The sequence below is a fragment of the Sardina pilchardus genome, chromosome 1 (genome assembly GCF_963854185.1).
Source record: "Sardina pilchardus chromosome 1, fSarPil1.1, whole genome shotgun sequence".
Lineage (NCBI taxonomy): Eukaryota > Metazoa > Chordata > Actinopteri > Clupeiformes > Clupeidae > Sardina > Sardina pilchardus.
The window spans coordinates 51,675,307-51,747,395 of NC_084994.1; positions in this window are offsets into that span (position 1 = coordinate 51,675,307).

Genomic DNA, 72,089 nt, shown 5'->3' on the forward strand with positions numbered 1-72,089 from the left:
ATCATCCATCATCATCCTCATAATCATCATCATCCTCATCATCATCAATCATCAATCATCATCATCATCATCAATCATTATCATCATCATTCATCATCATCATCATCATCAATCATCAATGATATCAATAGACTCATGGCCAACTCGGGCCTTCGACTCATGGCCAACTCGGGCCCCCCACTCTATCTATTTACACTCTAGCCTCACTCTATCTACACTGTCTATTGGCACATGGTTATAGTTCTGTAAATACAAACACTTCCTCAGCAACAATGAGCATTTCATAATCCTCATACCTTTACTTGCAAATACTGGTGGTGGTTACTTAACTCAATTCTACTTTACTCAGTTTCTTGCTTTATACTGGACCCCAAGAATTACCTCAACTCGCACAGCCGGCACCTTAAATAATGGGTCCAAGCAGTGGTAAATTATCCCATGTCCTCACTGCCCTTTCTTCAGTCTCATACGATCACGAAATCACTCAACTGTTATTAATCACTTATCACTTCTCAATCATTATCAATAGTCATCATCAATCCTCATCAATCGTACCAATCGACTCATGGCCAACTCGGGCCTTCGACTCATGGCCAACTCGGGCCTTCCACTCGTACAACAACTTGACCTGACTCGACTTCAGTCGTACAAAACAATTAAAGGGTGCTAGGCCTTCTTGATGCCCCTTTCCAGGTTAGTCGTTTTCATTTACTTATAGTATCACATGTCTTCTAATCATTCATTATATTCATTGAGATCACTTGGCCTGTAGCTAAGGACTGCCCTGTAGATCTTCAGATCTAAAGACGGTCATGTGATGCCATTCGGCTAAGGCTTCTATGCCAATTTATGACTTTCTTCATATACCTACATTCTCTCGCTCTTTCAGTTTAACAGGATAATAAAACATAAGTTGTTTAATATTGTTCTTTATTTCAGTGAAGATGATCCAGCTAAGCTTCCAGTAACCTTCTTATTTTTGGGGGTAGGCTTCGCCCTCATTCAGTGAAGACGATCCAGCTAAGCTTCCAATGGGTAACTTATTTTTGGGGGTAGGCTTCGCCCCTGCTTCTCGTTCCGGCAGGATTGCCAGGGTCCGCACACTCAGTGACCTGGACCTAGGACGGGGCCTACGCCAAAGACTCTCATTGTTGCTAATTTCTATTCTGATTAAAATCTTTTAACTTCAGTTATGTCTCTGAGTATTCCTGGCTGAAATGTAGCGCTTGCGTAGCTGCAGCGTAGTTCTGCCGGGTATACTTAATACGTCATTCATTCATTACCTTCGACCAATCACCAGGCTACATTGGCTTTATTAATGACTCTGCCCAGGCACCTGCCTTGTTGCTTTCAGGTGCCGATTTTCGATGTTCCCACCCTCCCTCCCTAATCACCACCAGGTTGGTCCTCGTCCAGTTGTCCAGGGGGTAGGCTTCGCCCCTGCTTCTCGTTCCGGCAGGATTGCCAGGGTCCGCACACTCAGTGACCTGGACCTAGGACGGGGCCTACACCAAAGACTCTCATTGTTGCTAATTTCTATTCTGATTAAAATCTTTTAACTTCAGTTATGTCTCTGAGTATTCCTGGCTGAAATGTCTTTGTCGCGGGTCCAGTGAATGCAATGCTTAGCACATCTGGTTTAAAGGAGTCATAGAACGCATTTTTTGACCATTACAAATTGATCTTTGAGCCTAAATAATGTCATATGTAAATTTGTGGGGCTGAAAACGCCCCAGGAGCACTGCTAGATCGCCTAATACAAGGTCATAAATAAGCCTTGCAATGAAACAGTTTGTTTTTCCCGCCCACTCAGCAAGTTCATGAATATTCAAATGAGATGCGCGCTGATTGGTCTATTGGCCGATATGTCCTGAAAGTTGATTGGCTCAATCCACCGGTCTGAAGCTAGAGCAAAGTGAAACTACGTTTACTGCTGGTAAATAAAGCCAAAGTCTTTGATAAAGCTATCAACAATGGATTTAAATAAGGAATACAGCCGTACATGTATAAACCGAGTCAGAAGAAGGTTCTGACGAAGATGAAGTGCAGCAGATTCCCCAACAGAATGAATGTGTTAGATTGGTAAGTTTTATCAGTACATTTCTTAGTATAGTAACTCTCCAAAGTTAGCTGTAATAACGCTAGCATTACAACGTCTCTGCCATAGACCACATATCTAGATACTAGCATCGTAAGAGCAGTTTAACAAGAATTATTAATCGAAGGTATGCAAATGAGAGGGGCCGAGGGGTGTATCTAAAGGGGGATGGGCGCCTATTACGTGTTATCTGAGCGCTGTTCAGATTGGAGCATTTCAACACGGCTGTTTCTATTTCCCAATTTGCATACGAAAGCAGGCGGGGGACGCGGTAAAAGTCTTTGGTGTTGTCCTTTGGACACTGCTCGCAGCCTAAATTCAACAGTAACAAGGTGAATGTGGTTTTGAATTCTAGGACTCCTTTAATATCCAATGGTGCCTTCATGTGCTATGGTAATTATGGTAAATACCAAAAGCCGAGGTAAAAAATGCACATGAACACCATCTCGTGGGATTTTCCACTGGGCAACTCGTAGAACATTTTGATGGACGAGTTGCCGAGATGAGATAACCTTTGACATTTTCAACATGGCGGAGAGCAACGGAAGAGTTGTGAATGATAGAATTGTGCCAAAGAGAATGGGAATGTGACGTTGCGGACATTTACGCGGTTGCGCCGCGGTGGCGTCTGGGATACATACTGAGGCCACTTGTACGCTGCTGCCAATGCTGTATCATTGTAAACATTGTAAAACATTGCTAACTCGCTGTTTCTAACACTGTTTTTCACACATCATGGGATGAACCCATGTTGGATGGATGGATGTAACGTCCGTGCCTACGATCGTCAGGTAAAAAAAATCAACAACAGAGTGTCTTTGTATTACTTTCAGGGTCTCTCCAGACGGTCTGTCATAGGGATCCATGTTACCGATCAAAGACATCTTTTCTATATAACGTTTCCTCGCGTCCGGCAGGAGCTTGTCTCTGTACGGTCCATTACTACTTCTACTACTAGTTTTTAGCATAGTAACCTAAATGTTTACATCTATTGTCACCGTTTTGGCTAGCCGATCTTGTTCGAAATACCATAGGTTTCTTGTTTATAATTCGCGCCGCGGCCTCACCTAATGGAGGAAAACGCCCCTTTTGTCCCAGAATGCATTGCGCCGCTGACTTCCGTTCCCATTCTCTATAGTTAGGAAGATGAATCATAAAGGGGGTTTTCAATGGAATGAAATGGTGCCCACTTCCGCCTCCTATCTGGGCGTGATCAGTGACGAGTAATCGGTTTAGACCAGTGTAGAAGCAGCAGAAGCAGTGTGCCGTTGATAACAGGTGGCCTGCGCAATTAGCGGAGACAGGTCAGGTCAGGAGAGACAGGTCGTGAACAAAGTTATTTTTCTATGTATTTATCACGCTGGAAAATACGATTTCAATGTGGGAATGTTAGAAAGACGTGTGCCTTGTAGAATATGGGTTTGTTACTTGCATTGCTGAATGTAGGGCTAAGGGAATGGTCATAATCCGAGATAAGGTTTATTTCTCCTGTTTGCCTCCCGTTTGCCTCCTAAATGGGAGTGGCACTACGTCACAGGGTAACCGGAATTGACCCTCATATGACTTGTCTCGTTTTATAAACCGTCTCTGATTGTGCACTACTAATCATGTTTTGCTACTGTCAGCAGATGGTTTTTGTAGCCTATACAATGTTGTGTCATTGACCATTGTAATATAATGTTTTAACACCCAGTGTCAATTTTGAAAGGCAGTAATGTAATGTCAATATAAAAGTGAAATATAATGTAAATGCCAACTTTATTGCAGCTGCAAGGCTTTTTGTTTGTAATTCAATATTCACAGAATGGACAGAAACAGGATAGCTCACCTGCCGGGGGAGGCTATGAGCATTCTGTCCCCCCCCAGCAACCCCCAGTGGCAGTGTGGCAGAGCCTGCACCAGGACCCTCTCGGCCCAGAACTGGTAATCTAAAGATAATTTCTAAACGGCTGATGCATCAGGCTAGAATTTATATACTTGTAGAGAAATATATGGCTGCCCAGATTGTAGATAAATCCTATGCAAAACAACTGCACCGTGGCTAAGGGCTGCATGGTAAGGTTACAGTTTTTAGGTCTATCTCATTGCTCCTATTACTGGTGTTTAAGGTTTGGCCGTATCCAGCGTACCACCAGATCCTACACTGGGACCTTCTCAGGCCAGAACTGGTCATTTATTTATGGTAATTTTTGAAGGTGTATGAGGTCTTGCATGTTTTTTGTTTTTTTTTCCGTGATTTAATTTCTGTGTCAAATCGTTGGCATCTCCCCTTGATCAGCTTTATACCTGCCCCCTGAATACATTGTGGAAAAGTCTGGTCTTGGGAGACAATACAGGGGCTATAAACGTCAAACAAACACCAGGGACACAGGCTGTGCACCAAAACATAAAGAACCAATAAGATGATTAGGGGAGGCGGTAGGGGTTAGTGAGCATGCATATGAGTTGGGGGCAGTGAGTAAACTTGATTTAGTGGCTTGAATTTGAAAGTAGCTTTTTGTTTGGTATTTTGGTGTGTACGTGGAATGTCATCAGAAGTGACATCATGGAGGATCTCATATTACACCTTTAAATGAAGTGGATTTCATGTACTGTATATCTATTCATATATATAAGTTGTGTTGGCCTATTGCATTGCTCCTGTCACTAGTGTCTTTAAGGTTTTATGGTTGAATCAGTGTTTTTCAATTTTGGTGTCACAAATCTGGGGCTCAGTGAAGTATCCAGTCTAAAAAAAATCTTATTTGCAGCTACCAGTCTAGAATTGAGTAGATTATTCCAGCCATATCCCTCCAATCGAAGACCACCAAGGGGTGCACCAGGTAGATGCCACCGCAGCAATTCATGGTCACACCACTTTGTCTGTCTTAATGAAGTGGTGTGTAATGTCGTACCCACACCAGTTGAAAAAAACAGTTTGGAAGAGGCTGGTTTAGGCCCTGCACGAATAGTATTTAGAGGTATGGCCAATTGGCACAAACCACTTAAAGGTTGGGTACGGAATTCGCAAAACGGCTGGCAGATTTTGAACATATACAACCTCAAGTCCCTCCCTCCATGGACGCACATTCATGCACGAGCGAGAATTCAGATGCGCGATAGTGAGCCAGGCTAAATGAAATGCCAGCCTGGCATCTACAGCACTATGAGCTCTAGTCTCCATACAATCGCTCACATCAACTTCCCCAATTACATTCTTTATTCACCTCCAAAGGGTTGTAGGTAATAGTTCCACAAATCAGACAAGGTAGATGATTTTATAGCGTACATTATGGTAAAAGCACCTCAGGCTACCAGCCCTTTCGTTCGGAAATTCTAAAACAACGATGCATTTTAATACACCAAAATAACATTTGATATACCTTACATTTTTCAGTAGCCATAGGTGTGTATATTTGAACAGAATCTGGTTTGGTTCTTACCAGGGCGTTTATGTCCTGAAATATCTGAGTTTAGTGCTGGCCCATTGGTTCGCCTATTCCACTGTAGCTCCAAGCGGTTAAGTTTCGGTTTCATGTTTGCAACACTCTTCGAGTCACGGCAAAATGTAATTTTTGCTACATAGCTTATTTATTGCGTGGGTGATTGAGTTTCCGTAGGTATCCGCTGCCTTAGTTTGTATAGAAATGAAGTGACACATACAACAAGAGGGGAACATATGGGACGTGCAGCAGGCATAGGCAGCAGGCCTAGTTGGTTTCATTTCAGCACTGACTCGCGGTCAACAGCTTTCGTGCTATGTGCACGAAAGGGTCGTGCGCGCAGGGGGGAGGGGGAGGAGGAAGAGGAGTAAGACCGTTAGATTGACGAACAGAGTTTTTCGAGCCCTGCCTCCTGTTCCGCAGATGATTGACGTGTTTAATTTCCATTTCAGTGCTTTCAACTCAGTGGCTGTAAGTGGGTTAGGAATTGGATTTCAAGTGATTTTGCAAAAATGGCCAAAAAAGCTAATTCCATACCCTACCTTTAAAGATCCCATGTCATACATTTCATTTTACTGTTGGTAAGTGTGATTGTCAAAAGTAAATGTAACTATTCTCTTGCAGACCGCAATGGAGACTCCAGCTCATTTGAGGAAACCATATGTATTCAATATCCGAAGCTACGGCGGGGGGGGGGGGGGGGGGGGGTGTTTGATTTGCTGCGGTCCAAACGAGGCAACAGCAAAGACCTTGAAGCCATCATCCGTTGTCCTAACGGTGGTTTCACTGTGGCACATCTCATAAACACAGTACACATTGGGAACTCAATTGTCTATATCCGCCCTCTGCAAAGGGATTTGGACCTCACTCCGGATGCCAGCCGGGTATGTTACATGTATGACGTATGACGCATGGCATTAAAGCGTCAGTCTGGAGTACTTCCAACATAGTGCAATAGTTTGTGCCCAGGAAGTGCTGTTTGTAGGAAGCAGTGGTGGACAGTAACAAAGTAGATGTAATTCCTTCCTGTTCTTAAGTAGCATATACAGTGGGGAGAACATGTATTTGATACCATGCTAAAGTTGCCTAAAAAGAGGAATATGAAATCATCATTTGACAATTGGTCTTAATGCCTTAATTTTAAAAAATGCACAATAAGTTCTCTCTCAGTCTAGTTTTCCATGTTACCTTTGAGTCAGAGTGAGCTGCCAGTTCACTATTCCTTTCTATCATTTCTTGACAGAGCTCAAACTCTGCTCAGCCTGTGCAGTGTGTGTATTGTGCGGCTTTCTTTACGAGGGATAAAATTAGGCAACATGCAAGCGATTGTCAGAAGTAAGTTGGATAGATCACATAACACTTTTTGTCTGAGATTTACACCATGATATTTTATCACAATGTGTGTGTATTCTGAGAAGTCTTTTTCTCATGTACTGTATTCTCATGTACTGTATAGAGTTGACACAGAGGTGAATGAAGTTGACACAGAAGTGAATGAAGAGGTGGACACAGACAATGGTGAGTGGTCTTGGTTGTTACAGCCTTATTTTTTCACCATTTATGTCTGTCAGTAGCACATGACCCCATCGAAGTGTCCTTGAGCAAGACACAACCCCAAAGTGCTCCCAGTGAGCAGGCTGGGGCCTTGCATGGCGTTGGAGTGTGTGTATGTGAATGTGAGGCATACATTGTAAAGCACTGTAAGTGCTTGTAGGAGTAGAACAGCGCTATATGATTGCAGTCCCTTTACCCCATCACCTAGTATTTCATGCAGTGACACTGTTTCTGTGTTTATAGATATCTGTTGTATCACTATTGAGGAGGAGGAGAATGAGAAAGTCGATTTTGAGGGAACAGGTAAGTTTTAATTCAGGGTGAGAACCATACTTGAAGCAATAGCAAAGAGCCCTTTTTTTTTAGTTTGCCTTGTGCTGTCAATAGACTGAGAATAAGTTCGCCTACAAAAAGGATCCAACGCTGCCATCTTTGCCCATTTAAGGAGATCCGGGAGTTAATTGAAGCTACTGTAACTGCCTATGGCAAGTTGCATGGTATGTTAGCTCTGGGGTAGCAAAGATCAAAGTGTGCATTCTTCACCTACCAAAGATCACAGTATCCACTAGACGGCAGTGGACAAAACTGTGCAGTGAAAAACGTCTGCATTTCTAATGTCATCATCCCCGCGAGAGTTTAACAGGTGCGATAATTGAAAATCCCCATGTTATTTTCCCATAGAAAAAACCTCAAGATACCGGATCTCCTTATTTGGGCAAAGGTGGTGGCTTTTTGTAGGCGAACTTCAGAGGTATAGAAATAAGAGGACACTTTGTTGCAACTTAAACTATTGGAAACATGGTTCTTGTGTCTTTTCTTTCCGTTTTTAGATGTGGAAATTGCACTCAGAAATTACATTGCTTCTAAAAAGATGGGTGCGGCTCACTTGCAGCCTTTGAGGCCGCGTATTAATCTTGCCCACTCGGAGGAGAGAGACCGGGCATTAATTTCATTCTATAAAAGCAAGAGAGAATGGGCTGCCCCAGTGGATGTGTTTTTGTATGGAGGTGAGCTATTTACTGAGTTCTGTGAGTGTGAAATCACATTGGCCCTCATTTATCAACCGAGCATAGAAACCAGCGTACAACTGAGCGCAGAAATCATCTTACGATGGGGCTCACGTGTGATTCATCAAACTTTCGTATCACTCCAATTCCAGCGTAAGAATAAACGTGTGTTGATAAATGTGGCGGCTGGAAACAAGCGTAATTTAAATATCACGCCCCTATATATGCTCGTTTTAATGGCCTCGCCCCTAGAATTTACGACATGAAGGTGCATTATACATCCAAAAGAGATAATTTGTGATCTTGAACCACAGTGACGTCCAGCTGAACCTTGTTAATTTTGACAGCTAGAAGCTGTAGAGCGATTTAACAGAGAATGTCTAATAAGGGGAGAAGGACCACTAGCAAAATACTTCCGCATGGTACTGCAACTAGAGGGCGATCGCGAGCAAGTGATGAATGAATGGGTGGCAATGGAGCTGAACCCCCCAGTACCACATTTGTCTTTATATAATTTTTTCTCCTGAAATTGCATTAATGCATGCGATGCAGGATAACTTGACTTGACAATTAGCTGACCAATGCAATTTTCTATATGTGTTGTTATTCCTAAAAACCCTTTCAAAGTTTTCATGTCACGTGACACAAAAGCGAACCACTTTACGGCCATAGACCTAAAAGAAGGTTCAGCTTCACGACGTCGTCGTAATCGGTCGCGATTTCTCGCTGACCAATCAGCATCCATGAGCTAAATGCTAGCATGTTACACGGAAAGCGGCCCATCCTATGAAAAGCAGAAAGGACATGAGTGACTTTTTATTTCATTTCCAGTGGAAAACCTATACTCAGGTAGCTACTACGACAATGTACATTAAGAAATGAAGTTGTCAACTGTGAAAAAAACGAGTTTTAGCCGCCTAGCTCCATAGACCACAATTCATTTATCACTTGCTCGGCAGCGCCCCTAGCGGAATTTCAACAGATAGCAGGAACAATCCGGTACAATGGAGTTAATAGGAAGTGGACCGGCTCTCCCTAAAGGGGCTCTGGATTTAACTAGAGCGATTTAAGCTCAACAGACTTTATTTTTGCAGAGAGAACGCATCATACTATAAAAACATTCATTACAAAACCATACGACACTGAAATGCCCTTTGAAAATAATTTAAAATATATAATTCATGAATGTTGCGTTGCGTTTGCCAAAGAGAAAGTAATCATCTTCTATATGGCTATTCTAAGCCATCAAATGTGGCAATATAATATGCTACATTACAGCAAATAGGCTGCACATGTACAGGAAAGGTGTTATGTCCAAGATAGTCCATGAATTCAACTCTTCCACCGGCGATGTATTGCTGCACGGTGCTATGCCGCCTGAAAAACTTGCGTACGTGGGTTCAGGTGGATTGCAATATTTTTTTTTCTTTGTTGTACTTGAAAATAAAGGGACTGGAAAGAAAACACTGCTATTTGAGGGTAAAGAAAACAACAAAGTCCCAGTGAAATTGAAGGTCTTCTGCGACTCTGGCCTCTTCCTTGTTGCTGGAAGAATTATTGGACACTCCGTTCTGAAAGGGGGGCCCCGTCTCTGTGGCCTGAGTCCAGCACTTGTCCACATTGTTGCTGGCGGCATTGAAGACACTGCACCTGTTTCTCCAGAGGACTGTCCTGATCCTGGCGTCCGTGAACTTGTATATAAGGTGTGTTGTAATGTTTTTCTTAAGCTATTGAATTATTTTTTGGGGAGATTGCAGCTGCTATTTGAAGCCTTTATACCTCTGTTATGTAGAGTTTAAATCGTAAGTTATTTATAAGATTCATTTGATTTGTTTTATTTTCTGTTATTTCATATGCATGCCAGGAAAGGTGCGACGTTGGTCTTAAATTTCATATACAGTGGTCTTGAAAAAGTACCCTGGTGTAAAAAAGCTATTTTGTTTTCATTTCACTAACACAGTTTTCAAATAGTGTGTGCTGGACTTGTTGTGCTTATATACTGTATATATAAGCATATACAAAAGTATATACTACAGTCATTCATACTACAACAATCTGACCAAATATTTACATTTTTTTTCCTTCTATTTTTGACTCCAATTTTGCTAGCTACTGGGGAACAAAGAGCTGAGCGAAGACTGCAAAGCCATGATTAATACGGAAGCAACCTCCTGTGGACTCCCAGGCCTTACATCAGAGAACCGTTCATGGCTGGCAGAAACCCAGATAGCAAAACTACACTGGGACGGAACTGGGCCACATCTACCACAACATTCGGCACGGATCTGCATAATGGACCTGATCCGGCGTCCAAGCGCACATCGGTCCAAAATTGTTTTGGATCCGTTTGACGGATCTGCGGCAGATATGAACTTGCACTTGTCCAGGTCCGTCCCAGATAGCAAAACACACCTACCACGACATCCGGCACGGATCTGAATAGTGGACCTGATCCGGCGTCCAGACGCACATCGGTCCAAAATTGTTTTGGATCCGTTTTACTGATCTGGTGCTAATAAGGGCTAAGATTGCTCCCAACAAACAAGACAACGTCCCGGCGATGATTCAGAGCATTTTAAAGAACGTATTTCTCACCGCGACGTAAAAAGAGGAATAATCTAATTACCTCGAGTTTCACCCAACGTTCTTTTGTGCCGTTTAGCTTTTCCCCCACATGTAGCTGTGTCACAGATTAGCCTACATGGCATTCGGTGATTATTCATGGAAGTGAAACACCTGTCATTATTGTTAAGCAGATATTGACCTACAGCAATGGTTAGAAATTAGGCACATTATTTGAATATCTGTTACTAACTTGTCTTACCTGTCAATGCGGCTTGTAGAATGATGATCACGTCCAGATGATTAATTAACTCTGTAGTTAGCTGGATATTTATACCCAGTTAGGTCTGATACTTTCACGACTACAGTGTATTTTCCCCCTAATAAATTACTAGTCAATGGTCATATCTAGTAATGTTATTGTTCAAAACATCAGTGGAGTAGGTTAGCCTATAAGCTAAGTCCCAACCACATTGTTTCAAAATTCAAAACTAATATTTGCAATGCATGCTGGGAAGCAAACCTCAACAAAATAGGCCTACACAAAATATAATTAAAGTTATCAGAGAATGTTTAGGTTATATTTTATATCTAAACCATGAGGTTTATAAAGACATAAAATTGTGATAAGCAGTATCCTTAATTCTTCTGCAAAGTTTTTTATAGTGATGACCAGTTGGGGAAGTTGTGAATGTCTGCCTAAAGTCATATGTAATATGGGACCTGTATTGCAGATCCGTACCACACACAAGAAGCGGACCCGTACCACACAATAACCGGACCCGTACCACACACAAGAAAAGTACCACACACAAAAAAAGTATATATTCTATTCTAAGAGGCCGTACCACACACAAAAAAAAGTATATATTCTATTCTAAGAGGCGGAACCGTATTGCAGATCCGTACCACACACAATAAGCAGACCCGTACCACACATAAGAGGCGGAGCCGTATTGCAGATCCGTACCACACACAATAAGCGAACCCCGCTTCTTGTGTGTGGTACGGATCTGCCATACGGGTCCGCTTATTGTGTGTGGTAGGCCTACGGATTTGCAATACGGGTCCGCTTATTGTGTGTGGTACGGGTCTGCTTCTTGTGTGTGGTACGGATCTGCAATAGGACTCGGGCACACGCCTTGCATTCTAGGAATATAGCCACCACATTGGTAGCGTACCAAACGTAATATCCATTCATTCAGATGCAGAAGGCAAGAAGCAGAAATATAGTATTAGCGATTCATGGGTTTCATCCGATCCCTTTCCACAGGTGTATAAAATCAAGCACCTAGATTATGAATGCAGACTGCATGGTGCTTGATTAATACATCTGTGGAAAGGGACCTGATGAAACCCATGAATTCTTTTCCTCTTGCGATCGTGGGTTGCGCTGTTACACCCCACTACACAGCACCAAGAAGGCAAAAACTAAGTAACAGGAACACACTAATAGGTGGGAGTAAATCCATAGTAATCCATAGTAAACTAAGGAGTGAGGCTGCCAATATGGCTGTGCCCGTGAAGTTTTCACGTCATGATCCCGAGCCCTATTCATGGGTTTCATCAGGTCCCTTTCCACAGGTGTATACAATCAAGCACCTTAATTATCAATGCAGACTGCATGGTGCTTGATACACCTGTGCAAAGGGACCTGATGAAACCCATGAATACGGGTCCGCTTCATGTGTGTGGTACGGATCTGCAATACGGGTCCGCTTGTGTGTGTAGTACGGATCAGCAATACGGGTCCGCTTATTCTGTGTTCTACGGATCTTCGACACGGGTCCGCTTATTGGGTGTGATAGGGGTCCGCTTATTCTGTGTTGTACGGATCTGCAACACGAGTCCGCTTATTGGGTGTGGGCTACATCTGGCCCACAGTCAGATACCGTAGGTCCGCTACATACGGATCTAAAGGCTTTCATGCGGATCCGGCCCAAAGGAAATTGCTATCTGGGAAGTCTTTTGAATCACTGGGTATGCCCAACACTTGTTCTTCATTGCTACTGACACCTTAGAAAAATTAAACTCAAACACAATCAAGGCACTGAGACAAAGACACAAAGAACAGTACACATAGGTCCAGATGTACTAACGTTTTGTGCCCATTTTAGGCGTAACGTGCACGTAAAAACATGCCGATGGTATGTACAAATAGACCGCAATGAGGGAAACACGCCTACATTTCCTCATCTGTTAGACTAGGTATTAAAGGAACACTTCACCGTTTTGTCATATTAAACTATGTTATTCCCTTAACTCATTCACTGCCTTTGACGTCTTTAAACGTCAATTTAGACACATACGTTGACTGCCATTGACGTCTTTAGACGTCAATTGCCGTTTTCAATGGGGAGGGCTCCTGGGTGGGCTTGGGAACGATCTGGCAGAGTTTCAGGCTTGTAAACAGACTGCACTAGCGATCCGAACCTCTAGATGGCAACAGTGCCATTTGGATCATTAGTATCTGCCTAGAGTGCACAAGTCATGCAGAGACAACTAGCAAAAACACTGAAGATCGACCACAGTGGATCTAGTTTGCACGTGATGCAGGGAATAAATATGCTTACTTCTTACATCAAGGATGGAAAACACGTGAACGGTATGATCCATTTACATTGGATATTGCGATATAGACTAACAACAACCTTGCTAGTGCTAGCTTGCTAAGTCTAGCATCCTGTTCAGAGTCTTTAGCGACCATCAGAGTCCCTAGCAACCTTGACGAGACTGACGAGATAACAGTGCAATCGTGGTTGACATACTACTGAAACGCTAACGTTAAAAAGTTGATTTTCACAAAAAGATCGTTTTCTCCATGTTTTGGTCAAAAACAGGTGTTTTTAGCAAAACTAACCCATGTTCTACTGACGATTACTAAAGAACGGAAAACGATAGAAACTAGCCGTTTTTTCCTGGTGAAAGAAGAGAGTCTACTCTTTCATTTGGTACCTTCGGTGTTTACATAGTCATAAAGCTCACCGTTCGGTGGATCTTGGAAAAACAGTCAAAATGCTGTAAAACGTCTGGCAGTATGGAGCGCTCTGCACTGAAAATCGCTGGCAGCCAATGAGTTAATTAAGACGAGTTGATACATACCTCTCACGTTTCAATGCGTGCACTCACTGGCTCGGGCAGCGCGGCGCAACTTTGATAGCATTTAGCCCAATGCATTCATTAGGATCCAAACAGAGATGAAGTTAGAAGCGACCAAACAACTTCATGTTTTCCCTATTAAAATACAGTTACACGGGTAGTCACACGACCAAGTATGGTGAGACAAAATAAAACGAGGTGCATTTCTAAGCAGGCAAAAGGGATAACTATATTGTGTGGCAGAATAACATTGGGAGCACTTAGACTCTGCGCAGTAATATCCTCACTCCAAAATGAAACTGAAAGTGCAACAGTGAGGATATTACGGCGCCACACAATATAGTTCTCCCTCTTACCTGCTTACAAATGCACCACGTTTTATTTTGTCTCACCATACTTGGTCGTGTGTAATATCCCTAGTCTACGCGCAGAAAAAAGTATTTTTTCTTTCGGCTTTGCTACAATTGTAACTAAACCAGCATAACGCTGCCCCTAAGCGTTGGTTCGGTGTCTTATAGCGCAGTTCCTTCTGGGGGATAGGCCTATAGCTTGGTTTCAATCACGTGATTATTATGACGCGCCACGGCGGGACGATTTGAGATGGAGGGCAGGAAGTAAACAATGGACCACCGTCTACCGTTGCAGACAGTCTGTATTGTACTGATATAGACCCAATAAAAGAAGGCAATGAAGCCAAATTGGCCAGAGGACGAAAAAATAATCCTGCTAGAGGAATACAACAAATGAAAAACTATATTGAAAAGCAAATTTGGCTCACATATAATGGTAAAACAAAGAAATTGGGAGGAAATCGCCGCAAAAGTGCATGACTACAGTGGTGAGGTGGCTAGCTACACGAAGTAGGCTACAACAACGTTAGAAGATCTAACGGTGATGGCCAAGAAGGAGATGTCCTGCCTTGGGAGTGAATCAAATGGAAAAAGTACGTTTTTAAAAAAAAAACGTTTACGCTATGTGTATTAGCTGCATAGGCTACAAAAGATGACGTTAACTATCTAGGGCTAACTCATGCTTAGATTGCCCATAAAAGTTATCGTTATACAGTAGCTAGGTCTACATGACTTGGTAGGCCTAATTGACATAGATCATTCTCTTCTTAATTTGTCTTTTGTAATCAGTAATGGCGATTACATTTTTCTCTAACGAACTTTTAACCTGATATTGCTTTCATTCTTTATGCTATATGAATTATAATAGTAGCCTATGATCAGCCGTTAACGTTAACCTTAGCTAGTCAACGTTAGCTAACTGACGTCCGTTTAAAACTTGCTGGCTTATAACCCGATTCTGGTTACCTAATGTTGGGCCTGCTAACGACGTTTATTCCATAATTATGAATATATTTTATTCAGGGGGTGTCCTATCTCCAGCTGCAATGGTCGCTGACATGCATTGGACGCACCCAGTGATGGTGGGGAGTGCTGGTGGACAGGATCTGCGCGTCCTATCAGAAAGGTAGCCTAGTCTGATAACAATATATTTTCAGTTGAGTCTAGCAGCTAATTAAATGCGTTAGTGACCGTAGTGTTATGACTGTATAGCTAACCATCAAAACCTTCTGCAGTGAGTCAGACCTTCGGCAGTGAGCCAGTCAAAGAAATGAGTGAAGCGATAGTGCCCGTCATCCTGTCTATCCTCCGCCAGCCCAGCGTAAAAGAGACGGAGAGCGAAAAAGTAAGTTATTGGTGCTACTGTGTTTCCTATTAAAATGTTAAGCCTACATATTATAATCCTAAACATATCGTATCAAATACAGATGTTCTCACTAAGTCGACATATGCGATTTAAGCTTGGGTGGACTGGCCTAACCCAGGCCTAACTTTTGTGCTCACACATAATAGGCGCGTTCAAGTTGGCTGCGCAGCACAAAACCTGCGCAGCACAAGATGCACGTGGTTAAAAATCTGTCCACGATGGTCTAGATGGGCGTGTTTTCGACTCGGCAGTCGGTATCACATGGCCTCAACTTATCGCGGGAGCAAGGCGTGGCCAGGCGGCTGCTCCGCAAAAGAGCAGCCGGTCTGGAGGTACTGCGGAGAGCAGCGGAGCCTAGACCCTGCCTTCATGACGTCAGGTCTTTGCCCTAATTGGCTTTTACATCCCTGACGTGTGTGCAGGTGTTTAGATGCCTCCCCATATCCACAAGAGTCCGTGCGGGTCCGTGCCTCGTGATTCGTCACATGGTCAAGTCTAGACCACGCGAAGTAGAGAGTGTACAACTTCATAGCAGCGTTTGCATCCCCGCCCCTGCTGCCACCGGCAGCTCTCGTTGCTGCAAAAGGTCATTTGGAGTTGAACTTGAACACGGCTAATGTCAAACAAATGTATACCCCGCTGGCCACTTCGCACATTTCTTTAGATTTTGCAATAACGGTGCACAGCCTAGTCTACTCTACATCTCGTTGCAGTGCAGCTACAAGCTAATGTCACCAGACCTAATTAGGCTCTTGTTTCCTTTTCTTTTCATTACAGGAACAACGACGAACCATTGAATGAACAGAGGACGTGTTGGCTCTCCAATAAGAAGTTTTGCTGTATCAGAGATGTAGAAATAGATACATTGCTTCAGAAAATTAGAAATAGATAAAGTCGAAATAGAAGTTACATTGACATTGACTGACGAGGTCCTTCCATTTAATAAATACTATTCGTCATTAAATGTGTATTGCCATTTCATTTATGACATGCAATCAAATGAGTCGGACTGACTGTGATTTAATCATCTTCTGCAATTTAGTTGTTGACCATGGCGTAGCGCTCAGTGGATAGCCTAGGCTTGCAGTAGGCTACTGTAGCCTACGTCGTTCATTGACTGCACGAGTTTTGCACAGACTGAAGTTATAGCTCTCCTGTTGTATGGAATTGAAGATTAACACAATGTTATCACTCACAACTAATAGGCTAGCCTACATATTTAGATCAAACAGCCTCAGGCCTAATTTGCCTGAGGTCTGTTCCCGTTCCTGAAAGGTGTTTCTTTCATCCAGAAGAGGCACGTCATGCGTGCTTTCAGGCCACTGTGCCACAACGTTGATTATCTTGCTTTCGTGATTACAAATGAACTGTATTGATGTATTTATTATTTACAAATTAATGATCGCCAACAGGCGTTTGAGATGGTGCATTATAGACGTTATGAATTACGCTGCAGACTGTGTGGAAGACGTCTGCCACCACAGACTGATCCTGTTGCATTAAAAACAGATAGCTGTAGCCTACGGCTGGTAGCGCACAGTTGCGGAAAGTACGGTGGTCCAACTCGAGACGGTAAGATAACTCACAAATTGACTGCCGGTGAAATCAGTAGCCTGACCGCGCAATGTAGGCTATCAGCGGGGGAATATACGGGTCAGGGTCGGCTGAATAGGCTGTATACATTCGTTATGATGAATTGGACTCGGCCATATTTTGATTACGCCCTAACTGATAGCCCCAAACTGTTTGTGCAAACGATTTAATGGTCCTTAAATCAGATTTTAAGGGAACATGTCAACTGAAGGTGCTTTGTGCAACCGGCTCCTGATCCAGCTATTTCAGTCCCTGCCCTCCATCTGAATTTCGAACGCTATTTTCGAATTTTGAAGTAGCATTGTGACACAGAGTGAAACCAAGCTATTGGGGTGATGCATCTACAAAACAAATCCCGTGAGAAATGCAATACCTGCTCCAGGTATGAGACTCGTTGCAAACTTTTGGGGGGGGGGACTATTCAACTAGAAATGCAATTCCAAGGAATTACCAGTGCATGAAAATGCAAAAAAAACTAGAATGCATTTCCCGGTGGGAAAGTGCGAAGTGTGCTTGCTCCGACGCGCCGCGAGAGCGCCCCGGCAGGATACGCGACAGCTCGCCCTCAGGTCAAAGCGCCAAAGTTTGGCCAAGATGCGAAGCTGCTTCGAGTTTGGCGACGTTGCCCTCGATTGCCGAATTCTTACACTGACCTGACGAGTTGCCTAGGTTTATCAGTGGTATGTCCCAGAGCACCTCCAATGTAAAAATGTAGATGTCATCCCAAAGACGTAAAGAGATATGAGCCAAAATGCATTTTTGCTAATTGCGGCGCCCCCTAGTGGCCAAATTACAACACATTTACTGAGGCTACTTTGGATGGTGTCCAAAATCATCCCGGCAAATATGGGGTGTTTCTCAAAGTCAAGAGCTCGTCCTTGATAGAATGCTTTCTCTCGAGTCGAGTGCTAGAGAGACAAGGCTACACACCTTCCCAGTACCCTCTCCAGCCGTCAAGATCACATGCAATGGAACAGCCTAGCGAGTGTGGAAGTGCACGTCAATTGTGCACGGTTCCGGCTGCGCGCTTAATTAGAACCGTGGAAATTGTGCTGCTTTTACAGGAGTTCCGACAACTGCGGCTGTACTTTCCTCTTATAAACTTTTTGGAGTAGCCTACAGTATTTCCACATTCGACTTGGTCTTCACATATCACAATCCGTAGTTTATAATTATGTTAGTGTCAATGTAAAGTTATACCGGTAATTGGCAACAGCAACGGTAATGTTACACTTCTACAAAGTTCGTATTGGGCGAAGTTCTGAGATAAATTAATAACAAGACTATCACAACTTGTTCATGCACATTGACCTATGCATTTATGATGAATATGCACAATAACTTGATATAAATGCCTGAGCAAATATATGATGGCATTAACAAAACACTTGATAAATCATATTTAGCCCACATTAACACACACTGCTTCTTTGCATCTACTTTCCATCTCCCCCTCTCTCTTTTTTTTTAAAACCACACCGTCAGAAAATTTGGAATCGTTCATACGCAAAGGATTGTGGGTTATTTCTTCACTCCGAGGATCCATCGATGCATCCTCCAAAATTCTCTGAAATTCTCAGAACGAAGGACTCAGTACTTGCTAGAATTTGAAAGCATCCTGGACTTTGGAACAGTGCTTGACGAGATTTGATGACGTAACGTCCTTGAAAAAGTGGCTTGGAAGGAGCAATCCTTGACTTTGAGAAGCACCCATGGTCTCGATACCTCACAGCGTTTCCGAGATTTGACCTCACTTCCTGTTTGGACGCTTCACCATCGAATTTGATTGGCTGTCACGGGCGAACGCTTTGATGTATGAAAATGAAATGTACACCTCTAAGGTCTGTAGACCTTGTGTTGAATTAAGTATGAGTTGTTCACGTGTAGCTAGCATGAAACACGTAACCACTGAAGGAAGGAGGGAGCCTAAGGAACTAGGCATGTTTCTAGAACAAATACGAGTAATGTTACGCTGGGTTTCCACAGGGCATGTCACCACGCGAAATACGCCTGTTAAAATTTCGTCCGAGGGGGGTGGTCGCACACCTAGCGTTTCGGTTGAGTGACAGGCAGGATACTCGTTGAAAACGGTGGTCAACAGTTAGCTCAACAGGTTAGCTTAGTGGTTAGTTAGCAAGACAGTCTAGTGCTTCAGATTATATCCAGTGGTTTATCTAGCCCAAGTATGTTCAAGTGGCATACACACAACAATCCGTTTTAATGTTTTTATGTTGACAACAAGTCATGTTGTACAGAAACACGATAGTAGTTCATTTCAGTGGGCTAGCGATTTAGCTGCTATGTGTTTTCAATAGGTTATAATGGGTCAACTAGCTAACAAGCTAACGCTACCGTTAGAGAGCTTACGGTAACCTACAATGATCTGTGTGTCCTGAACACATTTATGTCGCACATAAACAATAAACCGTATCAAAATAAACCATTAAAAGTGGTCAAGAAACCTTAATTCACATTTAATATTTCCAGTTACGACCCCCGGGCTGCCGCCATTGTTTTCTGATTTTTTTGTAACTCCCGCCTCTGTGTACAACGCAGGCTTCTGATTTGCTCTGAGCGGTTCAAATTTGCATAAAGTTGGGAGATCGCCAACTTTGATTCGCCCCATGAGGCGAATTCGCTTCATTTCGCCCTACCGGAGCGAATTTCGCTTCCCTATTCATTTTCAATGGGCGCGAGGCGAAATTTAACTTGTGTGGAAACCCACCGTTAGGAGTATAGCTATCCTGTTATGCGGGAACATCCGCAGTTTACTCACTGTTGAATAAGTTGCAATGTGTTATAGCCTCAAATGGATGGTAAAATAAACAGGACGACTCACCTGTTCAAATGATGTAATAGGATAAAATTTGGTTTTGATATGTCAAAGCAACCAGGCTGTTACTGGTTAACGTTTCTGAATATGAAATCGATTTTGGATTGGTTGCATGTGATAAAAGCTATGCCATTTCCTGTCCAGACAGCATTCATATTCAGAAATACTGTACACCGGCAACAAAGACACACACACACACACACACACACACAAACAACTCTTTCAAACAGAAACGTCAGTCCGTTACATCTGCCTCTTGTCCACAAACTGCATGTCGCTGAGTTGACTAGCAACGAAGACTTTCACATAAACACACACACACACACTTACACACACACAGACACACCACCCCTTCAAACACAAATATCTGTCTGTTACGTCTGCCTCTTGTCCACAAACTGCATGTTGCACAGTTCACCCACATCTACCCACAATTCTTTGATTTATAAATAACCCCAGCATTAAAAAACTGCAATGTGTCAAATCTTATTATACAACAATTGGGTTCTATGAAGCTGTTTCTTTGTTTCTGATTGGCCGAGAGATGTTCCATGAGTTGAAATATCCCACGATAATCCACTCTGACTTTTCACAGCTAATAATAAATCACTCCGCGATACAATGTCAAATTGTCAAGTGTAAAACGAACTGTCACATTGCATCCAAGCTGAAATACAAATACTCAGAACATAGAATATGACGGAGGTGGATATTAGCTAGTTGGATGGCATGTAGGCTAAGTAAAATAGTGATGTTTCAAAGCTAAAAGCATGTCCTAACCAGACGCAATGCGAGCTAACGTTTATTAGGCTATATTCTGCATTGCTTGACAACGGGAGAGATAGAACTAACGACTGGCTTTTTGGCCATAGCAACGTGCTTTTAGAACTAACGACTGACCTTTGGCCATAGCAACCATCCATTTAGAACTAGTAACGGCAGTTTGTCCTGCAAGTAATAGAACTTTGTGGTGGAGAGAAGTTAGTTCTACAAACAAGACAGTTTTAGCGATTTACATTATAATGGGAAATTAGCGCAAAAAACAAGTGGTAAAATTGTTGTATAAAAGCAATATAGCACTTGTGATCGTGGGTTGTTGCTGGATATTCCCACGGGTGTAGTTGCCTGCGCCACTCGGCCTCGGGCCTCGAGGCTACGGCCGAACAACACCCGTGGGAATATCTAGCAACAACCCACTCCCACTCGTGCTATATTGCTTAAATATGTATACTATATGTATATACTGTATGGGCAATTCCATGCAAAACTGTCAAGTCCATAACCCCACACAGCATCATACTATGATGTGGATGATGATTTCTTAAAAGTTTACCATTTCGCTCGCGCCAAAAAAAAAATTCATCGTTCCTACATCGTTTTTTTCATCGTTCCTACAAAGGCTTCGTCATTGTTTGAAGAACATTTATCAGAACCAACATTTCTAGATGATGTTGGGAATGGGGTAGGCCTACTATTACTAAAATAAATGCATAAGGTAGCCTATGCCTGTTTTTTACATCCCGACTATTTAATGTAGGTTTTAGGCTAAGCCTACACAGTGAGAGCAACAAGTTGGCCAGAATTATATGAAATAAGGGCATAAAGGGCATGAATAAGACAATTCCTTAGGAGGGGTTGGGAATGCCTGGGTTGAGTTTGAGATGCATTAGGCCTATAGCCTACACATGGATCATCACTATTTGTTTTGTGTTTTTATCCAACTTTGATAACATGCATATAAATATGGAGATTACTTTCTTTTCGCCTTTTCATTGTTATTAGCCTATGCCAATCAACTGAGTTGAATGCTGTGCATGTTGTCTCTACATAGGCTACACATATTGCTGTGCATGTTGTCTACACAGCCTATAGTAGCCTACACTGTTGGCTAATCTAATTAGGCTACACACTTTGCGATAAGGTGACATTTCTGATTCTGACACAACCATCATACAAAATAAAACGAACTCAGTCAAAAGCCTGTTGCAAAAGCCAAGTTCAGCGACCACAACGTTTTGAAACGTTTCCTCCGGTTCCCATTCGGCTTATGTGACATTTGCAACGTTTAATCATCTTTAACATCATAGACCTTTACTGACCTCAATCACGCAGACCACCGCAGCATCAGTCTCTCTCTCTCTCCTGCTCCTCACTAACTTCTTGAAACATCTTTGTATCATCTAGCCAATGAATTGAAAGACAGTCTAAATGTTCCCATGCCAAAAACTAATGCTATACAATGCCATTTAGTTTTCACTCGCAATAGAGCTCCCCAGTCCCGCCCACAGCCTTGTCCGGAAGTAAAAATCCAATACAATTTCTCCATTGACAATTGGAGAATAAGCCATAACATCGTAACCGTCCATGGTAGACTTAAAACCAGCTACGATGTGACTAAGCGATTATACCTGCTCATATAGATGTCAAAAGTTAATGGGGGCATCAACCTTGTTTTGAGAAAACGATGCTTTATTCACGATTTAACGAGAGAGTACTACACTACCCGACACCCTAACGTGTAAAACTGGTGAAAGCAGAGCCTTTGATTGGTAGAGATCGCCGTTGCCATGGCAATGCCAAACAAACTGTACTCAGCTTTTCCCGCGCCTATCGTCCAGCTTCGTCTCGCTGGAACTTCAAAACGTAAAATGGCTGCAGGGCTGATCAGGACCGATGTGTGGTCTTCCGAAAAATAACGGTTTTCTCATCTTGAAGGTTGAATTTACTCAATGGAAACGGTAGGAAGTAATCATCTTCTTTTCTCAGATTAATATGGAACCATGTTAAACTATCTTTAGGCTGCAAATGTTGGAAATGTGTGTACGTTTGCAAAGCATCCTGGGATTTGAGTTCTCTATCTCGGAATTTAAGATATGTACACAGTCTTGTACCTTTCGCTTTTTTTACATTTTCTGTTCATTTTTTCACTCGAAATTATAAGTTATATGCTTATGAGTCACATCGTAGCTGGTTAGCCTAAGGCATGGTCTAAAACTCTTTATATCCGAATTTTTCCAGAAGTCAATGGGAGAAATGAATGAGAATTTTACTTCCGGACAAGCACCTCTCTCGGAGGAGGGGCGGGACTGGGGAGCTCTATAAGAAGCTGTTAGCCTGAGTTTGGTTGTTCGATGTTGGCATTTTCCATAACGTTCCATTTAGCTGCCAAAAGCAAATGAAATAGACAAATAGCTTACAATATCGCCAGGCTGCAATATCACATTTCCTTCCCCATAGCTAAATGTAGGCAACGTTAAGCAATTAACAATTAGCCTACTAATATCAACTTACAATCTCACTATGTCGTTCACTGCGAATTGTGTCCTCTCTTCCGCCCACAGCACGGGAACGTTAACTACGCTCGCCTGCCTACCGCGCTAGCCAGAGCGCTAAGGCTCTGAGGCATGGGAATCATAACGATACTTTCATTCAATAAACAGACTTGTATTTATAGTTTGACTCGCTTTATTGTCATGTTAAGTTAATATCTGCACTATTTTTTATTTATTTAAATCCGACCCAAAATTATAGGGGGGGCTTGGAAATATTTTGGGTGGGCTGAAGCCATTTGATGATGCCTATAGGCTACTCTTTGGGGTGGCCTGACCGGCCTGACCAGCGATCACGCAGTCCACCCATGAGTCCACCACTACAGTTTACATGAAATAGCACTGCCTAGCCTCCCACACAAGCACCTACCATACACAGCTTACTTTCTCCCTCTATTAGTAAGCCATACCCTGACGGTGTGAATGACAATCAATCAGGAGGAGTAGTTATTGAAAATAATCACGCTGACGGTGTCAATGACAATCAATCAGGAGGAGTAGTTATTGAAAATAATCACGCTTTAGACATGACCAGCCTACTTCAACTTGGTGGCACATAGACCATAGCTAGCAATAATTGCAAATATTTTTAGATCTTCTGACTAAGTTTACTGTACTTATTCAAACGACATCAGCACCACTGTCACTGGATATAAAGCAAACGTTGACTTTCACTCGGTGCTTCACTGACTGTAAAAAAGTGTCATAATATTATCTATCTGCACTGCCTGATGCTTGACAGCAATTGCTAGCTCGATGAGTTGCGAAACGACATCAGCAACACGTACCACTCGGTCCATATTAAATTTACAGTTAACAACATAGTTTGGCTTGCCAGGCTACCATGCATTTAATTACCTTTCACTGCCTTCACGTCTGCCAGGCTCCAAACTGTCTTCATAACAGCAGTTGCAATTCAGTATTAAAACAGCCTTGGTAAAGTTAAAACCAACTATTTGAACTGCAGTTAGTTTAGCCTACCCTCATAACTAGACCTCTCAAATTCCGAAATTTGAAGTCTAAATATACACACTTTATGTTGAAAGTGTAACTGCGATTACATTCTAATTAAAATCCTCGTTGCCTCAAGCACACCGCAGACAGTGCGACCGCTCTACTTCCGGTATTTCGCCGACGTTGGGAGTGAAGTTTACCCAGAATGCTCAGGTCAATATAAATCATCCAAAACACACCGTCAGTATGAAACATCGTGTAATTGTCGAGTATATATACCAAATGAACACTCATTCAATTTAACAGCGCGTAAGTCCGTACTTGTCCTTCGGGGCCATGGCATTGCTAAGATCTAACAAGTCTCAGGATGAGACACTCCGTTGCGGACCATCCAAGAACTATCCACATTGTACCGTTGCAGACCATCTCCGACATCCAATGAAAACTTGAAAGGTGTGAATCTACTATCATACGCTAGTGAATGTATGACAGGACATGGCTGAACTCCGTAGTGCTGTGAGATTCGCACCAGTATGTTTTACAAGAATGGCCTTGATTTGATTTTTTTTTTTTAAATATTAACATTGTATCTTAAATCACTCTGAAATGGCCCCGGCAGTGGCGCAACTGGCTGGGGCACCTGCACCGTACGCCGGCGACCCGGGTTCGATTCCCGCCCCGTGGTCCTTTCCGGATCCCACCCCGACTCTCTCTCCCACTCACTTCCTGTCATTCTCTCTACTGCCCTGTACATTAAAGGCATAAAAAGCCCAAAAAAATAATCTTTAAAAAAAAAAATCACTCTGAAATGTCATTTCTACATGACCTAAGCAATTTAAGATGAGCTATTCCCAGTAGCGTCACCAGCCGATTTTACCGGGGCTTCAGCCCAGGGTAATTTCAGCCGAGCCCAGGGTAATTTTTTGTAGGCTAATGCTTTATTTAATATAGCCCGAGGTAACTAAACTAGTTGTTTCACTTTTTTTAATTTCGTTATGCTCTGTTTCCCATGTCTGTCAAAATAAGGCGAAGTCGGGCGGGGAGGGGCTGAGCTGAGTTGAGTGGGAAACGAAGTGTTTGGGCTGTCGCTCTGACTTCGCCTCGTCAGAAGCTCTGACGAAGTCGGGCGGGGCGGGGCGGGGCGGTGAAGGACACATTGCTGAGTGACGGAATTTATGTCATTTAAGCTGGACTGATTAAAGGGATAATCCGGAGTGAAATGCACTTTAGATCAATTTTTCGGACTATTGGGAGTACATACGTTGAGTTGACACCAAAATCATGTCATTCGGATGTATTTTGAGAAAGTTCGAGTTCACCGTTTTTAGCCAAAACTCGTTAGCCTGTAAGTGACCGGGGCAGGTCCTTTCGCCACTACAAAACGCTATTTTTATACCTCTTCTACTGTTCCAAACAACACTACACTTACGTGGTAGTGAGTAGAGGGTCCCTAAAGCCAAACCGAAGTATCCCCACGTCTTTATGTGGTCGGATAGAGAGTCCAGAATGAATTTAATCGAGTCAGTACCTTCCGGAAATGTCGCTGCGGCAACTGCGCAACGCTTCCACAACACTTTACTAACATTTCCGGAAAGGTACTGACTCGATTAAATTGATTCTGGACTCTCTATCCGACCACATAAAGACGTGGGGATACTTCGGTTTGGCTTTAGGGACCCTCTACTCACTACCACGTAAGTGTAGTGTTGTTTGGAACAGTAGAAGAGGTATAAAAATAGCGTTTTGTAGTGGCGAAAGGACCTGCCCCGGTCACTTACAGGCTAACGAGTTTTGGCTAAAAACGGTGAACTCGAACTTTCTCAAAATACATCCGAATGACATGATTTTGGTGTCAACTCAACGTATGTACTCCCAATAGTCCGAAAAATTGATCTAAAGTGCATTTCACTCCGGATTATCCCTTTAAGCTACGGTCACCAACATGGCGAGTAATAAACAACAGCCCAAATTATTCCGGTTTTTCAGGAGAAAGGCAAATGGTAAGAATTGATGTTTGCAAAACTGAAACGATATCCTGACTAACAGTAGCCTTGGGGATCAATAACGTATATCTATCTATCTAGGCTATCTATATGCCATCATGTAGCCTAGTTCATAACTGATTAGCTTGCTATTCTTACGGCAAGCTAATAAACAGTAGGCCTAATAGGAATCAAAACGAACGTTTTGAAATGTGAATATCTACCAGCAGCCAGCCACTGCCAAAAAAATAAACTGGCGAAAACTCGCTAGCCATTGAATATGAATATATATATTTTTAATTTTTCAGTCTAACAAAATCTGGCAGTTTCAAAATCAACCAGCATTTGCCTGGTGCTAAATGTTGAGCCCCACTAGTAGTAGGCTAAGCAAGCTATCGATAGGCTTCACAATACAACGCTGGCTACGTTTCTACATGGGCTAGCCTACACGTGTGAGATTGACATTTCTGTGGTTCAGATTGGGTTGCTGCCTCGAACTGATTATAAGTGTATACTATACAAACTATTCCAACGTTTACAGACTGTAGTGTGTCTTATAGTCAGGTAAGCCTATTTTCTCTCAATAGTGCTCTATAAGCTGACTTTCTTGTGTTCCTTGTAAAAAAAAAATACAATGTAGGATTTTTTTGTAATGGATGTCTTTTAACTCAGACAACAAACTAAACCTGAAATAATGTGACAACTCATTCTTGTTGGTTTGCTGACTGACTTGACTTTATGGTTTTGTAGAGGGTAGCCACAAAGATGCTATGACAGAGGAGGAGCCATCAGCAGACATGGACATTGGTAGGCTAACTATTATTTAGAATAACCAACATTATGTTTGCGAAGTTTCATCAATGAAGCACTTTTGTAGGCTAATACTCAAATGCATCAGGAGTAATATGATATTTGTCATGGTGTACACAAAACGGTTTTACATTCATAAAAGCATAGGGGTTAAGGAGCCTGACTAGCATGATGTTTAGTTTTGAAATTATGGGTTTGTATCCTGGCTGTAACCGTTGAGTCCTTGAGCAAGTAACCCTTCGTAGCTTTAGGAGAGATTGGCCCTGGAATAACTGATGAAGGTTAGTCGCTTTCTTTGGATAAAAGTATCATCCAACTACGTAAATAAATACCTATAGGCAAATTTGCCTCTCTATATTAAGCCTAGACTTATGGAATGGGCTATGTGTGGTTGCTCAAATTTCAAATCTTTAAAGAGGAACTATGCAGGATTAGCAATTTCATCTCTGGTTTCGGTTTCGTTGTTTGTTTTCGCTCGTTTTATGCTTGCATTTTCTCTGCAGAGCTTCCCCGACAGCTTTAGCGTGTATATTTATACATGTATAGGCTATATTTAAATATATAAATTGCAAGCGTGGTTCTTCGTCTCAGACTTACAGATGTAAACAAAGAGCGATCGTCTCCTGCAGAAAGTTGCATAGGGTCTCTTTAAAAACATAATATAGCTAGTTCTTAGTGGGAGCAAAGTGAGTTTTTGTCCGAAACATTGTATGACGTCCACCTACACATACTGTAGGCAAAGTAATGTAAGACATCCACCTACTACATTGTATGTGTGGATATGCCCTACTCTCAGTCTTTAAACAGACTTCCAAAACTATTAGACATGGGATAGTTCAATATTTAGTAAATCTAAAACTGGACTATACATTTCATGAACTGGGAGGTTATAGGTGAGCTGGCATGGAATGACCCTATACTCTTTTCACACTTCAATTTGGTGTCATGATTTTGTAGAGGTTAGGAGAGATGAGGCACAGGCTGAGTCATCAGCAGCAACCGGGTCTGATACAATAATTGTAACTGGTAAGATGTTTTTTTAATTTTTTTTATTTAAACTGTGTAATAAGAAATTAAGCAAAGATGGACAGTACATTCTGATTCTGATATTACATATCAAACATATGATTTGAAGCAAATGACATACAGAGCTTGAAAAGCACTCAGACAATATGGTAACTCATAAATTCCAGTCGTGTTCAAAGAGGACTGTGACAGTCAATTGTTTGTAGGCTAGTGTGTAATATGTTAAATTGTAGGCTAGTGTGTAATAGGTTATGTCCTTTTGTCCTTTTGCATCATAGATGACTCAAGAAGGAGAGAGGTGGAGATAGTTAATGACTTAGGGACTGTTGAAACAGGGCCAGATAGACCCAAACTCAAGAGCTACCCGTTCAGAAGCTTTGGATTGCAGAGAAGATCGTTCCAACAAAAATGGTTCGACTCTTTTGAGTGGTTGGAGTACTCAGTTGAGAGAAATGCTGCGTTCTGCTACTCCTGCAGGCTCTTTGGAAAAGGATTGCGGGAAGGAAAAGATATTGTTACCAGCTCTGTAGGGTTTTCCAATTGGAAAAGAGCGCTAGACAGCTTTAGGGAACATGACACAAGTGCAGGGCACAAAGCCTCTATGCTTACGTGGAAGGCCTTTAAAGTCAGTGAGGCACAGGGCAGTATTATAGACAGAATGAATGTTGCCCATACTGACCAAATCACTGAGCGCAGAGAGTACCTCCGTCGCCTTGTGGGTGCCACAAGATTGCTAGGAAAACAGGGCATACCATTCCGAGGACATGACGAAGCAGAGTCGTCGGACAATAAAGGAAATTTCTTAGAGGTTCTGAATTTTCTAGAGGAATTTGACCCCTTTATGCAAAGCTACAGTGCTCCCTCTCATTCAACTTACCTGTCTCCTCTCTCACAGAATGAAATAATTAAATGCTGTGCTGATGAAGTCACTGCTGGGATAATTAAAGAAATGAAGCAGTCCAAAATGTATGCATTGGTGGCAGATGAGGCGCGTGCTGGAAATGTTGAGCAGCTCTCCGTGTGTGTGCGGTATGTGGCTTCTGACAATAATGTTAAAGAGCGGTTCCTTCAGTTTTCAAGCCTTGACTCTTTTGATGCAGCTTCGATCACAGGCACCATTGAACAGGTGCTTGAAGCCAATGGACTGCAAGACCTAAGATGTGTTGCCCAGGCATATGATGGGGCCGCCGTGATGAGCGGTCCAGTTGGGGGAGTTCAGGCTCTTTTTCGGCAAAAGCATCCAGAAGCAGCTTACGTCCACTGCTATGCCCATGAACTTAATTTGGTGCTTTGTTACACATGCAAGGCTGTGCCAGAAGCCAGTAATTTCTTTGACACACTGGAGAGTCTGTATTCTTTCTTCAGTGTTTCTCTGGTGAACCATAAGGCTGTCATGAACATGCAGAAGGTCCTGGGCTTAGAGGAGAGTGACCTTGTTCAGCTGTCCAAGACTCGATGGGCATGCCAACTCAAGTCAGTTACTGCTGTTTTGGCCAATTTGACTGCAGTGTTAAAGTGCTTAGGAGAATCAACCAATCCCACAGCAGTTGGACTGCTCTCGAACCTTTCAAAGCTTTCTAGCCTTTTCATGCTAGTAATGTTTAAAAATCTGCTGTCCACTACAGAGGGGCTTCACAAGTACCTTCAGAAACACAGCATAGACCTAGCCCAAGCTACTCACTACAAAGATGCTGTCCTTGCAACTTTGCAATCAATGCGGACAGATGAAACAGCAGAGCAGTTTTACAAGAAGGCCAAAGAAATTCTTGAGGGCAATCATCTATCCGACACCTCAACCTCTTGTCTGAGACGCAAGCAAAGGCGGCTGGACGACTATGTGGTAGAGTCCACCACAGGCTCAAGAAATCAAGCAAGCTCTGTGGATGAGCTGAGACGTCACATATTCTTTCCATGCCTTGATCGAATGATAAGCGAGATGAAGAAGAGATTTTGTGGTGTGGGTGAGGACCTGATGAAGGGTATCCAAGCTTGCCACCCTGAAGCAGATGACTTTTTGTGTGAGGAATCACTGGCGCTCATATGCAAACATTACAACATCAGAGTCAGCCAGGAGGAGATTGCAGTAGCTAGACAGTTCCTCATGAGAAAAAAACATCAGGGGGCAATATCGGATGTTGGTAGTGTATTAAAGTTGCTTGATGCAGATATGTTCCCAAGCCTAAGATCAATATTCCAAGCAGCATTAACAATACCTGTCAGCAGCTGCAGCTGTGAAAGGTCATTTAGTGTTTTGCGCCGCATCCACACTTGGTTGAGGAGGACGACAGGTGAGCAGAGGCTCAATAGCCTGGCCGTGATGGCCATTGAAAGAGGAGCGGTTTGCGTCACAGATCACAACAACGTCATTGACCGATTCGCTACACTCAAATCAAGAAGATACACTTTAATGATCCCATCCTCCAACCAACCATCTAACAGTCAGACAGACTGACTTAAAGAAACAGAACAAACGATCTTGATAAAAAGGAGAAGACAAAAGAAGTGGAATGATGGAGGAGAAGAGAGGAAAAGTAAAGTGATTTGAAAGACAAAAGCAAGTGATGAGAAAGACAAAGCAAGTGATGAGAAGGAGAAGAGAGGAGTGTTTTGAGGAGGGGAGAGAAGAGGAGTGATGAGGAGGAGAGAGAAGAGGAGTGATGAGGAGAAGAGAGAAGAGGAGTGGTGAGGAGGAGAGAGAAGAGGAGTGGTGAGGAGGAGAGAAGAGGAGTGATGAGGAGGAGAGAAGAGAGAAGTGGAATGATGGAGGAGAAGAGAGGAAAAGTAAAGTGATTAGAAAGACAAAAGCAAGTGATGAGAAAGACAAAGCAAGTGATGAGAAGGAGAAGAGAGGAGTGTTTTGAGGAGGAGAGAGAAGAAGAGTGATGAGGAGGAGAGAGAAGAGGAGTGATGAGGAGGAGAGAAGAGAGAAGTGGAATGATGGAGGAGAAGAGAGGAAAAGTAAAGTGATTTGAAAGACAAAAGCAAGTGATGAGAAAGACAAAGCAAGTGATGAGAAGGAGAAGAGAGGAGTGTTTTGAGGAGGGGAGAGAAGAGGAGTGATGAGGAGGAGAGAGAAGAGGAGTGATGAGGAGAAGAGAGAAGAGGAGTGGTGAGGAGGAGAGAAGAGGAGTGATGAGGAGGAGAGAAGAGAGAAGTGGAATGATGGAGGAGAAGAGAGGAAAAGTAAAGTGATTAGAAAGACAAAAGCAAGTGATGAGAAAGACAAAGCAAGTGAGAAGGAGAAGAGAGGAGTGTTTTGAGGAGGAGAGAGAAGAGGAGTGATGAGGAGGAGAGAGAAGAGGAGTGATGAGGAGAAGAGAGAAGAGGAGTGGTGAGGAGGAGAAGAGAGAAGAGGAGTGATGAGGAGGAGAGAAGTGGAATGATGGAGGAGAAGAGAGGAAAAGTAAAGTGATTAGAAAGACAAAAGCAAGTGATGAGAAAGACAAAGCAAGTGATGAGAAGGAGAAGAGAGGAGTGTTTTGAGGAGGAGAGAGAAGAAGAGTCATGAGGAGAGAGAAGAGGAGTGATGAAGAGGAGAGAGAAGAGGAGTGATGAGGAGAAGAGAGAAGAGGAGTGATGAGGAGGAGAGAAGAGAGAAGTGGAATGATGGAGGAGAAGAGAGGAAAAGTAAAGTGATTAGAAAGACAAAAGCAAGTGATGAGAAAGACAAAGCAAGTGAGAAGGAGAAGAGAGGAGTGTTTTGAGGAGGAGAGAGAAGAGGAGTGATGAGGAGGAGAGAGAAGAGGAGTGATGAGGAGAAGAGAAGAGAGAAGTGGAATGATGGAGGAGAAGAGAGGAAAAGTAAAGTGATTAGAAAGACAAAAGCAAGTGATGGGAAAGGCAAAGCAAGTGAGGAGAAGGAGAAGAGAGGAGTGTTTTGAGGAGGAGAGAGAAGAGGAGTGATGAGGAGGAGAGAGAAGAGGAGTGATGAGGAGAAGAGAGAAGAGGAGTGATGAGGAGGAGAGAAGAGGAGTGATGAGGACAAGAGAGAAGAGAGAAGAGGAGTGATGAGGAGGAGAAGAGAGAAGAGATAAATACTTTAGACTGACACAGACCAGACAGATGGAGATACCAGAGAGAGAACCATAGGGAAATGATGAGGCCACAGAGTGATGAAGACTAGCTATAAGGACAACAGAAAATGAGGTGAATATGATGTGTTTTTAATCTCTCTCTCTCTCTCTCTCTGTCTTTGTGTGTAATTCAGTTTTAACATCAACCAATTTATTGTCTTTTTGGTAGCTGCTGTCCATAAGAGTAAACAAGTGATGGAGAGAGAAGGAAGATCAACTGAAGCAGTTGGAGAACATAGATGAACAGCAATTTTTTGACTTAAGACAAGTAAAAACACAACAGTAACACATTAGATACATTGATACATCACACTGCTTAAAAAAATGCTAAAATTATATAATAAATATAATTGTCTATAAAATAATAATTGTCTGTTGCCTACTTTAAGAACTGTACCTACATGTATGTGTATTCTATACAAAATAATTACATACGGTAATAAATTACATTTGGTCCAGCTGGGCTATTTTGCTTGATCACAGGTTCTATTCATATGGGAATTTAAGTGTGATCTTACCATGAAAATCAACCTCATTTGAACATAATTATTCATAGGTTTATTAATAACCATACCATAAATTATAATACTGTAGATCCTCCATTGCCTTCATTTTGCGCACCCCTTAATGTTCCCTTAAAAATTTTCCGCGCGCGCATTCACTCAAACCTCTTGGGCTAAGCCCAGGTTGTCCTTAAAGCCTAGAAACGCCCCTGCCCTCCGCAGATCAAAAGAAGTATAATCTCTTAACACTAGAAGCGCCAAGCGCCGGTCATTTGACCGCTGACGCGTATTCCTAGAAGCGCCGTGGGGGTTTGACCTAGATATACCTAGAACTGCCGGGCTGCGGTCATTTGACCGCAGCGATTACAAAAAAAAAAAAATCTTTTCACTCGATTAAATTCCAGGACCCTACGTTCACGACTTTTCCTAAATACGCGTATTTTGTCACCCAGAATTTTTACATGATCAAAAGCACACCGGTACAAGCTAGTTTAGAGCTATTTTGCGCTCACTTATGTGACAACACTATGTTGTCTCGCGTTCGGCCATTTTTGTTCAGGCTGCTATTCTCTTTTCTCACAGCAGATGTCGCAAGGATTTCCTGTCAGTCGGGCATGAGAATAATATTTTACCATAAAACATATCGTTTATATGTGCAACATGTATTATATATGTGCTTTATTTTAATAACTATTTTTCATTTACATGGCATAGTCTATGGAGGCGATTTACAGTGGTAAAATGCGAGTTTGTTTTGAAAACGTTGCGACAGGCCTACATGTGTAATTTTCGTCGTAGCCTATTTATGTACGTAGGGCGCGTATGCCTACGTACATTCATAGTTGTACATCTTATCTTCTATTTGTAGGCTATCTTTTAAAGCTCAGACTAATGTATAAGCATTTTCTTACATATTTGCTGGACTGACTGAGTTACGTCAAGTCAAGGACCTATCCTAACGCACCTGTTGTATAATGTCAATTGGCGCAGCGTTAACACTCCTGTCTGCAACGCCGGAGACCCGTGTTCACATCTCGGCAGGAGCGAAATGCAAAATCTTATATCGATAGAATTTACTGACCGTTTTTCAACGTCGATGAACAATTATTTTTTGTTAATGGTTTTTAATAACAACCTATCTGAAATAAACGGATGAATCGCAATATGTCTAGGCCTACCATTAACGAAAAATAATTTCGCCAGCCAATCATTTTCTGCCGCCAACTGACAAACTTTGACAAAGCCAGTTAGACTTTTTGCATCTAAAAATAATTATCTAGTGACACGCGAAAAAATAAACGATAGCCTAGAAACTAGGCCTACATGAGATTTTCCCACTGGACACACCACATCAGTATTGTGCTCGTTGCTACGACACACAGGACTCCCAGTGAGTTGACGACCAATGAAAATTACATGGGGAAAAGCAGCAAACAAAGTAGCCTGATTTTGATCTCACCTTACATAGGCTACTTTCCTAATTCCTACGTAGGGCTACTCAGACTTTTGTTGAATCGTCAGGGCCCGGTTGCACAAACACCAAAACCAAAGATTGATGATATGAACCAAATATTCTGGAACAGATGGATTTACAGCATTGAACGTGATAGGCTATTAGCTAGCCTACTGATGCGACTGCCACCGTTTCCTTTCCAGAGATTGCTGCGCTGTTCACAACGCAATGAACGCATGCAGTCTAGGCCTACATTGAAGTGAAACGTGCAGAACGTTGTCCAAAACAATACAATAACATTGTGTGTTGATATCTAATACAATATACACATCTGTAGACATGAAGTGGCAACTAAAGCCATTATCAGTCATGAAAACTGTGGCGGCTGCATTAAGGTTTTGGCTGAGCCAGCTAGCCAGCCAACAACTTCATTAGCCAGCCGTTCTCAAAGCAAATGGCTTCGGGGTCTATACAACACACTATCCATTGCAGCCTATTTGAAACCGATCATCCCCCTCCCCCATACACTCGTCTAGGATACTTAGGCTACAGATATCACCGAGGCATTGAGGAACTGCCTCCCCACCCCCACCCCATCTATCTGTCCCCTGCATAGACTAGGCTGTAAGCTGGCTGTTTAGGCAACCCGTGGAAGAATGCGCAATCATGTTTCATCGCATATGCGCGTTTCAGAATGTTCGAATTCGCCAGCGTGCGTGTAGTTATGTGAATCGAAAAGAATATAAATATAGCCTACTTTATTGATGCCTTGTTCAAAAGAACTTCCGTCAGGAATAGGTTGGGGATCGAACCAGCAACCCTTGAGTGACCAAGCCGAAGCTCTAACCAGTGAGCTACGACTCTGCTTGTTAACTAGGAGAAAATGTGTATCTCAATGCTGAATCTCGAATTCACATAGAAGTTAGCTTAAATTGTAGAAACAATAGGCCTAGCTTTTTTTTCAGCAGACATCGCAAACATAGCCTACACATTCGCAAAACAGAGAATATCATTCACTCATTATTTTAAATTATGCTACTTCTCACGCCTATGCCTGCTCAGCATAGCTCTCTCTATCTCCCTCCCTCCGATGTAGCTAGACCCTAGATCTTCTCCCTAAATGAATGAAAGTTGTTTTAGAAAGTAGCCACGGTAGCCTGTAAAATGCGGCATGAAATCCTGGCTACTGTGTAATTGAAACCAGACTATTAGGCTCTTTGTTCCAGGTGACCAGGTCCGATCATTTTCGGCAGCGCGAACATAGGCTACCTATTAAATGAATAGAAGTGAATTTGGGGAGTGAATTAGAACTAGCCACATTCACTTTTAGAGCATTTTAGTTGAAAGTCAAGTTTCCTTAAGGTTTGTTCAAGAACTCTTCCAAAGTTTTTAACAACACAAATCAACACAAATACATTAACAGATAACTCAAACGTGCTGTATGTCATAATGAAACAAACAACCACAGATTATCAACAACACGGTCTGACACGAATGATATGGCTTAGTGCAAACTGAATTTATGACCAAACGATTTCATTCGTGCACGAAGCGCCATCTTGCGATCATTATGTGTAAGTAAAAGCCTCCCAGTCTAAGGACTCAGCGGTCATTTGACCGCCTCGCCGCGCTTTAAGTAGTTCACAACAGCACGGCGCTTCTAGTAGGTCGTCAAAGCGGTCAAATGACCGGGGCGCGGCGCTTCTAGGTATAAGTGGGTCAGAACGGCGCGGCGCTTCTAGTGTTAATGTACACTAAATAAAGATTTTAGCCCACTAATAAGAGACTAATCGGAGAATAGTAGTCCAAAATCTGTGCTTCTAGCCAAGTAGCATAACTGACTAAATCTACATGCCATTGCAAATTCAAACATACTGAAAGGTTAAAATAAGAGCTTGTGGTAGTTTACAAATTGCTATTACAGTTTTTATCAAATGCTAAAACACAAAAGCCAATCCTCTAAACCAAATGATCAGTTGTCTAAACACATTTACTAAATCTAGCCACAATTTTTCAATACCATAAACACATTTCACATGAAGACACAATTCTCAAAACACAATCCTCCGTTCTCATAAATCTAAGCACATTTTTCCTTGCTAAAACAAATGTTGCAAAACATATTCTCAAATGAAAGCTCATGTGATGCAAAATGCTTGCCACAGTCAGCAATAACTGAACACAATGAACACACCTGGCGTCATTCATTACACACAACGACTCAAAAATGAAGACACTTGTTGCTAATGCGCACAGTGACTGTGGTGTGTGTGTGTGTGGTGTGAACGAAGAAAACAAAAGAATTTCACACCCTGATCACGTTTTCAAGAGTACTGTTGTGTGGAATAGATTCTGGGTTTTGCATTGAGTTGTGTTACAGTAGTGGACTTGGAGATTTTTTTTGTACTCTTCATATGAAACTCACAACTCTAAATGAAGAGCTCTTTTCTAAAACGCTATAAATCCATTTTATAGACATTACTGTACTGTAACAAATCATGTTACTGTATTTACAGTAATTGTGTGTTTCAGGTAATAAAAATGCAGTTGTTTTGTTTTTATTGAGTAAAGATAAATTACTGTAACTAAACAAAACCCAATACAGTTTCACTGAGATTACTTGAAAAACTAAATTAAAAAATTATATTTATGAAAATTCATTAATCAAATGGTGGATATAGCGTTTTGGAAAAAAACTCTTCAAATGCCTAATCCTCTGCAGAGATCTAAGAAGATCCGTTACTCTATGCATTGACAGTTATGAAACAAAGAACCTTCTCACAAATTGAGCATTGTGTTTTCAATTGTTTTGCTGTAGTGTGTAATGATGCGTATAGTGTTTACATTTTTGAAAGCTTCGAGCTGCTCTTTTGGTGTGAAAGTTTGAGTTTTGAAGTGAGAAGGTGTGGTTGTGCTTATGTAGCTTTAGAAAAGGGTATTGTGTTTAGACATTGGGGAACATGGAGGAAACGTTTGTGAAATGTGTTTTAGCATTTGAGAAAAACTGTAACAAGCTCATGCTAAAATTTCTAACAGCTATTGAGGAGTAAACATACATGTCATTACAATATTGCTTGAATTTGACTGAACACTATGCTTATCATTAGCAGCTAACGGATATCTTTAGATATGGGCTATAACGAAAAGGTGAATTGAACTCGAAAACTCCTTAGCCTACTAAACTGGCACCAAAACAACATAGTTCTTACAATAAATAATTTTGAAAATGCACATTGAGTCTCTTATTTTACATGGGAAACTGTTGAGAAGAAACAGTGCAATGACTTACCTAGCACACAGAGCTGAAAAGATGTTGAATTCGGGAGGGAAATTTTGAACGGGGGTGAAGTCGCACATTGATGACATCACATAGCAGTGATTGGTTAACAGAGTTGTTGGACCTGGAACAACTTTAGGGGTGTTGTCCCTGGAACAACGGTTACTTGAAGAAATCAGGTTCACCGCGCTAGAGCCACCAGTGAGCGGCCAGTAGCTCAATACGGCCCCTTGTATTGTATGCGCTTGGTTTCAAGCTTCTAAGACCTTCCAATGTCACGCTATGAAGGAAAAGTGAAGACACGTTTACTTTTCATATTTCAGTAGAGTTGGCTGAGAAGGCCAAAACATGCACTGGTGGGAACTTTTTTCAAAATCCACTTTGGGCTTGTAAGATGTTGTAAAGTAACTATCTGTCACAATGCAGTGCATGCACTTCAACACACAACTTCATGAACACCACATCAGAGTGAACTAGAATGCATTTCCCCGGTGGGAAGTGCGAAGTGTGCTTGCTCCGACGCGCCGCGACAGCGCCCCGGCAGGAGACGCGACCGCTCACCCTCAGGTCAAAGCGCCAAAGTTTGGCCAAGACGCGAAGCTGCTTCGAGTTTGGCGGCGTTGCCCTCGATTGCCGAATTCTTACACTGACGTGACGGGTTGCCTAGGTTCACCAGTGGTATGTCCCAGAGCACCTCCAATGTAAAAATGTAGCCAAACACGTAAAGAGATATGAGCCAAAATGCATTTTTGCTAATTGCGGCGCCCCCTAGTGGCCAAATTACACCAAATTTACCGAGACTACTTTGGATGGTGTCCAAAATCATCCCGCCAAATATGGTCTTGACACCTCAAAGCGCTTCCGAGATTTGACCTCACTTCCTGTTTGGAGGCTTTGCCATCGAATTTGATTGGCTGCCACGGGCGAACGCTTTGATGTATGGAAATGAAATGTACATCTCTAAGGTCTGTAGACCTTATGTTGAATTAAGTATGAGTTGTTCACGTGTAGCCAGCATGAAACACGTAACCACTGAAGGAAGGAGGGAGCCTAAGGAACTAGGCATGTTTCTAGAACAAATACGAGTAATGTTAGGAGTATAGCTATTCTGTTTTGCGGGAACATCCGCAGTTTACTCACTGTTGAATAAGTCTAACTCTTTCAAACAGAAACGTCAGTCCGTTACATCTGTCTCTTGTCCACAAACGGCATGTTGCTGAGTTGACCCACAACAGCACCAGCAACGAAGACTTTCACACAAACACACACACCACACCCTCAAACACAAATATCTGTCTGTTATGCCTGCCTCTTGTCCACAAACTGCATGTTGCACAGTTCATCCACATCTACCCACAATTCTTTGATTTATAAATAACCCCAGCATTAAAAAGGCAGTGGCAAACTTTCAAATGTAGCTCGCCAAATTCATATATCACATGGTGCCAAAAAAAACAGCCACTTCCCCACTCACTAGCCCCATGTTCTTTTCACCTAAAAGCTTCCTTACCTTCCACACCTTCTCTAGTCAAATCCGACCTGTCTGCTTGTCACCTGCCAATTTAAAATGCTCCTGGAAAAGAATGGTGGAGAGCAATTAGCAACAGGTCAAATACTTTGTAAGCTGGAAGAGGATAGTAGTCAAACTCTTAGCTCTTAGGCTACTCCTAGTTTACAGTAGATTCCCATGTCTGTCAACTAAACAAAAGTATGTTTCTTTGCCACAAAAACAATTCCTGCTGTCGTAGCATATCCAACATCAATTAGTTTAAAATTTGACTTAGACATTTCAGAAAGGCAGTTGCAAACTTTCAAATGTAGCATGCCAAATTGATTTATCACATGGTATCAAAAACACCAGCCACCTCCCCACTCACTAGCCCCATGTTAAGCTTCCTTACCTTCCACACCTTCTCTAGTCAAATCCGACCTGTCTGCTCGTCACCTGCCAATTTAAAGTGCTCCTGGAAAAGAATGGTGGAGAGCAATTAGCAACAGGTCAAATACTTTGTAAGCTGGAAGAGGATAGTAGTCAAGCAAATCCTCATGCTTGATGCAAACTCTTAGCTCTTCGGCTACTCCTAGTTCACAGTAGATGCCTATGTCTTTCAACTTAACAAAAGTATGTTTCTTTGTGACAAAATAAACAGAGTCATTGACAACAATAATCAAGTCAACTTGTCCAAAGTAAAGTTCTTCATCGCTGTTCCCAAGTAAAACGAACATCCCTTTCCTGTACACAGTGCCTTTCACTGTGACACTGTTACAGGCCACTGATGACTCTGACTCAAAGTTATAACTGGCTACAGATGCCCTGATCATGTCATTGTAATCGTTTACATAACACCCTTTTCTACTTGTATAACTGAGGGGAACAGGTTGCCTGAACTCAAGTAGGCTTGCAGAAGTTGGTGTCTCTCTGCCAGAGTTTTGTAATTTTCTGGCACACTGCTTGAAATATGTATGCTTGCTCTCAAACCTTAGAGTCCACAGGCGGATAAGTGGGCCAAAGTGCATGATAAGGTCAGGATAGTGGGACAAATAATGGTGTTTGGGTTTCAAGGAATGATCAGGGAATAACTTTTTTCTGAAGTAGATGTACTGTTCAGTGATGACTCTTAGATATCCTACTTGGCCAGCTGTAATGGCTGGTGCACAGACAAGTTCCACTATCTCTCAGTTGCAATACAAGCTTCCATACCTCATTGTCACAAGCATCTTTAATCCTATCACCCACTAAGAGAGGTAGCAATCTAAGAAAGCTCCAGTGTTTTGAACTGCATGCCCACTTAATCTCTTACTGCCAGGAGAGAGATCTGCCGGTTTGTCTCATTTGTATCATTTCCTTGATATTTGAATTGATTCTTACACCGATTCAATTGCAAGTAAGTGAAATGCTTCTCCCTAACTAAATGGCCAATGAACAAAGCGAGGTCATAAGACACAACACCCTCAAACAAGTCATGACCTAGGCATGGTGGGAGGCCAGGATGGCTAACATGAAAATGAGAAAGCTGGTTAAAAGGTGAGTCAGACTTGATCCCACATACAGAGTCTGCACCACTAGTTCTTAAATCTTGTATATGACTTTGGTAGGATTGTACTGTTCTTCTGGTACCACACAAGTGAGGTTCGTTCATAAATGTAAATCTGTCCATCTCACAGTAGCGACAGAAATGAGTAGCCCGACTGAAATTTTCCACAAAGCCCCCAAAGAGCCTCTGACAACGCTGCCATCACCGATCACAATACCATGCTCTTCCAAGATTTTGAGGTCCTTCAGTAATGATTCAAAAACTTTGTTTATCCCAAAGTATTTCACGTCCTGCTCCCTACATAGTAGAACAAGTTGCATTTGATCTATAGTGGATCTATTGTGTGGCAAAATGTCGGTCAGGAGAGAGATATAGAACACAACTGTTCTCAAACTTGACAGTTAATCGATAATGAGCACTTAAGTCATCAAAAATTGACATTTAATCGATAATATGTCAACTTTTGACAACTTTTTGACAGGTCACCTGACCACTTAATGCATCAAAAATGACAGGTAATCAATGAATGAGATGAATAATAAATGAGTTATTGACTAATAAATGAGTGGTTGAGTAATTAAGGTCAACTTTTGACAACTTTTTGACGGGTCACCTGTTGAAAAAATAAAAAAATGAGAGTGGATCAATAGGGGGGATGAATAATAAATGAGTCTATGAAAAATAAATGAGGCGTTGAATAATTAATGTCTTTGGGGAAAAGTGTGTAACGGTTTTTTTTCAAAGGGTGTGAATGAGGTCATGCGGGTCAACTTTCCTTTGGAGTGATGTCCCGGGAAGGGGTTAAGCTGGAGAAAAGGGGGATGAGGTCATGGTATTGATTTTCTGTAAGGGGAGTGGTGCTGCTGCTGTTGTAACGCTGCTGAGTGGTTACAGAGGGTGTGACGGCTAGGATGTAACGCTTCCTTTTAGAGCTTCTGAAAGTCTGAAAAAAGAGATAAAAAGGAGAGGAGAGGAGGTAGGTTGAATGTTGTTTTTTTATTGTGATTATGGTAAGCATATAAACAAATCGTATTATGGTTCAGAGGGGGTACAGTCCATGCTTTCGCAAGATAAATTAGAAAACTGATCCGAGAGACTCTCCATCTCCACATCTTGGGTGTCACCGAGAACGGCGGGTGGAGGTAGAGAGGAGGAGGAGGATGGAAGAAATAAAAGACTTTCCACGCGTTGCCATATTTTCTTCAAGGTTTGAAAATAGGTGGGTAGATCGTTGAGGAAGAAAGAAAACGTGACGGGTGCGAGAGAGTGTTTCCCCTGATCGTTCAGTCTTTTAAAGTGTAAAAGATCCACATCTCTTGAATCCTGACAGAGTCGAATTCTCAGACATTCGGCCTCAGACCCTAGGCCTCCGTCGCCCTCCACGTACAGGCTCGTTGTGGAAGGTTGAAGCAAGATGGGAGAAATCAATATTTCAATGAGAGAAGAAAACCCGCTAAAGGGGAAATAAATGCTTTCATTCACAGACTGACAAGCCAGCATAAATTTCAGAAACTCTGAGTGAGACAAGAGTATGGTTTGTTCTTTATGAAAGGGGTATCTTCTATACATAACTCCCAATTGAATGTGTTTCATAGAGAGTGAAAACCTCCACAAAAAGTCCCGTTGCCTGGAAAGGGGAACGCGTTCCCAACACCTTCCATCTTCAAATTCATTTTCAGACAAATGATAAGCAAAAAATGGTTTCCCTCCCATGTGGCGTTTCATGATGATGTGCTTCCTCAGAGTAACGGCCTGCTCGTATGACAGAGAGGAAGAGCAGGGGAGGAGGACCTATATGGGAGTGTGTGTGTGTGTGTGTGAGTGTCTGTGTGTGTGTGTGTGTGTGTGTGTATGTATGTGGGTGTGTGTGTGGGGGAGGTGAGAGAGAGAGAGAGAGAGAGAGAGAGAGAATGAATTGAATGGAGAGAGTGGGGTCGGGCCTATGATGCTGGTTATAGTGGGTATGTGTGATTTATATGTGTATATGTGAGTGAGAGAGAAAGAAAAAAGGTATATGTGCGTGTGAGTGTGTGTGTGTGTGTGTGTGTGTGTGTGTGAGAGAGAAAAAGGATCTGGGGCTGTAGATGCGCCTGGGGTTGTGTGTGAGAGAAGGCTCGGGCCTATGGATCTGTGGGATCGTGTGTGGCTGTGTGAGTGTATGGAGGGTGTGTGTGAGTGTGTGAGTGATTTCAATTGTAAAATGAAGGTGATACAAGTGTTACAACTGATGTATGTATGTACTGATGTACAGAGAAGGATGCGGCCTATGTGCTGGGTTGCGTGTGTGAGAAAAGGTTGGAGGTTGAACAGGGTCGAGGTTGAACATTATTGACTAGGTCTCAGGTTACCCTCCTTCCCAAGTCTGACTTCATACCAGAGGTGTGGACTCGAGTCATGTGACTTGGACTCGAGTCATGAATTTGATGACTTTAGACTCGACTTGACAAAATATAAAAAGACTTGCAACTCGACTTGGACTTTAACATCAATGACTCGGACTTTCACTTGGACTTGCGCCTATTGACTTGTAAAGACTTGCTACTTCCCATAAAAAAAACGAAAGACAAAAAGATAAAATGTAGACACGGACTGATCTATCCTGTGCGTGAGACAATGCGCGTATTAGAATAGAATAGAATAGAATAGAATAAGTCTTTAATTGTCCACCAAGGTGGAAAATTGTCTTTGGCTCACCCAAAACACAGGATAAAACAGACATGTTTCACAGACACATTGTTGGACATACAGCAACTGGACATACAGCAACATACAGCAACATAGCAACTGAACATACAGCGACTGGACATACAGCGACTGAACATACAGCAACATATGGCAGCTGAATATACAGCAACTGAACATACAGCGACTGGACATACGGCGACTGAACATACAGCAACATAGGCAGCATATGGCAGCTGAACATACAGCAACTGGACATACAGGACAAACATCAATGGTTATAAAAACAATATAAAAGTAAATAAATAGGAGCAGTTCTTGCTGTCAGGGGATTCACTTTGAGTTGATAATATTAATGGCGTTTGGGATAAAGGATTTTTTAAAAATGCCTTTAGCCAATGGGACCCTGTAGCGCTTGCCAGACTTTAACAGTTCAAATTGGCTACAAAGGGGATGAGAGGCATCAGCTGCTATTTTCCTGGCTTTCCTTTTCAACCTGTCAGCATAGAGGTGGGTTAGCTGTTTTTGGGGTTTCCTCACTATTTTGCTTGCCATAGAAACTACCCTGTTTAGTTTGGTCTTACATTTGCAATTTAAGTGCCCAAACCAAGCAGGGAGGTGGAAGGTTAAAATACTCTCAATATGTGTAGTATACACAAGTTCTAGGATCTGTGTAGTGACACCAAAATTGCTTAATCGTCTGAGAAGACTTAATCTCTGTGAGCATTTCTTGAACACACTCGCTGTGTTATCAGAGAAGCTAAACTGGCAGTCAAGGAGTGTGCCCAGATACTTAAAAGTTTTCACAGTCTCAACACAATGGTCATTGAGTGAGACTGGCTGAGTTGTCAAATCTTGCTTTTTACAAAAAAGCAACTCCTTTGTTTTTGACACGTTTATCTCTAGCTGGCTATCTTTGCACCATGATTCAAGAGCCTTCACATGGGCAAAGTAGGTGCCCTCCCCAGAAGGATCATTTTTCTGAGACAGGCCCACCAGGGCCATGTCGTCAGCATATTTGATTAATTTAACTGTGTCATTATTAAGAGAAAAATCATTTGTAAACAAAGAAAATAACAGAGGTGACAAAACACTACCTTGTGGGCAGCCTGTGCTTATGGTCAGCTCTGCTGACTGAGTGCCGTTGGTGAAGACCCTCTGAGGGCGACAGGAGAGGAAATCTCTGATCCAGAGAATTAAAGTCATGTCAATGTTAAGATTGACCAGCCTTTTTAAGAGAATATGCAGTTTCATAGAATTGAAAGCTGCACTAAAATCAACAAAGAGGACCCTGGCGTAACCATGGGTAAGTGTGAGTTGTTTTGAGACTGAATCTAACAGAACCAGCATAGCATCATCAGTACCTCTCTCTCTCTTATAAGCAAACTGGAGTGGATCTAACACATTGGCCACCTTAGTAGTCAAAATGTCAACACATTTGGCACAGAATTCAATCAAATCACTTACTGTAGCCTATATTGTTTTGATTCGACAGCGGCCAACCACGCGGAACAAGCTAGACAACACGCAGGGCCAGACAATGGACGTGAATGCGCCAGCAAAACGATACCTAAGATTATTTCGTTAATTCGTTTGCCTACAAAAATTATGTGGAGACCAACAAGAAACTAATGACTGTGTAGAACTTGTTAAATTCCTCCCAGCTTCATCCTAGCCTGCTTTTGACATATGCCTGGTAGGCTACTATGAAACCAAACTGGTAGCCTACCCTACTGATTCTGTTGTCTAATTGATGGATTTAACCACGATTAGGATTAGGTTTTTAAAAGGTGGAACATTTTCACCTCAAACATGCGCTGTATCATATAGCCACTGCGTCTTTTTGTGTAGCCTACATTCACATTAAATCCATTCCACTAACATTATCAGGAGGAGAATAGGCTACCATAAAGTTTTATTTTGAGCACTGGTTGTTACTCATTGGATACATATCAAACTCCATGTCATGGTAGAGTAATTAAACATGACCAAGGAAAAAGTGAACGGGACAACAATGCCATGCCACGGTAACTTACCTAAATCATAGAAGTTAACATAGCAAGATATTTTCTATGACATCAGAAATATTTTCTTTACCTTGTCAGTTTTTTGAACATTCATTTTATTTAATGAAAACATATATCCTTGAACTATGTGTATTTTTCTAACGAATGAAACCTAATTACGTTCACGTACTTCTTAAAGTGACAGGCACTCAGTTATACCTACACACCACCCTGTAATATCATTAAAGACAAGTGTAATCAATATGAAGTTTTCAAATTACTGAATATTTTTAGCTATAAGTAATTATGCAGATCCTAAAATACTATAAATTGTTAACAAAATATGTCAAGTTTATGAATTCAAAATATGAAATAGACACAAGACACGCCATTTTGTGTGGACTGGAGGTTTGAGCAGAGACTAGGATTGCCACTGCTGTGAGTTATCTGTATCCCCCTTATGGCATACGGTTTTGCCTACATTTTTGTAATGTAATAAACATGGTCACACGTTATAAAACTATTACAGCTTGTGTAGGCCTATCAGTGGTTTCTTAACAAATTGAACACATATTTTAACACATAGGGCCTATATTTCATTGAGAATGTGCTAGAGATACCATTTGACATTTCTGCTAGACAGATTTGCATCTCAATCTCTCCAGCACACACAAATTCAATTGACAAAATACCTGTTTCACTCGATTTTTAAAAAGACTCGAAAGGACTCGAAAGTCAGACCGTAGGACTTGGGACTTGACTTGAGACTTGTTGGCCTTTGACTTGGACTTGACTCGGGACTTGCCTGTCTTGACTCGGGACTTGACTCGGGACTTGAGGGCAATGAATTGAGACTAACTTGTGACTTGCCAAACAATGACTTTGTCCCACCTCTGCTTCATACATCAGGGATGTTTTGTGAACTAAAGAGTGGCTTTGATTCCCAATAGATTTCACCTAAAAGCCATCATTCGACATGATTGGGAAGAAGAGAGGGGTATTAGGACCTGTGTATTTGTGCACAGGCATCTCTGTCCCATCCACCACCATTCAAGAGCAAAAAATGACGTAACCCTAAAGTTCAATATGAAGCACTTATGACCTATGAAAGATGTATGCTTTTTCTCACCTTCGAAGGTATTGATGAGGAAAAAAAGTCAACTGATATGTGATAGACAGCTAGTAAAGAAGTATATAAGCTTTCCTCAAAGATGGGTCATAGTATTTGCAACGCTCTTGGAAGGACACGTCTACGTTGTGGCAAGGAGTCAGAAAGACACTGCAAGCAAAAAAAAGCAACTCTGAAAGATGCCTTGTCAGAACAGGTAAGATGATGATGAATGTTTTCTTGAATTTATGTTTGAAAACTACTTGATGATATGGAGTATTAAAAAAATATATACGGTTTTGATTTCAGATGTGATGAAAGACCAGAAACGCCCTTATTTTTGGACGAGGGTAAGTGTTTTTCAAATGGTTTTTTTGTTTGTTTTTTTAAAAATGAGGATACCTTAGACGAATGTTTTTTACGTTCTTTTCTCTATAGAAAATGAGGATGAAGTGAGTGACGCTGGAGGTAGGCCTAAACGATGATCATGTTTTTTTTTTATTCTGTTCTTTTGCCTATGTGTGTGTGTGTGTGTGATATGACTGTGTGTTTTCCCTTTGACCGTCTAGTCTTCATTGATCCTGATGACAGTGGAGAATTAATGGACGATACGCCATACGTTGACGGTAAATTCATTTCATTTGAAAGGTTTAGATTCAATATGTGCGCTGGGGTATAGTCTGTATGTTAACCCCGTTGGTTTTTTGTTGTTTTTATTGTTTCAGATCTATTATATTGCCACGAACGGATCGGATATTCCTCCGGTGAAGATAGCACTTACGAGCCTACAGTTCCTCACTCTCCGACGCTGTTGAGTCCAGAACTTCCCCTGCCAGAACTCAGAATAAGTCCGACTGATTTCTCTGTCGTTCCATCAGCACCGCCACCATCACCGGCTCATGCTACTACATCTTTCCCCCCCTTTCTGTCGTGCGCACAGCCAATCATCACAACGCAAGGTCAGCCATCCCTTCCTGCCTATCCTCACGAGTACAGCTCTGCTTTTCTTCACGCCGAGGAGATAATTAGGGTGATACTACACCAACAAAGAGACTTGTTGATGAGAGAAATACAGGTGTTGCTTACGCATTTCTGGAATGAATTGAGCCAGAGAATTGCTAACGACAATGCGCTCAATGTGATTTCATCTCATTTCACTCACATGTCAAATGTACTGCACTATGATTCCCAACAGCAGTTGAATGAGATTCTTCAGGCGGCCCTTTTTTCGCTTTGGCAATTTTATTTGAATTCTCACGGTTTCTGAGAATAATTGTAATTATTCTTGTCATTGTATGATTATTTATTGTTTGTTGTAGCCTAGTCTAGAAAAGATGGGGGACGATAATATCCCTCCAGAGTTCCTTGATTTAATGGAACAAGTGAAAGCTTTAAATCCTCAAGCCTCTGCTATTGATTATTTGTCATCCGACCCTGCATGTTCCTCTAGCTGTGTTAATGAGAATGAGTCTGTGCGGTCACCCCCTGATGCATGTCCTATAGAAAGAAACATGTTGCAAGAATATGATGATTTAATTGAACAATTGAAGGATTTAAATCCTGATCGTGTCGATGATTGTATCGTTGTCAATCCCAATGTGAACTATAATGAGTGTATCCCTGTGAATCCTGCGCTATCGGATGATGTGAATGAGCACGGCCCATCTGACGGGTGTATTATTTCTGATAGCGATGATGATGATGATGAAGACTGTATCTCTGAACATTCTGAAAATTCTCAACATTCTGAACATGATGAAGATTGTGAAAACTCTGTAAATGACCCCGACTTGTCTTTCTCTAGTTCTCTGGAAGGGAGCAGTGTGGGGACCAGCGCTCAGCAGGCTGGTTCTGGACGTGATGCTATTTCAATTCGTCATAGAGAGAAATTTAATAACGTGGAAATGAGACGGAGTTTCAATTTTCCCGTCTTAGAAAACCACGTTCCAGATTACTATGAATTTTACACCGGGGTGTTATCGAGCATAGAGGAGATGATGGAAGAAATATCGTCTCACGTCAGAGAGGGAAGCCTCGTGCAAATTTCTTTCCAGAGCGAGAGACTGTCACAGCCTCTCTCGGTAATATTACGCGACGGGGAAAATGATCTCGCAGAGGTGTACGCGATTCTTGATCATCTCGTCCAATCTGGGACTTCATTTATCTCGGGGGATGATTTGGAGATTGTGATCAATACCGTGCACCCTCCGCGTGGGAGCGGAGCGAGGAGGAGAAAAGCGGTCTCCTTGTTTCTAACAGATATTATAGAGAATAAGGCCAGGCATCTTTTCATCGTTTCCAATAGCGAGAATCTCTGTTTCAGCATCGGCGTTGCTCTCCTGCTCAACCCTAACATAAGCGACTCTCAGGCCTCTGCGGAGGGCAAGCGACTTCATACGGGGGTGGGACTGAGCGAGCAGAGGTCGGTGAGTTTAGATGACATTCACTTATTTGAACAATATCTCCAACTGAGAATCGTTATATTGTTTCTCTCGGAGGGGAAAATGTGTCATTTTCAAACCCACGATAACATCACCAAGAAAAGCATATTTCTGTTTTTACATCAGGGTCATTATTACGGTATAAAAAATGTAAGAGGGTTTGTAGGTTGTGGATTTTTTTGCGAGTTTTGTCTAGCCTCATGCGACAGGAAAGAAACTCATTCGTGTTTCATGAATTGTTCCGTCTGCGGACAAAGCGGTTGTCAGACCGAAATTCTTAAATTCTGTCATCAATGTCACAAGACTTGTAGATCTCAATTGTGTTACGAGAGACACCTGGAGCCGAAATGGCACCCTGAAGCCAAGCAATATGCTAGCCTTTGCGACCAGAAGAAAAAATGCCCGTTGTGCGGGTTGCATTTTTACGTAGGTCTCGTGAAGCGCAAGCGACATGTATGTCAGAATAAAAAGTGTCACGTCTGCGGCGAAGAGTTTACCGTTGACTCGGGTGATGATGACGTGGGTAAAAGACAGATGAGTGACGATGAGATCAAAGCACACTTATGTTTTATCCAGCCGTTACCTCCCCCGCAAGAGCTATGTGATAAATATATCTTTTATGATTTTGAAACGAGGCAAGATACAGGTACGCACATCCCCATATACGTTAGTGCCGTGACCAGCCGTAACGAATCATTTAGCGCTCAGGGGGAAGAATGCGTGGAGAAGTTTTTTGCACGTTTCAGAAGAGTCAAATATACAAACTATACGTTTATGGCCCATAATGGAAAAAGTTACGATCATTATCTCCATCATTATCATTATTACTGTCGCAATGACGTCAACATTTTGAAAGAAGGCTGCTTGAGATTCAGGAGTGAGATCATAGCTCAAACAAACATTGACCCCTTTAGTTGCATTTCTCTTCCGCAGCTCTGTTTTAAAATATTTCGTACAAATTAAGCCTACCTTACATTGCCAGACTTTGCAAAGATTTGGAAAAGATTTTTGAAAAACTACAGTCTCAGACCCTCTCACATCTAAAGACAATTCATTGAGTTTTTAGTCACAGGCCAGTCTCAGATTAGGATTTTGCAAAGACTGTGGGTCACTATTTGCAAGACTTCTGTTAGTGATGTCACACATCAAACAATGCTGCAGAAACGCGAAAAAAATACTTTGATATGAGTAGACTATCATGTGATTTCCTGTGAATGATGACGTGTAGCCTATTGCACGATGGAAATAATTTGAAATATTTCGTACAAATTAAGCCTACCTTACATTGCCAGACTTTGCAAAGATTTGGAAAAGATTTTTGAAAAACTACAGTCTCAGACCCTCTCACATCTAAAGACAATTCATTGAGTTTTTAGTCACAGGCCAGTCTCAGATTAGGATTTTGCAAAGACTGTGGGTCACTATTTGCAAGACTGCTGCTAGATTCCCTCAAATTATTTCCATCGTGCAATAGGCTACACGTCATCATTCACAGGAAATCACATGATAGTCTACTCATATCAAAGTATTTTTTTCGCGTTTCTGCAGCATTGTTTGATGTGTGACATCACTAACAGATATAGAGTTGTTCTGTCACGTAGAACAGCCGACTAATAAATTATAAGAAATGAAATAACAAATAATCATAAAGGCTACAGCTGTCGCCTATTTTGCCCCTTCCTGTTTCATGTTCGCGCAAGGTTACTATTGGTTTTTAATGTTCACGTCACTATTTGCATGAGCCACGACTGAAAAGACTTCCGATCAGTGTTGGTCATCTTACTTTAAAAAAGTAATTAGTTACCGTTACAAATTACTTCTGCCAAAAAGTAATTGAGTTAGTAACTCAGTTACCACACTGTAAAAGTAATTAGTTACTCAGCAAAGTAACTGACGTTCATTTTTATGTTCTAAAAAATCTGTTAAATATGTCTAACATATTTAACGTCATACATATTTATTATAGCCTAACTGATTGAAGAATAAAACCAATTATTTGGTACAATTAGTGGGTGGAAGTCAGAACGTGCGCATGGCATCCGCCCACCCAGCCCAGGCCCGGGGTGGCTATCGGGAGATGCGGGAGGATTCCCGGTGGGCCGTTAACGTTTTGGGCCGGTCTGATTATTGTGAGCTTAAATATATTGTTTCTGACGATTCGTTGCGCTCTCGTGGCACTTCAGCAGCCAGGGCTGCGCTGTCGCGGCCGCCCCTTACTCGCAGTTTCCCAAATATTAACAAAGTAGCACTCACAAAACTGTTCGGAAGTCGCAGCAAGTCTATATTTGCAATCTACAGGAGTAAATGAACAACCCCTTCTCCAGTTGAACGGCCCTGACGAAATGTAGGCTATGCAGCAGAGACGTGTAGGCTAATGATTAATTTTACTGTAAGGTAACCCCCGATATCAAAAGCCCTCAAAAATAAAATAGGCTATCTTTAAAATGTATAGGGTCCTCCTTTGAAGATAACGTTCAGTTTCAGTGAAGTAGCCCTGTCAAGAAACTATAGAAATCCGACAGACAGAGAAAGTGCACATTTACTTGTCACTATGCCTATAAGCTATCGTGGGAAGTTCGCTACGTGCAAATGAAATGGCTTGGATTTGGTGAGTAGCCTATTCAAGTCTTTTTTCCCCTCCTGAAGTTGGAAGTGTGCCTTTAATTAAATTATTTCCATATTCCACTCTGATGTACAGTATCTTGGTAGCTATGCCTAGTCTGTCAAGGGTGATTAGGCTAATATACATTTATATATAGCTCAGGGGAGGGTATTCCATATATGATCCTATCCAGTGAACTCGCTTCATTCAGCCAAATTGTAGTAACGCGACACTTTAAATTCTCAGTAACGATAACGGCGTTGCAACGATGAGAAAAGTAATTAATTAGATTACTTCGTTACTGACAAAGTAGCGCCGTTAGTAACGGCGTTATACTTAAACGCCGTTACTACCAACACTGCTTCCGATAATATCAAACATGTTTGATATTGTCGTAACGGCAAAACTAGAAAAAGACTGCCTCCGACGGACTTAAAACCGCTAAGATTGGCACCTTACACTAAACGATTTAGATGACGTGAGCGCGCTGCGATTTCAGTACAACTCCCAAGATTTCCGCCCGATTTTGGAAATTTAGTCGCCGACTGTTAAAACAGACCAAAATCGTGCAATGTAAGCCAGCCTTTACTTGAAGCCCCACACGCTGGCCATCCCCACCCCTTTGAAATACCAGAACCAATTTAAATGTTTTTCTCAAATCTCCATTCAGTGGATGGAGTATCTCTCACACTCTAGAAACATTTTCATTCAGCATGCTCTTAACGGCGGAGAGCGTAAAATCGGTTCTTTTTACGTGGACGGGTACTGTGATGAACAGGGACTCGTTTTTGAATTTATGGGCTGTTGGTACCACGGATGTACTCACTGCGTAAACCATTCTGACGTTTGCGTTTTGACGGGTCAGACTTTTGGTGAAATGTATGACAAGACCATGGACAAAATTGAAAAATTACAATCTCAATTCGGTTTTCCTGTGGAAATTATATGGGAACATGAGTGGGAAGAGATGAAAAAAACACAAGAGGACGTGAAACGTTTCATGTCAAATTATGAGATTCCTCCCTCTTTCTGTTACAGAGATGCGCTGTTTGGAGGTCGTACATCCGCCATTTCTCTCCGTTACAACGTGGCAGAGGGAGAAAAAATTCACTATGTGGATTTTGTAAGCTTGTATCCCTCCGTACAAGTCAAACACGACTTTATAAAATCCCACCCCGTCGTCATACATCGCGACTTTGAAGATCCGAAAGAATATTTCGGGCTTATACAGGCCAAAGTATATCCTCCTAGAGGACTCTATTTTCCTCTGTTACCCTCCAAAACAAAGAGTGGAAAATTAGTATTTACACTCTGCAGAACTTGCAGCGAGATAAACAACCAGACGACAAACTGTGACCACACGCAGGAAGAGAGGGCGTTAACGGGGGTTTGGGTCACTCCAGAATTCAGTAAAGCCATAGAACTGGGCTATAAAGTGATCAAAATGTATCAAGTGTGGCATTTCCCTGAGAAAAGTCCAGATCTTTTCAAAGGATACATTCTGTCCTTTCTGAAAGGGAAACAAGAGGCTTCTGGTTTCCCATCAGAGATGAATCAACAACAACGGGAAAAATACATGTCAGAATTTGAACGGTATCACGGTGTCAAATTAGATGAAAAAACAATATGCCACAATCCTGCCAAGAGACAAGTGTCCAAGACCTGTCTCAATGTATTGTACGGAAAACTAGCTCAAAAACTCACTTACACGCAAACAAAATTGGTGACTAAAGCCGAAGAGTTTTTTGACTTTTTATTTTCTAGAAAATACGATTTGCTGGAATTCTCTTTTTTGAATAAAGATGTAGCCTTGGTTCAGTGGAAATACATTAATTCTTTTCTAAACCCAACCCCATAAAACCAACGCAATCGTATCCGCTTTCGTTTCAGCCTACGGGAGGTTAGAGTTGTATGAAAAGCTACACATGTTACAGGAACGAGCGTTGTATCACGACACGGATTCTGTGATTTACATATCTCGCCCCGGGGATGAAGAAATCCCGCTGTGTCCTTTTTTGGGCGGGATGACCAGCGAATTGGATCCCTCTGAATTTATTAAAAATTGGATTTCTACGGGTCCGAAAAGTTACGCGTATCACACCTCTGTCGGTAAAGTCGTTTTGAAAGTCAAAGGTATTAGTCAGACTTTTTTAAACTGCGAGAGAGTCAATTTTGAATCCATGCAAGGATTGGTCGATCGTTTCCTTCACGACCCCCCATCCGCCGCTCCCATAATAACATCTCACAGGAGAATAAAAAAAAATAAGAGAGGCTTCACTTTGACCACCACGCCAGTGCAGAAACAGTTTGGGGTCGTGTATGATAAACGAAGACTGATGAGGGACGGAACAAGTTTGCCTTTTGGATACTGATTTTAAAAATAATAATAATCATGTATCCTGAAACCCTTGACTACGACCACCGTTTTCAGCTCCCGTTTAGTTGCATCATCGTAGGGCCGTCTTTCTGTGGAAAAAGTTTCTTTGTTAAACAAGCCTTAGAAAATAGCGAGGCTGTTTTTAACAGACATCCGGATAATATAGTATGGGTGTATTCTTCCTATCAGCCCATGTACGACGAGTTGCAAAGAAAGCTAAAGGTGACCTTTATGGCAGGTTTACCCGAATCTCTCAGCGACGAAAGTCTTTTTCCTGCGGGCCTGCATCATCTTCTGATATTAGACGATGTACTTTCATACGGCGCTCAGCACCCCGAGGTATTGAAATTGTTCACAGAGCTGACTCATCACAGACAGATTTCTGTATTTTACTTGACTCAGAATCTATTTCATCAGGGCAAGAACAGTCGTACCATCAGTCTGAATACGAATTACATGATTCTCTTTAAAAACCCAAGAGATAAACAACAGATACGTATTTTGGCGGGGCAGGCGTTTCCTAGAAAGCAAGACTATTTCCTAGAAAGCTTTGAAGATGCCACGTCTCTGCCTAGAGGCTATTTAATATTGGATTTTAAAGCGGAGTGTCCAGAATTTTTTCGACTGCGCACAGGATTACTTCCTGCTCAGACGGCTGCCGTTTACGTGCCTAAAAGATAGATAGAGAGAAAAAAAAGAAAAGAAAAACACAGCCATGTCGGAGAGGATAAAAAGGAATTTGGGTTTTTTTAAACGCTTAATGCACGCAGACTCTGGGAGGAGAACGGGGATCCTGAAGAGCTGTTCAGCCGATTCTGTGCAGGCCATTTGTGAAATTTGCTTAAACGCCTTAAAAGGCAATATTCCTCTCACTTCAAATCAGTTTAAGAAACTTAAAAAAGGCAAGAAAAACATAAAAATTTTAGCCGATAAAAAAACAGCTTTGAGCAAGAAAAAAAAAATATTGCAGAGGGGAGGATTCCTCGTGCCTCTACTCAGCGCTGCAATTCCTATGCTAATCAGTCTTTTTACCGCCAGACGATGAAAGAAGGAGAAAAAATATTTCTGGTTTCCAACGACCAGATGAACAGGCTGAGGTACGGTAATGCAAATGAACAAAGTCACATTAGACAAAAGGCAGAAGAGACCTTGGATCAAAAGATGAGAAGCGTGTTACAACGTACGGATCTAAATGCTCACGATAAAATTAAATTGTACACTCAAACGCTGCAAAGATATCTCAATTTGATCAAACAAGGTTCTCAGGAAAGTCAAGAAATTAGACTATCGCTCCCCCAAGAGGAGGAGCAAGCTACTGCTGCTTCTGCTGCTACTGATGCTGCTGCTGCGGTTCCGGAGGCAGCCTCCGAGGAGAGGGGGGTCAGCGATAGTCTAATTTCTTGACTTTCCTGAGAACCTTGTTTGATCAAATTGAGATATCTTTGCAGCGTTTGAGTGTACAATTTAATTTTATCGTGAGCATTTAGATCCGTACGTTGTAACACGCTTCTCATCTTTTGATCCAAGGTCTCTTCTGCCTTTTGTCTAATGTGACTTTGTTCATTTGCATTACCGTACCTCAGCCTGTTCATCTGGTCGTTGGAAACCAGAAATATTTTTTCTCCTTCTTTCATCGTCTGGCGGTAAAAAGACTGATTAGCATAGGAATTGCAGCGCTGAGTAGAGGCACGAGGAATCCTCCCCTCTGCAATATTTTTTTTTTCTTGCTCAAAGCTGTTTTTTTATCGGCTAAAATTTTTATGTTTTTCTTGCCTTTTTTAAGTTTCTTAAACTGATTTGAAGTGAGAGGAATATTGCCTTTTAAGGCGTTTAAGCAAATTTCACAAATGGCCTGCACAGAATCGGCTGAACAGCTCTTCAGGATCCCCGTTCTCCTCCCAGAGTCTGCGTGCATTAAGCGTTTAAAAAAACCCAAATTCCTTTTTATCCTCTCCGACATGGCTGTGTTTTTCTTTTCTTTTTTTTCTCTCTATCTATCTTTTAGGCACGTAAACGGCAGCCGTCTGAGCAGGAAGTAATCCTGTGCGCAGTCGAAAAAATTCTGGACACTCCGCTTTAAAATCCAATATTAAATAGCCTCTAGGCAGAGACGTGGCATCTTCAAAGCTTTCTAGGAAATAGTCTTGCTTTCTAGGAAACGCCTGCCCCGCCAAAATACGTATCTGTTGTTTATCTCTTGGGTTTTTAAAGAGAATCATGTAATTCGTATTCAGACTGATGGTACGACTGTTCTTGCCCTGATGAAATAGATTCTGAGTCAAGTAAAATACAGAAATCTGTCTGTGATGAGTCAGCTCTGTGAACAATTTCAATACCTCGGGGTGCTGAGCGCCGTATGAAAGTACATCGTCTAATATCAGAAGATGATGCAGGCCCGCAGGAAAAAGACTTTCGTCGCTGAGAGATTCGGGTAAACCTGCCATAAAGGTCACCTTTAGCTTTCTTTGCAACTCGTCGTACATGGGCTGATAGGAAGAATACACCCATACTATATTATCCGGATGTCTGTTAAAAACAGCCTCGCTATTTTCTAAGGCTTGTTTAACAAAGAAACTTTTTCCACAGAAAGACGGCCCTACGATGATGCAACTAAACGGGAGCTGAAAACGGTGGTCGTAGTCAAGGGTTTCAGGATACATGATTATTATTATTTTTAAAATCAGTATCCAAAAGGCAAACTTGTTCCGTCCCTCATCAGTCTTCGTTTATCATACACGACCCCAAACTGTTTCTGCACTGGCGTGGTGGTCAAAGTGAAGCCTCTCTTATTTTTTTTTATTCTCCTGTGAGATGTTATTATGGGAGCGGCGGATGGGGGGTCGTGAAGGAAACGATCGACCAATCCTTGCATGGATTCAAAATTGACTCTCTCGCAGTTTAAAAAAGTCTGACTAATACCTTTGACTTTCAAAACGACTTTACCGACAGAGGTGTGATACGCGTAACTTTTCGGACCCGTAGAAATCCAATTTTTAATAAATTCAGAGGGATCCAATTCGCTGGTCATCCCGCCCAAAAAAGGACACAGCGGGATTTCTTCATCCCCGGGGCGAGATATGTAAATCACAGAATCCGTGTCGTGATACAACGCTCGTTCCTGTAACATGTGTAGCTTTTCATACAACTCTAACCTCCCGTAGGCTGAAACGAAAGCGGATACGATTGCGTTGGTTTTATGGGGTTGGGTTTAGAAAAGAATTAATGTATTTCCACTGAACCAAGGCTACATCTTTATTCAAAAAAGAGAATTCCAGCAAATCGTATTTTCTAGAAAATAAAAAGTCAAAAAACTCTTCGGCTTTAGTCACCAATTTTGTTTGCGTGTAAGTGAGTTTTTGAGCTAGTTTTCCGTACAATACATTGAGACAGGTCTTGGACACTTGTCTCTTGGCAGGATTGTGGCATATTTTTTTTTCATCTAATTTGACACCGTGATACCGTTCAAATTCTGACATGTATTTTTCCCGTTGTTGTTGATTCATCTCTGATGGGAAACCAGAAGCCTCTTGTTTCCCTTTCAGAAAGGACAGAATGTATCCTTTGAAAAGATCTGGACTTTTCTCAGGGAAATGCCACACTTGATACATTTTGATCACTTTATAGCCCAGTTCTATGGCTTTACTGAATTCTGGAGTGACCCAAACCCCCGTTAACGCCCTCTCTTCCTGCGTGTGGTCACAGTTTGTCGTCTGGTTGTTTATCTCGCTGCAAGTTCTGCAGAGTGTAAATACTAATTTTCCACTCTTTGTTTTGGAGGGTAACAGAGGAAAATAGAGTCCTCTAGGAGGATATACTTTGGCCTGTATAAGCCCGAAATATTCTTTCGGATCTTCAAAGTCGCGATGTATGACGACGGGGTGGGATTTTATAAAGTCGTGTTTGACTTGTACGGAGGGATACAAGCTTACAAAATCCACATAGTGAATTTTTTCTCCCTCTGCCACGTTGTAACGGAGAGAAATGGCGGATGTACGACCTCCAAACAGCGCATCTCTGTAACAGAAAGAGGGAGGAATCTCATAATTTGACATGAAACGTTTCACGTCCTCTTGTGTTTTTTTCATCTCTTCCCACTCATGTTCCCATATAATTTCCACAGGAAAACCGAATTGAGATTGTAATTTTTCAATTTTGTCCATGGTCTTGTCATACATTTCACCAAAAGTCTGACCCGTCAAAACGCAAACGTCAGAATGGTTTACGCAGTGAGTACATCCGTGGTACCAACAGCCCATAAATTCAAAAACGAGTCCCTGTTCATCACAGTACCCGTCCACGTAAAAAGAACCGATTTTACGCTCTCCGCCGTTAAGAGCATGCTGAATGAAAATGTTTCTAGAGTGTGAGAGATACTCCATCCACTGAATGGAGATTTGAGAAAAACATTTAAATTGGTTCTGGTATTTCAAAGGGGTGGGGATGGCCAGCGTGTGGGGCTTCAAGTAAAGGCTGGCTTACATTGCACGATTTTGGTCTGTTTTAACAGTCGGCGACTAAATTTCCAAAATCGGGCGGAAATCTTGGGAGTTGTACTGAAATCGCAGCGCGCTCACCAGAGGTGTGGACTCGAGTCATGTGACTTGGACTCGAGTCAGACTCGAGTCATGAATTTGATGACTTTAGACTCGACTTGACAAAATATAAAAAGACTTGCAACTCGACTTGGACTTTAACATCAATGACTCGGACTTTCACTTGGACTTGCGCCTATTGACTTGTAAAGACTTGCTACTTCCCATAAAAAAAACTAAAGACAAAAAGATAAAATGTAGACACGGACTGATCTATCCTGTGCGTAAGACAATGCGCGTATTTGGCACAGAATTCAATCAAATCACTTACTGTAGCCTATATTGTTTTGATTCGACAGCGGCCAACCACGCGGAACAAGCTAGACAACACGCAGGGCCAGACAATGGACGTGAATGCGCCAGCAAAACGATACCTAAGATTATTTCGTTAATTCGTTTGCCTACAAAAATTATGTGGAGACCAACAAGAAACTAATGACTGTGTAGAACTTGTTAAATTCCTCCCAGCTTCATCCTAGCCTGCTTTTGACATATGCCTGGTAGGCTACTATGAAACCAAACTGGTAGCCTACCCTACTGATTCTGTTGTCTAATTGATGGATTTAACCACGATTAGGATTAGGTTTTTAAAAGGTGGAACATTTTCACCTCAAACATGCGCTGTATCATATAGCCACTGCGTCTTTTTGTGTAGCCTACATTCACATTAAATCCATTCCACTAACATTATCAGGAGGAGAATAGGCTACCATAACGTTTTATTTTGAGCACTGGTTGTTACTCATTGGATACATATCAAACTCCATGTCATGGTAGAGTAATTAAACATGACCAAGGAAAAAGTGAACGGGACAACAATGCCATGCCACGGTAACTTACCTAAATCATAGAAGTTAACATAGCAAGATATTTTCTATGACATCAGAAATATTTTCTTTACCTTGTCAGTTTTTTGAACATTCATTTTATTTAATGAAAACATATATCCTTGAACTATGTGTATTTTTCTAACGAATGAAACCTAATTACGTTCACGTACTTCTTAAAGTGACAGGCACTCAGTTATACCTACACACCACCCTGTAATATCATTAAAGACAAGTGTAATCAATATGAAGTTTTCAAATTACTGAATATTTTTAGCTATAAGTAATTATGCAGATCCTAAAATACTATAAATTGTTAACAAAATATGTCAAGTTTATGAATTCAAAATATGAAATAGACACAAGACACGCCATTTTGTGTGGACTGGAGGTTTGAGCAGAGACTAGGATTGCCACTGCTGTGAGTTATCTGTATCCCCCTTATGGCATACGGTTTTGCCTACATTTTTGTAATGTAATAAACATGGTCACACGTTATAAAACTATTACAGCTTGTGTAGGCCTATCAGTGGTTTCTTAACAAATTGAACACATATTTTAACACATAGGGCCTATATTTCATTGAGAATGTGCTAGAGATACCATTTGACATTTCTGCTAGACAGATTTGCATCTCAATCTCTCCAGCACACACAAATTCAATTGACAAAATACCTGTTTCACTCGATTTTTAAAAAGACTCGAAAGGACTCGAAAGTCAGACCGTAGGACTTGGGACTTGACTTGAGACTTGTTGGCCTTTGACTTGGACTTGACTCGGGACTTGCCTGTCTTGACTCGGGACTTGACTCGGGACTTGAGGGCAATGAATTGAGACTAACTTGTGACTTGCCAAACAATGACTTTGTCCCACCTCTGGCGCTCACGTCATCTAAATCGTTTAGTGTAAGGTGCCAATCTTAGCGGTTTTAAGTCCGTCGGAGGCAGTCTTTTTCTAGTTTTGCCGTTACGACAATATCAAACATGTTTGATATTATCGGAAGCAGTGTTGGTAGTAACGGCGTTTAAGTATAACGCCGTTACTAACGGCGCTACTTTGTCAGTAACGAAGTAATCTAATTAATTACTTTTCTCATCGTTGCAACGCCGTTATCGTTACTGAGAATTTAAAGTGTCGCGTTACTACAATTTGGCTGAATGAAGCGAGTTCACTGGATAGGATCATATATGGAATACCCTCCCCTGAGCTATATATAAATGTATATTAGCCTAATCACCCTTGACAGACTAGGCATAGCTACCAAGATACTGTACATCAGAGTGGAATATGGAAATAATTTAATTAAAGGCACACTTCCAACTTCAGGAGGGGAAAAAAGACTTGAATAGGCTACTCACCAAATCCAAGCCATTTCATTTGCACGTAGCGAACTTCCCACGATAGCTTATAGGCATAGTGACAAGTAAATGTGCACTTTCTCTGTCTGTCGGATTTCTATAGTTTCTTGACAGGGCTACTTCACTGAAACTGAACGTTATCTTCAAAGGAGGACCCTATACATTTTAAAGATAGCCTATTTTATTTTTGAGGGCTTTTGATATCGGGGGTTACCTTACAGTAAAATTAATCATTAGCCTACACGTCTCTGCTGCATAGCCTACATTTCGTCAGGGCCGTTCAACTGGAGAAGGGGTTGTTCATTTACTCCTGTAGATTGCAAATATAGACTTGCTGCGACTTCCGAACAGTTTTGTGAGTGCTACTTTGTTAATATTTGGGAAACTGCGAGTAAGGGGCGGCCGCGACAGCGCAGCCCTGGCTGCTGAAGTGCCACGAGAGCGCAACGAATCGTCAGAAACAATATATTTAAGCTCACAATAATCAGACCGGCCCAAAACGTTAACGGCCCACCGGGAATCCTCCCGCATCTCCCGATAGCCACCCCGGGCCTGGGCTGGGTGGGCGGATGCCATGCGCACGTTCTGACTTCCACCCACTAATTGTACCAAATAATTGGTTTTATTCTTCAATCAGTTAGGCTATAATAAATATGTATGACGTTAAATATGTTAGACATATTTAACAGATTTTTTAGAACATAAAAATGAACGTCAGTTACTTTGCTGAGTAACTAATTACTTTTACAGTGTGGTAACTGAGTTACTAACTCAATTACTTTTTGGCAGAAGTAATTTGTAAGGGTAACTAATTACTTTTTTAAAGTAAGATGACCAACACTGATCGGAAGTCTTTTCAGTCGTGGCTCATGCAAATAGTGACGTGAACATTAAAAACCAATAGTAACCTTGCGCGAACATGAAACAGGAAGGGGCAAAATAGGCGACAGCTGTAGCCTTTATGATTATTTGTTATTTCATTTCTTATAATTTATTAGTCGGCTGTTCTACGTGACAGAACAACTCTATATCTGTTAGTGATGTCACACATCAAACAATGCTGCAGAAACGCGAAAAAAATACTTTGATATGAGTAGACTATCATGTGATTTCCTGTGAATGATGACGTGTAGCCTATTGCACGATGGAAATAATTTGAGGGAATCTAGCAGCAGTCTTGCAAATAGTGACCCACAGTCTTTGCAAAATCCTAATCTGAGACTGGCCTGTGACTAAAAACTCAATGAATTGTCTTTAGATGTGAGAGGGTCTGAGACTGTAGTTTTTCAAAAATCTTTTCCAAATCTTTGCAAAGTCTGGCAATGTAAGGTAGGCTTAATTTGTACGAAATATTTCAAATTATTTCCATCGTGCAATAGGCTACACGTCATCATTCACAGGAAATCACATGATAGTCTACTCATATCAAAGTATTTTTTTCGCGTTTCTGCAGCATTGTTTGATGTGTGACATCACTAACAGAAGTCTTGCAAATAGTGACCCACAGTCTTTGCAAAATCCTAATCTGAGACTGGCCTGTGACTAAAAACTCAATGAATTGTCTTTAGATGTGAGAGGGTCTGAGACTGTAGTTTTTCAAAAATCTTTTCCAAATCTTTGCAAAGTCTGGCAATGTAAGGTAGGCTTAATTTGTACGAAATATTTTAAAACAGAGCTGCGGAAGAGAAATGCAACTAAAGGGGTCAATGTTTGTTTGAGCTATGATCTCACTCCTGAATCTCAAGCAGCCTTCTTTCAAAATGTTGACGTCATTGCGACAGTAATAATGATAATGATGGAGATAATGATCGTAACTTTTTCCATTATGGGCCATAAACGTATAGTTTGTATATTTGACTCTTCTGAAACGTGCAAAAAACTTCTCCACGCATTCTTCCCCCTGAGCGCTAAATGATTCGTTACGGCTGGTCACGGCACTAACGTATATGGGGATGTGCGTACCTGTATCTTGCCTCGTTTCAAAATCATAAAAGATATATTTATCACATAGCTCTTGCGGGGGAGGTAACGGCTGGATAAAACATAAGTGTGCTTTGATCTCATCGTCACTCATCTGTCTTTTACCCACGTCATCATCACCCGAGTCAACGGTAAACTCTTCGCCGCAGACGTGACACTTTTTATTCTGACATACATGTCGCTTGCGCTTCACGAGACCTACGTAAAAATGCAACCCGCACAACGGGCATTTTTTCTTCTGGTCGCAAAGGCTAGCATATTGCTTGGCTTCAGGGTGCCATTTCGGCTCCAGGTGTCTCTCGTAACACAATTGAGATCTACAAGTCTTGTGACATTGATGACAGAATTTAAGAATTTCGGTCTGACAACCGCTTTGTCCGCAGACGGAACAATTCATGAAACACGAATGAGTTTCTTTCCTGTCGCATGAGGCTAGACAAAACTCGCAAAAAAATCCACAACCTACAAACCCTCTTACATTTTTTATACCGTAATAATGACCCTGATGTAAAAACAGAAATATGCTTTTCTTGGTGATGTTATCGTGGGTTTGAAAATGACACATTTTCCCCTCCGAGAGAAACAATATAACGATTCTCAGTTGGAGATATTGTTCAAATAAGTGAATGTCATCTAAACTCACCGACCTCTGCTCGCTCAGTCCCACCCCCGTATGAAGTCGCTTGCCCTCCGCAGAGGCCTGAGAGTCGCTTATGTTAGGGTTGAGCAGGAGAGCAACGCCGATGCTGAAACAGAGATTCTCGCTATTGGAAACGATGAAAAGATGCCTGGCCTTATTCTCTATAATATCTGTTAGAAACAAGGAGACCGCTTTTCTCCTCCTCGCTCCGCTCCCACGCGGAGGGTGCACGGTATTGATCACAATCTCCAAATCATCCCCCGAGATAAATGAAGTCCCAGATTGGACGAGATGATCAAGAATCGCGTACACCTCTGCGAGATCATTTTCCCCGTCGCGTAATATTACCGAGAGAGGCTGTGACAGTCTCTCGCTCTGGAAAGAAATTTGCACGAGGCTTCCCTCTCTGACGTGAGACGATATTTCTTCCATCATCTCCTCTATGCTCGATAACACCCCGGTGTAAAATTCATAGTAATCTGGAACGTGGTTTTCTAAGACGGGAAAATTGAAACTCCGTCTCATTTCCACGTTATTAAATTTCTCTCTATGACGAATTGAAATAGCATCACGTCCAGAACCAGCCTGCTGAGCGCTGGTCCCCACACTGCTCCCTTCCAGAGAACTAGAGAAAGACAAGTCGGGGTCATTTACAGAGTTTTCACAATCTTCATCATGTTCAGAATGTTGAGAATTTTCAGAATGTTCAGAGATACAGTCTTCATCATCATCATCATCGCTATCAGAAATAATACACCCGTCAGATGGGCCGTGCTCATTCACATCATCCGATAGCGCAGGATTCACAGGGATACACTCATTATAGTTCACATTGGGATTGACAACGATACAATCATCGACACGATCAGGATTTAAATCCTTCAATTGTTCAATTAAATCATCATATTCTTGCAACATGTTTCTTTCTATAGGACATGCATCAGGGGGTGACCGCACAGACTCATTCTCATTAACACAGCTAGAGGAACATGCAGGGTCGGATGACAAATAATCAATAGCAGAGGCTTGAGGATTTAAAGCTTTCACTTGTTCCATTAAATCAAGGAACTCTGGAGGGATATTATCGTCCCCCATCTTTTCTAGACTAGGCTACAACAAACAATAAATAATCATACAATGACAAGAATAATTACAATTATTCTCAGAAACCGTGAGAATTCAAATAAAATTGCCAAAGCGAAAAAAGGGCCGCCTGAAGAATCTCATTCAACTGCTGTTGGGAATCATAGTGCAGTACATTTGACATGTGAGTCATTGATGTTAAAGTCCAAGTCGAGTTGCAAGTCTTTTTATATTTTGTCAAGTCGAGTCTAAAGTCATCAAATTCATGACTCGAGTCCAAGTCACATGACTCGAGTCCACACCTCTGGTATGAAGTCAGACTTGGGAAGGAGGGTAACCTGAGACCTAGTCAATAATGTTCAACCTCGACCCTGTTCAACCTCCAACCTTTTCTCACACACGCAACCCAGCACATAGGCCGCATCCTTCTCTGTACATCAGTACATACATACATCAGTTGTAACACTTGTATCACCTTCATTTTACAATTGAAATCACTCACACACTCACACACACCCTCCATACACTCACACAGCCACACACGATCCCACAGATCCATAGGCCCGAGCCTTCTCTCACACACAACCCCAGGCGCATCTACAGCCCCAGATCCTTTTTCTCTCTCACACACACACACACACACACACACACACACACACACACACTCACACGCACATATACCTTTTTTCTTTCTCTCTCACTCACATATACACATATAAATCACTGTTAAGGGTAGAAGTGTTGAGACGGGTTTGAGCAAAAGGTGGAATACTCTCAGGAGGACTCAGGAGGATTTGGAAGAAGATTGGGTTGTTTTATTTTCCCAAAATAAGGCCCGTAGGCTATAAAATAGTCAATAATAATAACAAAATCAATGATGACAAAGGTAAATAAAAGTAAAGAAAAACTGTTTCAATAAAGAAAATAAATGGACATAATAGTCAAAAAATGTACTAAATTTGTCTAGACAATTATTTCAAACGACTATAGACTAGCCAATGCTACTAACCCGCATGAGAGCTACAAGACAATATGTCTCACCATCACTCGCTCTCCTGAACCACTGAAACAGGTTGGCTTAAGTTAGGCCCAAGTGTGCCCCTACAATTGGGTCATACCATTGTACTCGACAATACAGGGGATGCTCAAGTGACTTAACAATAAATAAGCTAAATACAGCTATAAAGATATCCAAAATATCTAAAAACATTACAGACAATATTTAAACACTGGCACTATAAGAATGCATAACATTCATTCAATTTACAGCCCATAAATATCACATTCACGAAACCGGGGTTCATTTCCGGTGAACCCGGAAGTCGCATCACTGATAAGCAGGGATTCAGACCAGGAAATCCCTTTCACAACTATCTGACGACGAGACGCTGAACGCCGGTGAGACAAACGTTATGCTCTTTTACTTACAAAGCTACGAGGTATTGAACTTAAATAAACACAACATTGATGTGACAAAACATGTTTGATGAGTGCTTATTGTAACGAAAAAGACAATGAATGTTAAGTGAATGATAACGTGAAGACAATGTTTTGATGTTAAAAGTGATTCTAAACGGTAAAGAGTTGTAATTGTTAATAGTAAGCCTGGCTAATTCACCGTTGTGTAGGGTGTTTTAGACGTCTGGAAAACAGCAACGGGAATTACAGAAATTGTGTGATGAATGACATGGTAATTACATAGTGGTAAACAGTGTGACAAACATACAACAAACATAAACGGACGTTAGCGCTCAGTCTAGCGATTAAGCAGCATTGCTGCGGTGGCGGATGCTATGCGTCCCGTCACACACCCCCCCCCTTAAGAGGGAGCGTCCATATCATGACGCGAGAGAAAGTCCGCAACTACATTGTCCTTGCCAGCCTTGTATCTCACAGTGAACCTGTAAGGCTGAAGCGATAGGTGCCAACGGGTAATGCGGGAATTAAAGTCTCTCATTCGGTGTAGCCACTGCAGGGCCCGATGGTCAGTCTCAAGGACAAAGTCTTTGCCCACCAAATAGTACTTCAGTGTGTCCAGAGCCCACTTAATGGCGAGACACTCTTTCTCAATGGTTGAGTAGCGTGTCTCACGGGGGAACAACTTACGGCTCACATATTGCACAGGTCTTTTGTCCTCCCCCTCACCCTGCAGCAACACCGCCCCCAAGCCTAGGCCTGAGGCGTCTGTCTGCACAGTAAAGGGCAGGGAGAAATCGGGGCTCTGGAGCACCGGTTCAAAGCACATACACTCCTTCAAGTCCTGGAATGCGGCCTCACACTCAACAGTCCAAACCAATTTATTGGGGCTGTTCTTACGAGTGAGGTCTGTGAGAGGAGCAGCTCGGCTGGAGAAATTGGGGACAAACCGCCTATACCAGCCGACCAACCCCAGGAACGATCTCACCCCCTTCTTGGTAGAGGGAGGCTGCGCGTCGCGGATGGCATCCACCTTGCTAATCTGGGGTCGAATGGTGCCACTACCCAAGATGTAGCCCAGGTAGCACACCTCAGAGCTAGCAAGTTGGCATTTGCTGCTGTTCACCACCAGGCCAGCTCGATGGATCCTCTGGAAGACGTCGCGGAGATGGTGGAGATGCTCCGCCCAGGAGGAGCTATGGATAATCACATCATCAATGTAGGCGGCGGCATAGTCCTCCGCGCCCCTCAGGACCTCGTCCATAAGACGCTGGAAGGATGCTGCGGCGCCATGGAGTCCAAAAGGCATAACTCGGAACTGGTAAAGGCCCGATGGAGCTCGGAAGGCAGTCAGTTCCTGTGCACGGGGAGAAAGTGGCACCTGCCAATAGCCCTTGCACAGGTCCAAGGTGCTGAGGAATTTTGCCTTACCTAGGCGCTCCACCATCTCATCCACGCGGGGCATGGGATAGGCATCAAATGCCGAGATGCTGTTCAATTTAGAAAAGTCAACACAGAAGCGGAGCCCTCCATCCTTCTTCGGAACAAGGACGACTGGACTGCACCACTCACTGTGGGAAGGCTCAATTACCCCCATTTCCAACATGGACTGTACCTCTTGCTTCAGTGCGTTGATCAGGCGCGCTGGAACTCTGGTACTGGTGTGTCGGATGGGGCCTGGAGATGTGAGCTGGATGTCATGGGTGACGATGTTTGTCCGTCCCGGCTGGTCTCGAAACAGGCCTCTGGGGATGATGCTCTGTAGGTCCTCTTGCTGTTGAGCTGACAGGTGGGAGACAGATGGGCAGAGGGACTCACCGCCAGCAGTAGGAAAATACTGCTCAGCTAGTTCCTCCTCCTGTTCCACAGTCCTCGCCCACAGCTGGTTCTGGACGGAAGGTGGACGGTCCATCCACTGTTTCAGCAGGTTGACATGGAAGAGCTGTTTTGGACGTCGCCTGTCTGGCGTGGCAATTTCATAGGTCACTTCACTGGCCTTGCGAAGTACCTCATAAGGGCCTTGCCATTTTGCCAACAGGCTGCTTTCTGACGATGGTAGCAGCAGCAGCACTCTCTGCCCAGGTGTGAAGGAACGGCTGCGTGCGGTCTTGTCGTACCATGTCTTCTGTCGTGTCTGTGCTTTGGCCAGATGGTCGTGGGCCATGGAGCTCAGCTGGTCCAGCTTCTCCCTCATCCGCAGGACATAGCTCGCGACGTTCACCGGTTGGCCAGGAGATTCCCCCTCCCAGCTCTCCCGGAGAATGTCGAGCGGGCCTCTCACCTCCCGCCCGTACAAGAGCTCGAAGGGGGAGAAGCCAGTAGATGCCTGCGGAACCTCTCTGTAGGCAAACAGCAGAAAGGGGAGCCACTGGTCCCAGTCGGCTCCGGAGTCAGAAACGAATTTCCGCAGCATGGTCTTCAAGGTTTGGTTAAACCTTTCCACCATGCCGTCTGTCTGTGGGTGGTAGGGCGTGGTCTTAATACCCCTGATCCCTAACAGAGAATAAACCTGCCGGAGTGTCTTGCCAGTAAAATTGGTTCCCTGATCTGTCAAGACCTCTTTGGGGATGCCCACCCGGGAAAATAACTGAAGCAGACAATTGGCTACCTGCCTAGCTTTAATATTTCTTAGGGGAAAAGCCTCGGGGTATCGTGTTGCGTAGTCGCCAACAACCAGGATATAACGGTGACCAGCCCTACTTCTTTCTAGGGGTCCAACTACATCCATGGCGATGCGGCTAAATGGGGTGTCAATAATGGGGAGACTAATCAGGGGAGCCTTCAAGCCCCTACTGGAGCGAGCAGACAGTTGGCATTCTGGACAGGATCTACAGTACTCAGTAATGTCGTTATGGAACCCTGGCCAATAAAACCGTCGAACAATCCTGCTCTCAGTCTTCTCCTTGCCTAAGTGACCAGACCAAGGAACACTGTGGCCGAGATGCAAAACCTTTGCTCGGAGGGTTTCTGGGACCACCAACTGCTCTCTTTCTGCACTCACCCGGTATAGCTTCCCATTACGGAGAACAAAACATACCTCTCCCTCAGTTACAGCTTGTTCTGCCTCTTCTGGGGACTTCATGTTAACAAAACAAGAGCTAATGGTGGGGTCTTCCTGCTGCAGGTTGCCAAAATCAGCTGCACTGACTTCACTGACCTCTAAAGGTGGAAAAGGGAGGTTCTCCTGCACTGCAGTACCCACTACTTTAGCCCTACGTCTCTCTGCTCTGGACTTCTTTGGTTTGCTACCCTGACAACCAAAAGCTAACTCTGACCAGTTATCAGAGTCTGCTTTCTCTCTGGCCTGTGCTCTAGTTAGTACATAAGCAGAAGCTGTGTCAGTAGCTGTGTCATTACTATGTAATAGCTCTGTAAGAACGGGCACATCCTGGCCTAGAATCACTGGATAGGGGCACTTATCTAGCCAACAACTAGCAGGTACTTCTGACCATTTATCTCTACGGGGACCTCACTAGTCTGGTGCTCGGACTCATCACCATGGATGCATCGGACCCTGACTTTTCCCACTGGCAGACAACTGGATGGCACACAAGACTTGAGCACAAAGGACTGACTGCTCCCAGAGTCAACTAGCGCTTGCACTGTCTTTCCTCCTAACTTCACTGGGACAGTTACATCTGCAGGAGTGAACAGGGAGTGCTTACTAGGGCCAGGGCGGTAACACAGTCTATTGTGAACAGTCTTAACGGGGCAATTAGGCTTAATGTGGCCAGACTGACCACAACCATGACATGTAGGGACCTTGGACATACTAGCTTGGGGTGAACTAACAGGCTGCTCATTGGGACTAGGACTATTGGGGCTGCTGTAGGGCCTAAAAATGCGACCACCCCCACCCACAGACCTACTGGTTGAAGACTTCAGTGGATCCTGCTGGGCTGCATATGGAGGTCTTCTGCTTGCGTCCTGTGGGCCCAACTGGTATCCCCGTCTGGACGGTCTGGCGGCCATGAACGTCTCCACTAATTCTGCAGCTTCGGCTGAGGAGCATGGGGTACGCTCCCTCACCCATACCTGCAGGTCGTGGTTGAGCATGCCCAGGAACTGCTCCAGGATGACCTGGTCACAGATCTGGTCCTTAGTCCTCGTCTCTGGTTCCAGCCACTTGTCCAGGAGGTCTTTGAGCCGGTCGTGGAGCTCCCTCGCCGTCTCCCCCTCCTGGATGGTCTTGGAGCGGAACCTCAGGCGATATGTCTCCGGTCTGATCTCGAACTTACGAAGAATGGCCTGTATCACCTTCATGTAGTCCCTCGTGTCCTCTGAGTTCATAGCAACAAAAGCTGCTCTGGCCTTACCTCTGAGCAAGGGCATAAGAGACAGAGCCCAAGCCTCAAAAGGCCACCGGCAGGCTGTTGCAAGTCTTTCGAATGTGGTAAGGTAATGTTCAATATCCTCATCTTCATTATACACCGCCATTCTCGGAGGCTTCCACCCCGGCGGGTGATGAATGGATGGGTGATTGATGGGTGGGAGATTGAAGAGTGGACCCAGGCCGAAATCCGTGGAATCCAAGGAGCTGTGAAGCCTCGGCGCCGGAACATGTCGATCATCAGGCAGTGGTGTCGGTATGTCCAGAGGGGGACCTCGGAGAAGCGGGTCCTGGGCTGTAGAAGGGCGGGAGTTGGGCGGGTTGCCCTGCTGTAGGTCAGCCACCGGCTGTCGTGCTGGCTGCACAGGAGCCTGTCCATCTCTGACCACTCTCTGCAGCTGCTGGAACTGATGCTCTATTGCCTTCCATCTCTGGTCTTGCCGCTGGGTCTCTGCGACCCACTGGTCCTGCTGACGCCGCTGCGACTCTGCCATTGACTTTACGATGCGTTCAACGCGGTCCATGCGATCATCCACTACTGGAGCAGGAGGTCTGGGGCCTGCAGATCTTGGCCTTGCTCCTAGATCTTTCGACGGGCCTCCTCCAGGGGGCGCTGAATCTCCTCTCACCTCCATACTCACTGAGAGCTGCTCGTGGCCACTGGTTTCCCTTTTTCGCTGCCACCAAATGTTAAGGGTAGAAGTGTTGAGACGGGTTTGAGCAAAAGGTGGAATACTCTCAGGAGGACTCAGGAGGATTTGGAAGAAGATTGGGTTGTTTTATTTTCCCAAAATAAGGCCCGTAGGCTATAAAATAGTCAATAATAATAACAAAATCAATGATGACAAAGGTAAATAAAAGTAAAGAAAAACTGTTTCAATAAAGAAAATAAATGGACATAATAGTCAAAAAATGTACTAAATTTGTCTAGACAATTATTTCAAACGACTATAGACTAGCCAATGCTACTAACCCGCATGAGAGCTACAAGACAATATGTCTCACCATCACTCGCTCTCCTGAACCACTGAAACAGGTTGGCTTAAGTTAGGCCCAAGTGTGCCCCTACAATTGGGTCATACCATTGTACTCGACAATACAGGGGATGCTCAAGTGACTTAACAATAAATAAGCTAAATACAGCTATAAAGATATCCAAAATATCTAAAAACATTACAGACAATATTTAAACACTGGCACTATAAGAATGCATAACATTCATTCAATTTACAGCCCATAAATATCACATTCACGAAACCGGGGTTCATTTCCGGTGAACCCGGAAGTCGCATCACTGATAAGCAGGGATTCAGACCAGGAAATCCCTTTCACAACTATCTGACGACGAGACGCTGAACGCCGGTGAGACAAACGTTATGCTCTTTTACTTACAAAGCTACGAGGTATTGAACTTAAATAAACACAACATTGATGTGACAAAACATGTTTGATGAGTGCTTATTGTAACGAAAAAGACAATGAATGTTAAGTGAATGATAACGTGAAGACAATGTTTTGATGTTAAAAGTGATTCTAAACGGTAAAGAGTTGTAATTGTTAATAGTAAGCCTGGCTAATTCACCGTTGTGTAGGGTGTTTTAGACGTCTGGAAAACAGCAACGGGAATTACAGAAATTGTGTGATGAATGACATGGTAATTACATAGTGGTAAACAGTGTGACAAACATACAACAAACATAAACGGACGTTAGCGCTCAGTCTAGCGATTAAGCAGCATTGCTGCGGTGGCGGATGCTATGCGTCCCGTCACAATCACACATACCCACTATAACCAGCATCATAGGCCCGACCCCACTCTCTCCATTCAATTCATTCTCTCTCTCTCTCTCTCTCTCTCTCTCTCTCTCTCTCTCTCTCTCTCTCTCTCTCTCTCACCTCCCCCACACACACACCCACATACATACACACACACACACACACACACACAGACACTCACACACACACACACACACTCCCATATAGGTCCTCCTCCCCTGCTCTTCCTCTCTGTCATACGAGCAGGCCGTTACTCTGAGGAAGCACATCATCATGAAACGCCACATGGGAGGGAAACCATTTTTTGCTTATCATTTGTCTGAAAATGAATTTGAAGATGGAAGGTGTTGGGAACGCGTTCCCCTTTCCAGGCAACGGGACTTTTTGTGGAGGTTTTCACTCTCTATGAAACACATTCAATTGGGAGTTATGTATAGAAGATACCCCTTTCATAAAGAACAAACCATACTCTTGTCTCACTCAGAGTTTCTGAAATTTATGCTGGCTTGTCAGTCTGTGAATGAAAGCATTTATTTCCCCTTTA